This window comes from Leptodactylus fuscus, chromosome 9 (genome assembly GCF_031893055.1).
Source record: "Leptodactylus fuscus isolate aLepFus1 chromosome 9, aLepFus1.hap2, whole genome shotgun sequence".
NCBI classification, from domain to species: domain Eukaryota; kingdom Metazoa; phylum Chordata; class Amphibia; order Anura; family Leptodactylidae; genus Leptodactylus; species Leptodactylus fuscus.
Genome location: NC_134273.1, coordinates 27809797 through 27881885, shown reverse-complemented (window position 1 = coordinate 27881885; position 72089 = coordinate 27809797).

Below are 72089 nucleotides of genomic sequence, written 5' to 3'. Positions count from 1 at the left end.
ACATCACCCCTATCCATGCCTCTGCCTCTAGCCATAACTCTGCCACGCCTGGAATCTCATGGTGCAGAAACTGATGGAGCTGACTTTGAGGAACCCTTGGGTTTTGTAGATGGAACTCCATCAAAGGTCTGTGCAGCTCACACACTCTGGTCAAGATATGGTATGTAGGGTTTCAGCGTGTGTGGATGATGGACAACAGCCGGTGTTCGGGCAGATGTAGGCGTTGCTGGAGTGTTTTGAGGCTAGCATCGGCTCCTGTACACTTGTGAAAGTGAGCGCACAAGCGCCGCATTTTAACAAGTAGCTCGTGTACATTTGGGTATGTTTTCAAAAAACGTTGCACCACTAAGTTAGATGTGGGCCAAGCATGGAACGTGTTGGAGGCTGGCAAGCTCCAGAACCGCTACCAGGTTCCTGCCGTTATCACACATGACAAAAATGCCTGGCCCCAGGTGCAGCAGGGAAAAACACATTGCCATCTCAGCCAGGATGGCATCCCTGACCTCGGAGGCAGTGTGCTGTCTGTCCCCCAAGCTGATGAGTTTCATCGCGGCCTGCTGACGTCTCCCCACGCCAGTAGCTGGGGTCGATTCAAGGGCGGAGGAGGAGGAGGGTGGTGTTTCAGTACTCCTGCCAGGAATATTGGGTGGGGAGACAAGGCAGGCCGCCAGTTTGCGACCCGGTCCCAGTCTCAACTACATTCAGCCAGTGTGCCGTGATTGAGATGTAGCATCCCTGGCCGCATGCACTTGTCCACGTGTCGGTGGTCAAGTGGAACTTTTGTGCAAAGCGCAGAACTTAGGGCCCGCCTGATGTTACGGGACACACGCTGGTGCAAGGCTCAACTCACCCTAAGGGTCAAAAACACTGCTGGTGAATTTTGTTCAGTTCAAAAGGACTGTGTTTACATTTGGCTCAGTCGCAGCTCCAGGACATGCTTTTGAAGGCAAGGTTTCCTTTAGTGGCTCCATCTCAGCAGGATGATGATGGTGAAGCTTGGTTAAATCTGGTGTCGGAAGGGAAAGTGGTTTCTGATCTACATCTAAAGTACTGGAGCATGTTGTTTGGACAATTAACACCTGATCAGAACCCTGTATAGGTAATGTAGTGTCCGATATTAGAGGACCATTACCACTAGTAGTGGTTGCAGCCAATTCTCCCCCTTTGCGGTCCTCTAAATCAAAGTTACCCCCAGGACTTGATGCCAAAATGTTATCAATTTGACAGTCAAAATGAAGGTCAATGTCTGGGTCCTCAGTCCAATCCACTTCATCAATCCAACACAATGAGAGTGATGGTTCTGGAACCACTGTTTTAGGGGCAAAAAGTTTTAAAGGGGCTAACACTCTGCTGGTGCAAGGCTTTACTCACTCCAAGGGCCAAAAACACTGCTGGTGCAAGGCTCTACTCACCCCAAGGGCCAAAAGCACTGTATTTTGAAATAAAGAAAAAAAATGTGTGACTGGGCTGAGTCTTACCACATCTTGCGGCTTTTCCTGGAGATGCCAGACCTTACCTCCGGACCGTGGAGGGAAATCATTTGAAGAGGTATAAGAAGTGATGGTCTGCAAACACTCCGGAGCCTTTTTAAAAGTTCAATGCTTTATTCCATTCCAATTAAAAAACGATAGTTTACAAAAAGTGGTGTCAGTCAGAAAACACACATAGTGAGTTAAAAAGACGCTAATGCGTTTCGGGGTGAAGATGCCCCATGCTATGACTAAGGGGCATCTACACCCCGAAACGCATTAGCGTCTTTTTAACTCACTATGTGTGTTTTCTGACTGACACCACTTTTTGTAAACTATCGTTTTTTAATTGGAATGGAATAAAGCATTGAACTTTTAAAAAGGCTCCGGAGTGTTTGCAGACCATCGCTTCTTATACCTCTTCAACTGTATTTTGAAGGCTCTACTCACTCCAAGGGCCAAAAACACTGCTGGTGCAAGGCTCTACTCATGCCAAGGGCCTCAATCTCTGCTGGTAGCTCAGCTTAAGGTCCTGTAACTTTGTTTGGAAGGGCTCATGTTAAGGGCTAGAAAAGTGAATTTTGGAAGGTCTTACCGCATCACACACACACACACACACACACACACTCACTCAAAATGACAGTTAAGGGTGAGGGCTTTTGGATTTCCCATTGTCTATTCCATCTGTGGTTGTCATGGGGAACGTGATTTAAAGGGGTGGTTGTTACTGTTTGTTGAGCTTAAATTGGGGTTTGTGTCCATCCATTTGGGGAGTAAAGAAGGTTTCCAGGTATTTTCCCACTTTGATAGAGGGTTTTTTTGAATGTGGAAAGTGTGTAGTTGTTAGGCTGTGATGTTGGGGTAATAGAGGGTCTTTGGTGTGTTAGATGCCCCCAGACATGCTTCCCCTGCTGTCCCAGTTGCATTCCAGAGGTGTTGGCATCGTTTCCTGTGGTTTCATAGTGGACTTGGTGACCCTCTAGACACGGATTTGGGTTGCCCCCTTAACGAGTATATGTTCCCCATAGACTATAATGGGGTTCGAAACCTGTTCGAACACTCGAACAGTGAGCGGCTGTTCGAATTGGATTTCGAACCTCGAACATTTTAGTGTTCGCTCATCTCTAGTGACAACCAGGGGCACCCGATTGTTTTCCTGTTTGGTATTGTTGTAAGGATTGGAGTCAGGGTCAGGCAGTGCAAAGTGACAGAGCTGGGAAAGCAACACTGTGCAACTAATGACAAAAGGGGTCGTAGGCCATGCGGCTATGACTATGCTGTAATATCTGAGATGAGGCAGACCCATGCACTTCCTAATTGAAGTGCGCCTACCACGACTCCTTACGCTTCTATCCTGGCGGCTAGGATAAGGGAAGAGGAGGCCCTGAAAGTCCTAGGGACTGGAGTCACAGGGGTCACACCTAAACAGAAAGCACAGTGTAACTGCAATGCAAAACAAAAGACTAAACAGCATGGAACCAGGGAGGACCACAAGTCCCAGCAAGACACAGAAGAGAAGGCGAGGTCAGACGAGCAAGAGGTCAAGCCAGGAGATATAATAAAGGTACCAAATCAAAAGACAAGGGATAGTCAAAAATACAAACCGGGTATATAACCAAGGAACAGACCGAATACAAACAGACAGGGAAACAGACTGAGCAGGGGGACCAGGAAACCCAAAGTGAATGGCTGGCAAGGATCCATGCCTGGGTGGGGTTTAAATAGCAGCAGAGAACACACCTGATGGCTAATGACATGGAGACTGAAGGCAAGGAAAAGATTAACCCTTAATGACCTAAGCACACCCAATAGAACTCCTAACACGTCTCCCAGGGAGACGCCGCGCAGCAAGGAGACCGCAGCGACTCCGTATCCTGACAATTGTATTTTAATAACTCTGATCTTGGTATTCTGGTGGCCCTGGTGATTTGGTTTTCAATATTTCTTGGTAACCCTGCCTCAAGAATGTGTTTTTGAGGCCCCCAAGGTGTCTATCTCTATCTGCAGGGTCTGAACATATGTGATGGTATCTGATGGCCTGGCTGTAGACAATGGAGTTCTTTATGTGTTCTGATTGAAAGCTATCCCATCTTAGGTAGGTAGGGCGGTCAATTGGTTTCTGATACAGTGATGTTTCAATTTTGTTGTCCTGTATCTTGATGGCTGTGTCCAGGAAGTTTTTTTCAGTGATGGAGTAATTGAACATCAGGTTGATGGTGGGATGGAACTGGTTGAATTGTTCATGGAAGATTTTCAGCTGTTGTTCAGACCCAGTCCAAATGATTAGGATATCGTCAATGAAGCGATAGTAGACCAGAGGCCTGGTGGTGCAGGTGGATAGGAAGTCACTCTCAAGCTTGGCCATGAAAAGATTAGCGTAATGTGGCGCCATTTTACTCCCCAATGCGGTGCCACTCTGCTGTAGAGAGATGCAGCCCCAAAAGAAAAGTAATTGTGGGTGAGGATGAATTTTGTCAGTTTCACCACTGATTTAGCGTTCATACCTTGCTTTTCCATGAAAAACTGGCAGGCATTTACACCGTCCTGGTGTGAGATGTTGGAGTCGGTCACTGGTTTGGAATTTGACCTTACACCTTTTGTTTTTGATAGTACCAAGACATTCTAGGAAGCTTAAAACAAGGCTAAGAAAGGCTAAGTGCTCTGAACTCTTTACAATACAGGCAGAATCAGATAAACACTTCATTTGCACCATTTTCTTATGGGTTTCATTTTTACGATGTAATCCAAAATGACATGTTACCTAAATCCTGTGGGTGTTACGATTACAGAAATACCAAATTTATATTGTTGTTGTTATGTTTACTGTGTTTGAGTACCCTAAATGCAGATGGGTCCACAGACAAACCTCAGTAACTATTTCCCTATATCAGGCCTAGGAGCCTTTGTAAGGTTCCCGGCTATCATAGTAACAGGATGTCTCCCATAATCTCGCCTTCCTGGAGCTGTTCTGTAACAGAATAGGTACGGGGTGGGTTGAGCTCACACAAGTGTGGCATCAGGGGCAATAAAAAAGTGTCTGTGATCAGAGAGACCTCTGTGGGCATTACTGCCAACATTTTGCACTTTTTTGGACCACAGTATCACATTGTTGGTCACACCCTTTTCACTGCCAAATAGTCCCTCTCCTTGTTGGACAAATATTGAAAAGTGCCTAAGAAGCATAATAAATGTGCTACAAGGCAAGCAAGCCTTTAATTGCAACAAATATTTTTCTTAGAATATCTTGCCCCACTATGTCTTCACAACTAAAAACAATACTCACTGGGAGTTGCCGTAAGTCAAAGACTTCTCACCCTGCCAACCAGTACCTGCTCTGTATTGAAGAGGGGTCACAACTCCAAAACAACTGTCTACAGATGGGAATCTCTAGAATTAAAAAATAATGTCCTCTTTCGCCATTTAACATATTAAACCTCAAGTGAATGGGTTTGAAAAGTGACTGCCGGCTTCCGTCTTCTGTCCAGTTTCTCAGGCAGAAAATGGAAACCCACAAAGCGGAGACCTGTATTGCATGTTTTCGTACGGTTCAGAGGTTTTATTTACATTTTTCTCCTTAACAAAATTGCAATTTTTTATTTTGTTGTAAATTGCCATATTCTGGCACTCATAACTTTTTTACATCTCTGTGTATATGGCGACTTTTTTTTGTGAGACCAGGTGTACTTTTAGCTATACCATTTTGGGGAATTTCTATTGCTTTGATCACTTTTTATTCAAATTTTTGTCAGAGGCAAAACTGAAAAAAATGGCGGTTTTGCACTTTTGATTTTTTTTCCCGCTATGCCATTTACCATATGGAAAAAATATTTTTATAGATTTGTAAAGCGGGCATTTTCAGACACAGGGATAACTAATGTGTATGTGTTTTACAGTATTTAAGTACTTTTATATGTGTTCTAGGGAAAGGGGGGTGATTTGAACTTTTAATATTTTTTTATTCTTTCTATATTATATAATATAGAGGCCTTGAACGCCAGGGCGTGTGAGCACTAATGCAATACATTACAATGCTAATGCTTTGCAATTAATTGCAAAAAACCCCCACGGCTGTTCTATTGCAGGCTACATAGAGTAGCCTGCAATAGAAGTTAATGAATGACAGGCCTGAGACCCTTCACAAGGTTTCTGCCTGTCATAGCAATGGGACATTGGCCCCGAAGCTTGCTCTGGGTGCCAGTGATCCCTGGAAAAATGCTGCCTGTAAAATGCTGCCTCGGTCAGCTTTGACTGAGGCACAAGAGGGGTTAATGCCTGCGATCAATGTATTAAATAGGAGAGCCTCGGCAGCTATGCCCGATTCCTGAGCGGCCACCATCTTTAAACACCCAGCATCTGCCATACTTTGGACAGAGGTTAAAAATGTAAACAATTAAAAATAAATTTAATTAATAGCACTACATCTGGAACATCTGGAAATGTCCAACCTATTATATTGTAATTGTATTTATCCTGCAAGGAAAATGCCATGATAAAAAATAAATTCACAATGCCCAAATTTTTGCTCTCAAAAAAATGGAATAGAATGTGATCAAAGTTTTATGTATGTTTTATAATAGAATTAATAAAATCTATAACTCACACAGATGCATCGATGGCAAAATAAAAAAAAAAAATTAAAAGTTTTAGCTGTCAAAATATGATTTTTTTTTTGATTTTTTTTTAAAGTAGGTTCCTAAATTTTTAATCAAGTAATTAAACATTATAAAAGCTATACAAATTTGGTTTCTCTACAATCATACTGACCTAAAGAATGAAATTAATATGTCACTGCACAGATTTGCTTTCTTTTCCTATTCTACAAATAATATCTTACAGTTTTATGGGAATTACTAGAAAGATTAAATGTGCTAATGGGAAACAGAGCTGCTCCCGCAGGAAACAAGTCTTTATATGGATATTTTGATTAAAAAGTTGTGATATTATGAAGGCAAGAATAAAAAGATGAAAGTGAAAACACAAAAATTGACTTAGTCTTTAAAGGGTCAAATACTTTTGTAGTAATACAGGGCCTGAGCGGTTATCACAACTATGTCTGTAGCTGAGCCACCAAAGAGTGCCACATTGCAGTATACAGGTCTGTAAAGCTGGAACAGATGGCGCTCAGATAGTCATCCGTGTAACATCTGTATTTTACACTTGAGAAACATTTTGCAGCTCACTTCTACAGCCCAGACACTGATCCCTGTAATACACAATCGTGTGCACAGAACCACAGAGATGACTGAGTCTGTATATTATTGTGGATAGTTACAGAGAATATAACAGAGCAACAAACTACAGTTCTGTGTACAAAGCCCAGGAGGTCATTTCTATCAATGAGCAATGTTACTTCAATAAATGAAATAACTTTCTTCTTCTAATTATGTATTTTTCATTATAGGAAGGGGAGGATTTCTTTAATGACGCAGCGATCTTCATAGTAAGATTATTTATCTCTCTATATTATAAAAATGAGTTTCTGTCTGTCTGTGCTCTATCTGCGACCAAATGACTGGACCGATCGTCACCAAATTTGGTACAGAGATACTTCAGGTATCTGGGAAGGTTTAAGACAAGATTCCAACTCACTAGGATGTACTGTTCTGGAGATACGGCTTTCCCAACACTCTGACCCCCCCCCCCCCCCCCTTAGCCAGTACAAACCTGCAAGTCTTTCACTCATATTCCAACTACAATACCCACGGTCACTCCACATGCAAAATCCAACACTGATATCCAAACTGAGATACACGCATCAGAGGATTAGATACACGCATCTGCACACAGTCCCACACACCAGAGGATTAAATATGCGCTTCTGCACACACTACCACACGCTGAAGGATTAGATACATGCATCTGCACACAGTACCACACGCTGAAGGATTAGATACACGCATCTGCACACAGTACCACACGCCGGGGGATTGGATACATGCGTCTGCACACAGTATCACATGCCAGAGGATTGGATACGCGCATCTGCACACAGTCCTACACACCAGAGGATTAAATACACGCTTCTGCACACAGTTCCACACACTGAAGGATTAGATACACGCGTCTGCACACAGTTCCACATGCCAAAGGATTAGATACATGCATCTGCACACAGTACCACACGCGGAAGGATTAGATACACGCATCTGCACACAGTACCACATGCCGGGGGATTGGATACATGCGTCTGCACACAGTATCACATGCCAGAGGATTGGATACGTGCATCTGCACACAGTCCTACACACCAGAGGATTAAATACGCGCTTCTGCACACAGTTCCACACACTGAAGGATTAGATACACGCGTCTGCACACAGTTCCACATGCCAAAGGATTAGATACACACATCTGCACACAGTACCACACACCGGAGGATTAGATACACATGTCTTCACACAGTACCACACGCCAGAGGATTAGTTACCTGGAAGCCTAAACCTCAAAAGACACCCTGTGCACATCTCCAATACCACACAGGGGGATTAGATATGTGCCTCTGCACACAGTACCACAAGCTGTAGGATTAGATACGTGCCTCAGCACACAGTACCATATGCTGGAGGATTAGATACACAGCTCTGCACAGAGTACCACACATTAGAGTTTTACTTCAGGTTTCCATAGCAACCCAGCCATTTTTCTTTACTGCTGTATGTCAGATTTAAAGAAGCAGGGCACTGTGGATGACACTGTTACACAAGGTCACATACACACAGCTTTACTCCAGGTATCCATAACAACTGATCACAGGTTTTCTCTGATATCCAAAATGAGATACACATAATCACATGACGCTTATAGACACACACAAACAACATAAAAAGTACACCAGTGCAAAATTGGACAATTCTTATGGGGCCACTACATAAACAAAAAAATGTAATATACCCGTGCGAAGCTGGGTCCTCCTGCTAGTTAATGTATAAAACCTTTTCCAGCAGAGTGACTAAGCTGAGAGTGTTTGTCTGGTACAATCTTTCCCTCCTTACCAAGTTATATAATAAAGATTAAAGGGATCCTATTATTGGATAACCTTTTTTTCTCAATAACACGTCAGAATAGCCTTTAACAAAGGCTATTCGTCTCCTACCTTTAGATGTCTTCTCTGCCCCACCATTTGGTAGAAAACCAGGTTTTCTTCAGTATGCAAATGAGTACTCTCGCAGCACTGGAGGCATCACGAATGCTGCGAAAGAACTCTCCAGCGTCGCCTCCATCTTCTTCAGGAACCCGCCTTTCTGTGCGTCTTCTTCCATCCTGGGTTTTCAATTTTTTAGGCCTCCACTGCGCATGCCCGGGCCACAAGAAAATGGCCGCTTACACTGTAAGTGTACAGAAGATATTCTGCCAAGTCAGAGAATTCTCAGAAATATGAAGAAAATGTGGTTAAATTATCATTTTAACTAGTTAAGGACCGGGTCTAAAAGTCCCTTATGGACCTGGCCTCATTTTTCAAAACTGACATATGTCACTTTATTTGGCAATAACTTTGAGACGTTATAATTTACACAAGTGATTTTGAGATTGTTTTTTTTTTTCATGACACATTGTACTTCATGTTAGTGGTAAACATTGATCAAAATCTTTGCATTTATTTATAAAAATTTTGGGGAAATTTGGAAAAAAAATCCACAATTTTCAAAATGTAAATTGCTCTGCTTTTCAGGCAGATAGTCATGCCACCCAAATACATTAATAATAGAGATGAGCGAACAGTAAAATATTCAATATTCGTTTCGTTTCGAATAGCTGCGCAATATTCAACTATTCGATCGAATATCGAACCCCACTATAGTCTAAGGGGGAAAATGCTTCGTTTCAGGGGAACCCAACATTCGACTCAGGAGGGTCACCAAGTCCACTATAACACCCCAGGAAATGATGCCAACACCTCTGCAATGAAACTGGGACAGCAGGGGAAGCATGTCTGGGGGCATCTAACAAGCCCAAGTCACTGTTTTACCCAACCATCACAGCCTAACAACTACAAACTTTCCACACATTAACCCCATAGAGACACAGCTCAAAAGTGACTTGAGGACCAGGCCTCTTTTTTCAAAACTGACGTGTCACTTTAAATGGCGATAACTTTGAGACGCTTTAACTTACACAAGTGATTCTGAGATTGTTTTTTCATAACACATTGTTATTCATGTCAGTAGTAAATTTTCATCTATGTTTTGTCTTTAATTATGAAAAAAATAGGAAATTTGGTGAACATTTTGAAAAAAATTCAGTTTTCAAACTTTGAAATTGCAAGCCTTTCAAATAGAAAGTAATACTACCCAAATTTTTTTATAAATATAATTAACCATGTCTCTGATTTATGTAGAAGTCAAACTTTAATCACCCTTTCATTTTTTTAAGATATTATAAGGCTTACAAATCAAGCAGTAATTTTCCAAATTTTCAAGAAAATTTCCAAAACACATTTTTCAAGGGACCAGTTCAGTTCTGAAGGGAACTTGAAAGGCCTCTCTAATAAATCCCCCCAAAAGTCACCCCATTCTAAAAACTGCACTCCTGAAAGAATCCAAAACAGCAGTTAAAAAGTTTCTTAACCCTTTCAGCATTTCACAGCAATTAAAACAAAATGGAGGTCAAATTTACATTTTTCAATTTGTCACTAATATATCCATTTAGCCCTAGAATTTACACATTTACTAAGGGTTAGAGGAGAAACTGCACCCCACATTTTGTTACACAATTTCTCCCGAACACGACAATACCCCATATGTGCTGGTACCATAATGTATGGGCACACGGTCGCTCTCAGAACGGTTGGAGTGCTAATTGGATTTTGTAGGCCAGATTTTGCTAGAATACTTTTCAGGCGCCATGTCCTGATTGCAAAGCCCCCAAGGTGCCAAAACAGTGGAAACCCCCAAAATGTCACCCCATTTTGGAAACTAGACCCCTCAAGGAATTTATCAAGGGGTTTAGTGAGCACTTGGACCCTACATGTGTTTCACAGATTTTTTTTACCATTGAGATGTAAAAATGAAAAATTACTTTTTTTTATAATAAAATGTCACTGTAGCCCCAAATTTTTCATCTTCACAAAGGGTTAAAGGAAAAATTGCACCCCACATTTTGTTACACAATTTCTCCCAAACACGACAATACCCCATATGTGCTGGTACCCTAATGTACGGGCACACGGTCGCTCTCAGAGCGGATGGAGCGCTAATTGGATTTTGTAGGCCAGATTTTGCTAGAATACTTTTCAGGCACCATGTCCCGTTTGCAGAGCCCCCAATGTGCCAAAACAGTGGAAACCCCCAAAATGTGACCCCATTTTGGAAACCCTACCCCTCAAGGAATTTACCAAGGGGTAGAGTGAGCCCTTTGACCCTACAGGAGTGTAACAGAATTGGCCCAACAAAAGGAAAAGTGACATTTTTTGCTATAAAATGTTGCTTTAACCCCAAATTTTGCATTTCCACAAGGGGTTAAAAGAGAAAATGCAACCCAAAAATTGTCAAGCATTTTCTCCCAACTACAGAAATGCCCCATATGTGGATGTAAAGTGATGTATGGGCACACTGTAAGGTCCAGAGCTGAAGGATTGCTATTGGGATTTTGGAGGGCAAATTTAGCTGAAATCTGTTTCAGGCACCATGTTGCATTTGCAGAGCCCCTGAATTGCTAGAACAGTGGAAACCACCCAAAATGACCCCATTTTGAAAACTAGACCCCTCAAGGAATTTATCAAGGGGTTTAGTGAGCACTTGGACCCTACAGGTGTTTCACAGATTTTTTTACCATTGAGATGTGAAAATGAAAAATTATTTTTTTTCCAATAAATTGTCCATTTAGCGCCATATTTTTAATTTTTGCAAGTAGTTAGAGAATTAAGAGCCCCACAATTTCTCCTGAACACGGCAATACCCCATATGTGATCATAATCTGCTGTATGGGTACATGGCGGGGCTCAGAATGGAAAGAGCGCTATTTGGATTTTGGAGGGCAGATGTTGCAGGAATAGTTTTGAGGTGCCATGTCGCATTTGCTGAGCCCCTAAAGTATCAATACAATAGAAACCCCTCAAATGTGACCCCATTTTAGAAACTACACCCGTCAAGGAATGTATCAAGTGGGATTATGATTTTGAGACTAAAAATGCTTCCCAAAAATTGAAATTTTTAAAGAAATATGCCATTTTGGTGTCCAATACATTGCACCCACTTTGTGTTGTCAGAGACCTGGACTTCTAAAACTATTAAGTGGGCCATCCCGAGGTATAAACTGCTGCTTGGGCACACAGCAGGGCTCAGAAGGGAAGGAGCACTTTTTAGATTTTGGGGTACAGATTTAGAGGGACTTTCTGGACGCCATGTTGTTTTTGCAGAGCCCTAGAGGTGCCATTAAACTGGAATTCCCCAAGAAGTGACCCCATTCTGTAGGGGCAATTTTAGGGTCTCTGCAAAAGTGTCATGGCATCCAAAAACCAAACCGTCTAAGTCTGTGCTCCAAAAACCAAATAACCTTCTTCCCTTCTGTGTCCGGCTGGGCCCTAATATCAGTTTATACCCACATATGACATTACGTACGTTATCCGGGGTACACCAGTGTCATATATGTGACCTAATATCAGTTTATACCCACATATGACATTACCCTGATTACACCAGTGTCATACATGTGGCATAAACTGCAGTTTGGGCACACAGCAGGGCGCAGAAGGGAAGGAGCGCGATGCGGCTTTTGGAGTACAGAGTCAGATGTTTGGTATCTGGACGCCATGTCATGTTTGTAGAGCCTGTAAGGTACCAGAAAAGTGGATTCCCCAAAGGAGTGACCCCAGTTTGAAAACTGCACCCCTCAAAGAATTTATCAGGGGGTGTAGTGAGTATTAGTATCCCAGACGTGACTGCACAGCGGATGGCGAAGAGGGAATATGTAAGCTGTGCGGAGAACATTGCAAACACCAAATTCCCTACTATGTCCCAGTAGCTCCTATGATTGGGGGAGTCACACTGGGGTCACTTTGGGGGTCACTTCTGGTATATTTTCCCTCGTAAGCTCTAAATCTGGGGTGTCTCCGGATATTCGCTCGCACAGCTTATATATTCCCTTCCTGCCGCTGCCAGTTGTGTTCTAATAATTTGGCGATTTTTGCGGGTTTTTGTCTTCACATTGGTAGAGGCTATATTTCTTTCTTTTTCTGGTGACGTGGCCATATAAGGGCTTGTTGTTTGCAGGATGCGATGTATTTTGTATTGACACCATCTTGGGGTGCCTACATCTTATTGATTACATTTTATTAATGCCTTTTTGCTGGATTTAAAAGAGAAAAAAATCAATTCTGGCATTCAGTTTTACCTTTTACATTTTTCGCCATGCAGCGTTCAGTATAAGTAACATATTATCTTTATTCTGCAGGTTGATACGATTACGGCGATATCTCATTTATATTATTTTTTTATGCAATACTAATTCTGCAGAACAGTGGCGTAACTAGGAATGGCGGGGCCCCGTGGCGAACTTTTGACATGGGGCCCCCCGACACCGAAGATCTCGACCGAGTCCCTCCTAAGCATTCCTGCGCGCTCTATTATGACCAATAGTGGTCCCTGCATACAGTATTATGTCCCATAGTGTCCCCTGCACACAGTATTATGCCCCATAGTGGCCCCTGCACACAGTATTTTGTCCCATAGTGTCCCCTGCACACAGTATTATGCCCCATAGTGGCCCCTGCACACAGTATTATGTCCCATAGTGGCCCCTGCACACAGTATTATACCCCATAGTGGCCCCTGCACACCGTATTATGTCCCATAGTGGCCCCTGCACACAGTATTATGTCCCTTAGAGGCCCCTGCACACAGTATTATCCCCCATAGTGGCCCCTGCACACAGTATTATGTCCCATAGTGGCCTGCACACAGTATTATGTCCCATAGTGGCCCCTGCATACAGTATTATGCCCCATAGTGGCCCCTGCACACTGTATTATACCCAATAGTGGTCCCTGCACACAGTATTATCCCCCATAGTGGCCCCTGCACACAGTATTATGTCCCATAGTGGTCCCTGCACACAGTATTATCCCCCATAGTGGCCCCTGCACACAGTATTATGTCCCATAGTGGCCCCTGCACACTGTATTATACCCAATAGTGGCCCCTCCACACAGTATTATGTCCCATTGTGGTCCCTGCACACAGTATTATCCCCCATAGTGGCCCCTGCACACAGTATTATGTCCCATAGTGGCCCCTGCACACAGTATTATGTCCCATAGTGGCCCCTGCACACAGTATTATGTCTCATAGTGGTCCCTGCACACAGTATTATGTCCCATAGTGGCCCCTGCACACAGTATTATGTCCCATAGTGGCCCCTGCACTATGGGACACTTTTATCTTCACCAATTTATTTTTGCCACAGTTTTTGTTTGTTTGTTGAGGTTCTAATTGAGGCCAGCTTTACCCCTATTTTTCAGGACCCCCCAAAATGAAAGGCTTTTTTTCAGCTATATATGAACTTGTAACTGCTGTGGATTGCTGTTATTTTTCAGGAAACCCCAACATTAAAGGCTTTTTTCAGCTCTATATGAACTAGTCACTGTTGTGGATACCGGCTATTCTGTGTGCAGACAGCCAAAAATGAAAGCTGTTTCTCCGCTATATATAAACTTGTAACTGTTCTTTATCCCTGTTTTCCACTGTCCGGGGAAAGCTGGACTGATGTCCCTACAATGTATAGCTATGAGAAGAGCTGTTGGTTTTCTTCTTTACTTCTTCCCTGCCTATCTGAAGCTAATCACTATCTAGCCCTCAGCAGATATGTTTCTCTCCCTATCTCTGACTGCAAAAATGGTGAATAGGGTGGAGGCCGTTCTTAAAATTGGGAGGTCACATGTTTTCGTCAACCAATGGGTTTTTTCAATTTTTTTTTACTGCCTCCGTTGTCTTAGTTCCTGTCCCACCTCCCCTGCACAGTTATTGATGCAAAAAACGTGCCAGGGAAGGTGGGAGGGGATACGAATTTTTACTGCGTATGCCACGTGGTATTCGATTGGGAATGAATACCTTGAACAGCCTGATATTTGATCGAATACCTAATTGATTGAACAGTGTTCGCTCATTTCTATTAATGTCTACTCGCATCGAATTTCGAATTTTCAAATATTTCACTACTCGCTCATCTGTATTTATTAACATTGGGATGTGTAAGTGAAAAATTACTGAAATGTCACGTTATCCACAAAGTTTTCATTTTCACTAGAGGTTAAAGGAGAAAAAATCCCCCCCACAGTTTGTTAAACAATTTCTCCTGTACACGGCATATGTGGTCATAATGGTCGGGCTCAAAATGGAAAGTGTGCTATTTGGCTTTTTAAGGGCAGATTTTGCTGGAGTAGTTTTCAGGTGCTATGTCGCATTTGCAGAGCCCCTAAAGTAGCAAAACAATGGACACCCTTTAAAAGTGAGCCCATTTTGGAAACTACACCCCTCACACATATCAAGGGGTATAGTGAGTAGAGATGAGTGAACACCGTTCGATCGAATAGGTATTCGATCAAACATCAGGCCGTTCCATGTATTCGATTCCAATCGAATACCAGGCCGCAAACGCAGTAAAAAATTGTATCCTCTCCCACCTTCCCTGGTGCTTTTTTTGCACCAATAACTGCGCAGGGTAGGTGGGAAAGGAACTACGACAACAGAGGCAGTTAAAAAAAAAATAAAAACCCATTGGCTGCCGAAAATGTGACCTCCAATTTATAAGAATAGTCCAGCCCAATATTCGTCATTTCTGCTGAGGGCTAGATAGCGATTAGCTTCAGATAGGCAGGGAAGAAGTAAAGAAGAAAACCAACAGCTCTTCTCAGAGCTATACACTGTAGGGACAAGTTCATATATAGCTGAGAACAACCTGTCATTTTGTCCTGAAAAATAGCAGGAATCCACAGCAGTTACAAGTTCATATATAGCTGAAAAAAAGCCTTTCATTTTGGGGTGTCCCCTGCAAAATAGCAGGAATCCACAGCAGTTGCAAGTTCATATATAGCTGAAAAAAAGCCTTTCATTTTGGGGTTTCCTTAAAGCAGTTACAAGTTCATATATACAGTCCTATGAAAAAGTTTGGGCACGACTATTAATCTTAATCATTTTTCTTTCTAAATATTTTGGTGTTTGAAACAGCCATTTCAGTTTGATATATCTAATAACTGATGGACACAGTAATATTTCAGGATTGAAATGAGGTGCAAGAAAATGTGCAATATGCATTAAACCAAAATTTGACAGGTGCAAAAATTTTGGTACCCTTATCATTTTATTTATTTGAATACTCCTAACTATTTTTTACTGACTTACTGAAGCACAAAATAGATTTTGTAACCTCACTGAGCTTTGAACTTCATAGCCAGGTGTATCCAATCATGAGAAAAGGTATTTAAGGTGGCCAATTGCAAGTTGTTCTCCTATTTGAATCTCCTCTGAAGAGTGGCATCATGGGCTACTCAAAACAACTCTCAAATGATCTGAAAACAAAGATTGTTCAACATAGTTGTTCAGGGGAAGGATATAAAAAGTTGCCTCAGAGATTTAACCTGTCAGTTTCCACTGTGAGGAACATAGTAAGGAAATGGAAGACCACAGGGACAGTTCTTGTTAAGCCCAGAAGTGGCAGGCCAAGAAAAATATCAGAAAGGCAGAGAAGAAGAATGGTGAGAACAGTCAAGGACAATCCACAGACCACCTCCAAAGAGCTGCAGCATCATCTTGCTGCAGATGGTGTCACTGTGCATCGGTCAACAATACAGCACACTTTGCACAAGGAGAAGCTGTATGGGAGAGTGATGAGAAAGAAGCCGTTTCTGCAAGCACGCCACAAACAGTCGCCTAAGGTATGCAAAAGCACATTTGGACAAGCCAGCTTCATTTTGGAAGAAGGTCCTGTGGACTGATGAAACAAAGATTGAGTTGTTTGGTCATACAAAAAGGCGTTATGCATGGTGTCCAAAAAAGCAGCATTCCAAGAAAATCACTTGCTACCCACTGTAAAATTTGGTGGAGGTTCCATCATGCTTTGGGCCTGTGTGGCCAATGCCAGCACCGGGAATCTTGTTAAAGTTGAGGGTCACATGGATTCCACTCAGTATCAGCAGATTTTTGAGAATAATGTTCAAGAATCAGTGACGAAGTTGAAGTTACGCCGGGGATGGATATTTCATCAAGACAATGATCCAAAACACCGCTCCAAATCGACTCAGGCATTCATGCAGAGGAACAATTACAATGTTCTGGAATGGCCATCCCAGTCCCCAGACCTGAATATCATTGAACATCTGTGGGATGATTTGAAGCGGGCTGTCCATGCTCGGTGACCATCATCACTTAAATGAACTTGAATTGTTTTGTAAAGAGAAATGGTCCAAAATTCCTTCATCCAGGATCTGATTAAAAGCTACAGGAAGCGACTAGAGGCTGTTATCTTTGCAAAAGGAGGATCTACTAAATATTAATGTCACTTTTCTGTTGAGGTGCCCATACTTTTGCACCGGTCAAATTTTGGTCTAATGCATATTGCACATTTTCTGTTAGTACAATAAACCTCATTTCAATCCTGAAATATTACTGTGTCCATCAGTTATTAGATATATCAAACTGAAATGGCTGTTGCAAACACCAAAATATTTAGAACTAAAAATCATTAAGATTAATAGGGGTGCCCAAACTTTTTCATAGGACTGTAGCTGAAAAACAACTTTTCTTTGTGGTGTATAGACCATAAAAAAGGGAATTAGTATACATCCAAAATGCGCAAGGCTAGCACAAGGGGACGAGGACGGGGGTGTAGAAATGCAGATGTGGAGCAAGGTTGCGCTCAACCAACAGTGTCTACTGCGCCTACAGCTCTGCGGCAGCAAGCATTGCACCTCCCCACAGTCCCTGGCTTGATGGTCACATTAGGCTGCAGAGTACAAACCTAACTAGGCCTGAGCACCAGGGAGAGGTGTTACAATGGCTGGCGGACAATGCTTCCAGCACATTCTCCACCAGCCAGTCAGCCTCTACCTCAACTCCTCCTCCTACCCAACAGTTTGGTCCTCCTTCCTCACAACATGCCCAATCTTCCCAGCAACCTAATCCCACCTTTCCCACCTCCCAGGAGCTGTTTTCGGCTCCATTCACTGTCCCTATCTCTGTCCCACCACGTCCTGAATCACCAGAGGTAACAGATGAGTTGCCTGATGCACAAACACTGGAGCATCTGTTATCTCCTGTTGTTGTTGTTGACCGCAATTGGCCCTCAGTGACGACGATGATGACGCACAGTTGCCATCAGGGCAGCCTGTTGTCGTCATCGGTGCGCAAGAGGAGGAGCCATCAGATGAATTGGACGAGGAGGAGGTGGACGACAAGGACACTGACCCGACCTGGACAGGGTGGATGTCAAGCGGGGAGAGCAGTGTAGATGTGGAGGGAAGTGCAGCACCAAAGAGGGTGGCTAGAGGCAGAGGCATGTCCAGAGGCAGAGTACAGCTACTTCACCGAAGCCAGGCCACAGCCAGCAGGGCCCAAAATGTTCCCTATTGTAGCCAGCCTAGAAAAACTCCCCCATCGAGGCCACGGTTTGTGCGGCAGACAAATATACAGTTTGCACACTCGGCAACTCGAAACTGAGTAGGGGCTCTGAAAAGAGCAAACTTACAACCACTGCCATGCACCGTCATTTGGAAGGCAAGCACTGGGCTCAGTGGCAGAGAGCAAATGCAGGACAATCGTCCGGCGTTGCCGCCACTGTCTCTCCCACTGTTTCCAGTGCTGGCGCTGCAGTCCAGACCAGCAGCCAGGAAACCTCCACATCTGCCTCCACCACTTTGGAGACTTCTCCCTCATCCTCCCCTTTTCCTGCCTCAGCTCCTTCTCCTACCTTAGCTCCTTCTCCTGCCTTACCTCCTTCTCCTGTACCATCATGCGCCTCCTCAAAACAACCCACCATCTCTCAGACTTTTGAACGCAGGCAAAAATACAGCGCTACCCACCCCCATGCACAAGCCTTAAACGCGCACATCTCCAAACTGCTGGCCCAGGAGATGTTGCCGTTCTGGCTTGTTGAAACTCAGGCCTTCCGTGACTTGATGGCAAGTGCGGCGCCTCGGTGTGCCATCCCCGCCTTGCACCAGCACGTGTCACGCAACATCCGGCGGGCCCTAAGTTCCCCGATTTGCACAAAGGTCCACTTGACCAATGATGCGTGGACAAGTGCATGCAGACAGGGAGGCTACATTTCACTGACGGCACACTGGGTGAATGTAGTTGAGGCAGGGACCGGGTCACAATCTGGGGTGGTCTACCTCATTTCCCCGCCAAACATTCCTGGCAGGGGCTCTGAACCACCACCCTCCTCCTCCTCCTCCGCCATCACATTGACCCCAGCTACTAGCTGGAAACGCTGCAGCACTGGCGTGGGGAGGCATCAGCAGTAGAGATGAGCGAACGCCGTTTGATTGAATAGGTATTCGATCGAATATCAGGCCGTTCGAGGTATTCGATTCCAATCGAATACCAGGCGGAAAATGCAGTAAAAATTTGTATCCCCTCCCACCTTTCCTGGCGCTTTTTTTGCACCAATAACTGTGCAGAGGAGGTGGGACAGGAACTACGACAACGGAGACAGTGAAAAAAATTGAAAAAACCCATTGGCTGCCGAAAACGTGACCTCTGATTCATAAGAATAGTGTCTGCCATCTTCGTCTCATTTTCGTTTTGTAGTGATAGGGAGAGCTTGGTCTCAGGGCGATACACTGATTTTAGCTTTGGTTAGGCAGGAAATAACCGCTCTTTTCAGAGCTAAATGTAAAATCAAACTGCAAATCATGAAGCAGCGTAGCAGCAGGGGACGTGGGTGAGGACGTGGACGTGGATATCCAGCTGGGTATCCAGTCCACAGTCCAGGTACTGGAGAGGGGCTGCCAGCAGTTCCCCTCATCAGTAGCAGCAGGGGACGTGGGCTAGGAGGTGCAAGTGGATACCCAGCTGTATATCCACTCCACAGTCCAAGTACTGGAGAGGGGCTGCCAGCAGTGCCCCTCGACAGTATGAGCAGGGGACGTGGGCTAGGACATGGAAGTGGATACCCAGCTGTATATCCACTCCACAGTCCAGGTACTGGAGAGGGGCTGCCAGCAGTGCCCTTCGTCAGTATGAGCAGGGCACGTGGGCTAGGACGTGGAAGTGGATACCCAGCTGTATATCCAACCACAGTCCAGGTACTAGAGAGGGGCTGCCAGCAGCAGCAGGGGAAATGGGCGAGGATGTGGATATCCAGCTGAGTATCCAGTCCACAGTCCAGGTACTGGAGAGAGGCTGCCAGCACCCAATTCACTCTTCCTCCTCCTCCTCCTCCTCCTCCTCCTCCTCCTACAACCTCAGCCCCTTCTCCAGTATGTAATGATAAAAAAAAACATAGGTTTTTTTTATTACAATTAATTTTTCATGTATACCCCTCCAAGGGCCTGCAAATCAAGTGTTTTAGGGCTCCAGCCCAAGGGCCTGAAAATTAATGTTTTAGGGCTCACACCCAAGGGCCTGAAATCAAATTTTTTAGGGCTCCCCCAAGGGCCTGAAATCAATTTTTTTAGGGCTCCCTCCAAGGGCCTGAAAATTAATGTTTTAGGGCTCCCCCCAAGGGCCTGAAAATTAATGTTTTAGGGCTCACCCCAAGGGCCTGAAATCTAATTTTTTAGGGGTCACTCCAAGGGCCAAATATAAATAAAACACTGCCGCTACATGGCTCTGGTCACCCCAAGGGCCAAAAATAAAACACTGCTGCTGCATGGCTCTAGTCACCCCAAGGGCCAAAAAAAACCCCACTGCTGCTGCATGGCTCTAATCACCCCAAGGGCCAAAAGCACTGCTTTTTAAAGGATCTAGTCATGCCAAGGGCCAAAAGCACTGTATTTTAACCCCTTAATGACCGGCCCATAGGGAAACTACGTCGGCACTGACAGGTCCTTCCTGACTACCCTATAGGAAAACTATGTCGGCAGTCAGGGAAGACCTGCTCCATAACCCCCCATCGGAGGGGGCTCCAATGGGGGGCTTTTAACCCCTTCAGTTCCGTGATCAAACATGATCACGGAACTGAAGTGGTTCCGTGATGGTGCCGGCGTTATCGGCACCACCCGCGGCGAAATCGGGGGGTGCTGATATGCAAAAAATTCAGTTTGGGGTCTGGCCAGTGACCCCAGACTGCCTGAGCCCCCCGTTACCTGGTTGATCCTGCTGGGTACTAAAGGAAGCCAAGCGATGCCTCCTGTTACAGACTGGAGACACGTTCAGCCTGTGTCTCCAGCCTGTAACATTGATTCAGCAGTGAAATCATTGCTGAATCAAGTTTCCTAAAAGGGACACATAAAAAAGTGAAATACAAAGTGAAAAATAAAGGGTTTGAAAAAAAATGAATAAAGTTATAAATCCCCCCAAATCCCCTTTTTTTCTATAGAAAATGAGTTATGTAAAAAAAAAAAAACCTAAAAATTAATAAAAACAATGCATATTTGGTATCATCGCGTCCGTAAAAATCTGTACAATAAAACTGAGATAATATTTAATGTATACAGTAAACGTTGGGGAAAAAAAACGGAAAAAACCCGCCAGAAGTAGAGATTTTTCGCCATCACACCTTAGAAAATATGCTATAAAACGTGATAGTCATATACACCCCACAACAGTACCAATAAAAAGCGCAGGTTGTACCGCAAAAAATAAACCCCCAACAAACACTGTCAACCGAAAAATAAAAAAGTTACGCCTCTCAGAAGATGGCGATGCAAAAATCACTGATTTATGTCCCCAAATGTGTTTTTGTTCTGCAGAATTAATATCGAATAAAAAAATATAAATGAGGTATCGCCGTAACCGTATCGACCCGCAGAATAAAGGTCACATGTTACTTATACTGTACGCTACATGGCGCAAAATTTAAAAGGTAAAATGCAATGCAGAATTGATTTTATTTTTTAAATCCAGCAAAAAAAGAGTTAATAAAATGTATTCAATAAATTGTAGGCACCCAAAAATGGTGTCATTACAAAATACATTGCATCCCGCAAACAACAAGCCCTTATATGGCCAAATCACCAGAAAAATAAAGAAAATATAGCATCTAGCAATGTGAAGACAAAAACCTGCAAAAATCGCCAAATCATTAGAACACAACTGGGTGCGTCAGGAAAGGAATATATAAGCTGTGCGAGCAAATATCAGGGGACACTCCATATTTAGAGCTTATGAGGGAACAGACACCAGAAATGACCCCCAAAGTGACCCCCAGAGTGACTCCCCCAATCATAGGAGCTACTGGGACATACAGTAGGACACATGGACTGTAACTCACATGGACTGTAACTCAGTCCATGGTGATGTGATATACAGGTAGTCCTCGACTTACGACGTTGATCCGTTTTTAAGCATCGTCGTAAACCGAATTTCGACGTAAGTCGGACCATACGTTCATACAGTACTGTACCATAATAACAGTACTGTACTGCAAACACTTAGCCTATCCAAACACCTATTCTAATACAGTACCCTACATAATTATCAATAAACACAGGTACAGTAAAATATTGTGCAGTACAGTACGTTTAATAATGAAATACTGTAAGTGCTGTAACAGTAATAAACAGTGTACTGTAATAAACAAAGATAACAGTTCCAAAGAGAGAACAGGTTTATTAGGAGGAGGCTGCAGAAGGTCCTGGAGATACTGGGGCTGGTGAATCAAGAGGGGCAGCTGAGGTAGAGGGTACAGGATCTGTTGCAGGATCTGCTGCAGGCCTCTCTACCTTCTTGAAGTACTGCTGCAGGTTAGTTTGGAAGGAGATCATCTTCTCCTCCAAGATCTCCTTGTAACACCTAAGGGAATCCATGACTCCTCTGGCAACCCTAGTGTACCTCTCCATATTGGGATCCTCAGCCTCAAACCTTGACAACCCTTCCTCTATCAGGGCAAAACCTCCTGCCAAGCCCTGCCTTGTAAATCTCTTGGGTTCTGGGGTTGGTATGTCTTCCTCTATCATCTGCTTCTCCAGTTGAATAAGGTCCTCAGCAGATAACTCCTCTCCATGAGATGCCAGTAGCTCTGTGACATCATCCTCCTCCACCTCCAGATTCATTGTCTTACTCATATTAACAACGTTCTTTATGACACTAGTCACTGACTCTTGGACCTCTGTGACATCATTCACAAACTGGGGACACAGTTATTTCCACACACCATTCATACTGGTCTGCTTAACCTCACCCCAGGAAGCAGCAATGTTATTCACAGCATCAAGGATGTTGTATGTTTTCCAAAAGTCCTTTAGAGTCAAGTCCTTATTCTTTTCAGTTGCTGCTAAAGCATTACCAATGACCCTTCGGAGGTAGTAGGCCTTGAATGTAGCAATGACTCCTTGGTCCATTAGCTGTATTAGGGCAGTGGTATTAGGTGGAAGGTAAACCACCTTGACATTAGGGTTAAAGTCATCCAGATGGGCAGGGTGTCCAGGGGCATTGTCCAGAATTAGCAACACCTTAAAGGGGATATCCTTGGAGGTACAATACCGCTCCACGCCTGGCACAAAATGGTTGGTGAACCAGTCATCAAACACTGCAAGTGTCACCCATGCCTTCCTATTAGACTTCCAGATGACTGGTAGTTGACCCTTTGAAATGCCCTTGAGTGCCCTTGGATTCTCAGCCTGATACACCAGCATAGGCTTCAGTTTGTAGTCGCCAGCAGCATTGCCCTCAAGAAGCAAAGTCAGTCTCTCCTTGCCGACTTTATGACCTGGTGCTGACTTCTCCTCCTTGGCAATGTACGTACGGTTAGGCAAACGTTTCCAAAACAAGCCTGTCTCATCCAAGTTGAACACCTGTTGAGCACAGTAACCACCCTCCTCAATTATCTCAGCCAATGCTTTAGGAAACTCACTTGCTGCTTTCTCATCACCACTAGCAGCTTCACCTTGCACTTTAATGTTATGGAAATTGGCACGATCCTTAAACCTCATAAACCAACCCCTACTTGCCACAAATTCTTCACTTTTACTTCCTTCCCCCTTTTCTCTTTTCAACGCCTCAAACAGTCGCCTAGCCTTCTCCTGAATAACCATAAGGCTCACAGGGATATGGCGTTGATTTTGGTCTTCCAACCAAAGCACCAATAATCTTTCCATCTCAATAATAAGCCCACTACGCTGCTTTGTTATCACTGTCGCTTTCATATGTTCAAGGATACGAACTTTATCCTTGATGATTGTAGCGACAGTCGAACGACTAAGTCCTAATGACCTGCCAATTTCTGTTGGTGTTTCCCCCTTATCAGATCGCCTTATGATATCCACTTTCACCTCCATGGTGATGGCCTTCCTTTTCTTTGATCCACTGGTATCAGATGATTCTGGCTTACGCTTGGGAGCCATAATGAAGGGTGTTATGGCGTGCAGGAGACTCGTTTTCCTTGTGTAACCGGGTACAGTGTACAGTACTGGACTCTATTCTTTTGCCGCTGCACGTAGTTACGCGTAGTTCGACTTACGCTGCAAAACCACGTAAGTCGGAATGAGGCGTCGTATAAAGCGTCGTAACCACGAAACGGCGTAACTCGAGACCGCCATAACCCGAGGACTACCTGTACAGTCCAATGTCATGTGATTTACGCTCCATGATCATAATATACAGTCTATGGTCATGTGATGGGCACACAGGTTTTGGCGCGTTACACTCACAGCACAGTAATCAGACATTATGTCTTCACCACTTGACTATGGACTGACTTTTATCCGCTGGCAGTAAGCAGAATGAATGACAGTAAGCAGAGATCTAGAAAACCGTGAAGAATTGATACAGAAAGTATATTAGGAAATTGCATAGCTTTTCATTATACAAGTGATAAAAGTTGTCTCTCAGTTTTGGTCTAAAAGTGGCCAACCACTTTATACCATCACATCATACTGTAGATAACTTTATACATTTTATTCTCTCTGTATCTAGGAGGATGCCTTCAGCCGTGACTTTAAAGAATATACTAAAGAGCTGGTAAGTTTCTATATTTACATGTGTAAGCCATAAAGATAAAATAGATAGATCTCTCCCAGAATATTTGGCGCCTCACAAAAAGGGATTTTTCCCCAGAAAAGTGTGAGAATCTCCCCGGCCTGACATAATGCTGCTGCGTCCGCTAGGCTCGCTGTCATTATATATGTGACATGAATACATTATGGGCTGGTTACACCATGAAAAAGTTTTTATTCCGCAATGTGTGGAGGAGATTAAATGAAATCTCACTTTGCTGCTGCTGTAAAATGCAGCGTTCTTTTTTTTACCAATTTGCACAGCAGCCGAAAATGCAATATTTCCTTAATGTGGGGCCTTTACCTTATAGGGAGTCTGTCAGCATGAAAATCACTATCAGACTAATAACAGCACCTTGCAGGGCGGCTTCTACTCTCTCCCAATACGTCTTCAAATCTGTAGCTTAAGTATCACAAAAATCAGCGGTTTATTGTGATGCAAATTAACTTAAAAAGGGTTTTAGGGGCGTTTCTTATTCTTCACTTTCTATCCCAGATAACCGCCCCTAACTGCAGAAAAAATGTGACAAAGTGGAAGACGTCACTCAAGCAATGGGGGAGGAACAGGGCGGCAGTTTGGGGCGATTATCTGGAGCAGAGAGTGAAGCCGCAGCAGGAGAAGAAATGCCCCTAAGGCTAAGCCCCACCTAGTGGGCTTCAGTGAGAAATCGCTGAAAATGCATTCTGATTTTTCCAGCATCACTTTTCACAGAAAGTCATCAGAGTTTTCCTCTGTAAACTTTGTTCTTGAATAGAGATGAGCGAACAGTGTTCTATCGAACTCATGTTCGATCGGATATTAGACTGTTCGGCATGTTCGAATCGAATCGAACACCGCGTGGTAAAGTGCGCCATTACTCGATTCCCCTCCCACCTTCCCTGGCGCCTTTTTTGCTCCAATAACAGCGCAGGGTAGGTGGGACAGGAACTACGACACCGGTGACGTTGAAAAAAGTAGGCAAAACCCATTGGCTGCCGAAAACATGTGACCTCTAATTTAAAAGAACAGCGACGCCCAGCTTCGCGTCATTCTGAGCTTGCAATTCACCGGGGACGGAGGTTTCCGTCCAGCTAGCTAGGGCTTAGATTCTGGGTAGGCAGGGACAGGCTAGGATAGGAAGGAGAAGACAACCAACAGCTCTTATAAGAGCTAAATTCCAGGGAGAAGCTTGTCAGTGTAACGTGGCACTGACGGGCTCAATCGCCGCAACCCAGCTTTCCCAGGATCCTGAATGGAATACACTGACAGTGTATTCCCGTATACCCTATATATACCCCCGATACCCGTTCCAACGGTGTGCCCCCCCACCTTCACCCCAGAAATACCCTGCAAGTCCCCTAGCAATAGAATTGGGGCTATATACACCCACTATTTTTGCTACTGCCATATAGTGCCATTGTCTGACTGGGAATTCAAAGAATATATTGGGGTTACAAATACCCTCATTTCTTGCTATTGCCATATAGTGCCAGTTTCTGACTGGTAATTCAAAGAATATATTGGGGTTACGTGCACCCACAATTTTTGCTACTGGTATATAGTGCCAGTTTCTGACTGGTAATTCAAAGAATATATTGGGGTTATAAATACCCTCATTTCTTGCTACTGCCATATAGTGCCAGTTTCTGACTGGTAATTCAAAGAATATATTGGGGTTACGTGCACCCACAATTTTTGCTACTGGTATATAGTGCCATTGTCTGACTGGGAATTCAAAGAATATATTGGGGTTACAAATACCCTCATTTCTTGCTACTGCCATATAGTGCCAGTTTCTGACTGGTAATTCAAAGAATATATTGGGGTTACGTGCACCCACAATTTTTGCTACTGGTATATAGTGCCATTGTCTGACTGGGAATTCAAAGAATATATTGGGGTTACAAATACCCTCATTTCTTGCTACTGCCATATAGTGCCAGTTTCTGACTGGTAATTCAAAGAATATATTGGGGTTACGTGCACCCACAATTTTTGCTACTGGTATATAGTGCCATTGTCTGACTGGGAATTCAAATAATATATTGGGGTTATAAATACCCTCATTTCTTGCTACTGCCATATAGTGCCAGTTTCTGACTGGTAATTCAAAGAATATATTGGGGTTACGTGCACCCACAATTTTTGCTACTGGTATATAGTGCCATTGTCTGACTGGGAATTCAAAGAATATATTGGGGTTACAAATACCCTCATTTCTTGCTACTGCCATATAGTGCCAGTTTCTGACTGGTAATTCAAAGAATATATTGGGGTTACGTGCACCCACAATTTTTGCTACTGGTATATAGTGCCATTGTCTGACTGGGAATTCAAAGAATATATTGGGGTTACAAATACCCTCATTTCTTGCTACTTGTATATAGTGCCAGTTTCTGACTGGTAATTCAAAGAATATATTGGGGTTACGTGCACCCACAATTTTTGCTACTGGTATATAGTGCCATTGTCTGACTGGGAATTCAAAGAATATATTGGGGTTACAAATACCCTCATTTCTTGCTACTTGTATATAGTGCCAGTTTCTGACTGGTAATTCAAAGAATATATTGGGGTTACGTGCACCCACAATTTTTGCTACTGGTATATAGTGCCAGTTTCTAACTGGGAATTCAAAATGCGCAAGGCTCCCGGAAAGGGACGTGGACGAGGCCGTGGGCGAGGTCGGGGGAATGGTTCTGGGGAGCAAGGTAGCAGTGAAGCCACAGGGCGTCCCGTGCCTACTCCTGTGGGGCAGCAAGCATTGCGCCACTCCACAGTGCCAGGGTTGCTTGCCACATTAACTAAACTGCAGGGTACAAACCTTAGTAGGCCCGAGAACCAGGAACAGGTCTTGCAATGGCTGTCAGAGAACGCTTACAGCAAATTGTCCAGCAGCCAGTCAGACTCTGCCTCCTCTCCTCCTATTACCCAACAGTCTTGTCCTCCTTCCTCCCAAAATTCCCAAGCTTCACAGAACAATAACCCCAACTGTCCCTGCTCCCCAGAGCTGTTCTCCGCTCCTTTCATTGTCCCTCAACCTGCCCCTCCACGTCACGATTCCACGAACCTAACAGAGGAGCATCTGTGTCCAGATGCTCAAACACTAGAGTCTCCTCCATCTCCGTTCGATTTGGTGGTGGATGACCAGCAACCCACCCTCATCGACGATGATGTGACGCAGTTGCCGTCAGGGCATCCAGTTGACCGGCACATTGTGCGGGAGGAGGAGATGAGACAGGAGTTGGAAGAGGAAGTGGTGGATGATGAGGACACTGACCCGACCTGGACAGGGGGGATGTCAAGCGGGGAAAGTAGTGTGGATGTTGAGGCAGGTGCAGCACCAAAAAGGGTAGCTAGAGGCAGAGGCAGAGGTCAGCAGCTTAGGCGAAGCCAGGCCACACCCGGAATCTCCCAAGATGTTCCAGTTCGTACCCAGCCCCGAAAAACTCCCACCTCGAGGGCACGTTTCTCGAAGGTGTGGAGTTTTTTCAAGGAATGCGCCGAGGACAGATATAGTGTTGTCTGCACAATTTGCCTCTCGAAATTGATTAGGGGCTCTGAGAAGAGCAACCTGTCCACCACTTCAATGCGCCGTCATTTGGAATCCAAGCACTGGAATCAGTGGCAGGCAGCAACGGCAGGGCAAAGGCCGCCTGCCGTTCACGCCACTGCCACTGCCTCTGCCACTGCCACTGCTGACTGTGCTGGCGATGCACTCCAGAGGACGAGCCAGGACACCACTTCATCTGCCTCCGCCACTTTGTTGACTTCTTCCTCATCCTCCCCTGTTCCTGTCTTATCTCCTTCTCCTGCACCATCAAAGGCACCATCAGGCGCTTCTTTACAACAACCCACCATCTCTCAGACATTGGAGCGGCGGCAGAAATACACGGCTAACCACCCACAAGCGCAAGCCTTGAACGCCAACATCGCTAAACTGCTGGCCCAGGAGATGTTGGCGTTCCGGCTTGTTGAAACTCCCGCCTTCCTGGACCTGATGGCAACTGCGGCACCTCGCTATGCCGTCCCTAGCCGTCACTACTTCTCCCGGTGTGCCGTCCCCGCCTTGCACCAGCACGTGTCACTCAACATCAGGCGGGCCCTTAGTTCCGCGCTTTGCACAAAGGTACACTTGACCACCGACGCGTGGACAAGTGCATGCGGACAGGGACGCTACATTTCACTGACGGCACGCTGGGTGAATGTAGTTGAGGCTGGGACTGCTTCCCAAACTGGCCCGGTGTACCTCGTCTCCCTGCCTAACATTCCTGGCAGGGAGACGAGAAGAACACCCCCCTCCTCCTCCTCCTCCACCGCCTCCTCCTCCGCCACCGCCTCCTCCTCCGCTGTTAGATTGACCCCAGCTACGAGTTGGAAACGTTGCAGCACTGGCGTTGGTAGACGTCAGCAGGCTTTGCTGAAGCTGATCAGCTTGGGGGACAGACAGCACACTGCCTCCGAGGTGAGGGATGCCCTCCTCGATGAGACGGCAATATGGTTTGAGCCGCTGCACCTGGGCCCAGGCATGGTCGTTTGTGATAACGGCCGGAACCTGGTAGCAGCTCTGGAGCTTGCCGGACTCCAACATGTTCCATGCCTGACCCACGTCTTCAACCTAGTGGTGCAACGTTTCCTAAAGAGCTACCCCAATGTTCCAGAGCTACTGGTGAAAGTGCGGCGCATGTGCGCCCACTTTCGCAAGTCGACAGTAGCCGCTGCTAGCTTAAAATCTCTCCAGCAACGCCTGCATGTGCCACAACACCGGCTTTTGTGCGACGTCCCCACACGCTGGAACTCAACGTTTCAGATGTTGAATAGAGTGGTTGAGCAGCAGAGACCTTTGATGGAATACCAGCTACAAAACCCTAGGGTGCCACAAAGTCAGCTGCCTCAGTTTCTCATCCATGAGTGGCCATGGATGAGAGACCTTTGTGACATCCTACGGGTGTTTGAGGAGTCCACAAGGAGGGTGAGCTCTGAGGATGCGATGGTGAGCCTTACAATCCCGCTCTTGTGTGTTCTGAGAGAATCCCTGATTGACATCAGGGATAACTCAGATCACACAGAGGAGTCAGGGATAGCATCCGATCCGTCACAGCTGGAGAGTAGGTCCACACATCTGTCCGCTTCATCGCGTTTAATGGAGGAGGAGGAGGAGGAGGAGGAGGAGGAGGAAGAAGAGTTGTCCGATGATGTGATGGTGATACAGGAGGCTTCCGGGCAACTTCGAATCGTCCCATTGTTGCAGCGCGGATGGGTAGACATGGAGGATGAGGAGGAAATGGAGATTGAACTTTCCGGTGGGGCCAGAGGAGTCATGCCAACTAACACTGTGGCAGACATGGCTGAGTTCATGTTGGGGTGCTTTACAACCGACAAGCGTATTGTCAAAATCATGGAGGACAACCAGTACTGGATCTTTGCTATCCTTGACCGATATAAAAACAACATCTCGTCTTTTATTCCGGTAGAGGGGAGGGCCAATCGCATCAATGCTTGCCACAGGCAATTGGTGCAGAATATGATGGAGATGTTTCCAGCATGTGACGTTGGCGGCAGGGAGGGCAGTTCCTCCAGTAGGCGACCAAGTTCTCACCGGTCCACACAAACGAGGGGCACACTGTCTAAGGTCTGGGACACCTCGATGGCACCCCCTCGCCAAAGTGCCGCCACGGAGGGTCCTAGTGTCACCAGGCGTGAGAAGTATAGGCGCATGTTGCGGGAATACCTTTCCGACCACAGCCCTGTCCTCTCCGACCCCTCTGTGCCCTACACGTATTGGGTGTCGAAGTTGGACCTGTGGCTTGAACTTGCCCTATATGCCTTGGAGGTGCTGTCCTGTCCTGCCGCCAGCGTCCTATCTGAGAGGGTGTTCAGTGCAGCCGGTGGCATCATCACTGACAAGCGCACCCGTCTGTCAGCTGAGAGTGCCGACCGGCTCACTTTGATAAAAATGAACCACCACTGGATAGAGCCTTCATTTTTGTGCCCACCTGTGTAAAGCACCCCAACATGAAACTCCATGTCTGTACTCAACCTCTCCAATTCCTCCGCATCCTCATACTCATCCACCATAAGCGTTGCACAATTCTGCTAATACTAGGCTCCCTCCACCCTGATTTCCCCCAACTCTGCTGGTTAGAGGCTCCCTCCACCCTGCTTTCCCACAACTCTGCTGGTTAGAGGCTCCCTCCACCCTGATTTCCACCAACTCTGCTGGTTAGAGGCTCCCTCCACCCTGATTTCCACTAACTCTGCTGATTAGAGGCTCCCTCCACCCTGATTTCCCCCAACTCTGCTGGTTAGAGGCTCCCTCCACCCTGATTTCCCACAACTCTGCTGGTTAGAGGCTTCCTCCACCCTGCTTTCCCACAACTCTGCTGGTTAGAGGCTCCCTCCACCATGAATTGGTCCAAACTGGGGTTTTTAGAGGCTCCCTCCACCATGAATTTGCCCAAACTGGGCTGTTTAGAGGCTCCTTCCACCATGAATTGGTCCAAACTGGGTTTTTTAGAGGCTCCCTCCACCATGAATTGGTCCAAACTGGGGTTTTTAGAGGCTCCCTCCACCATGAATTTGCCCAAACTGGGCTGTTTAGAGGCTCCCTCCACCATGAATTGGTCCAAACTGGGCTGTTTAGAGGCTCCCTCCACCATTAATTGGTCCAAACTGGGCTGGTTAGAGGCTCCCTCCACCATGAATTTCCCAAAACTTGGCTGTTTAGAGGCTCCCTCCACCATTAATTGGTCCAAACTGGGCTGGTTAGAGGCTCCCTCCACCATGAATTTGCCCAAACTGGGCTGTTTAGAGGCTCCCTCCACCATGAATTGGTCCAAACTGGGTTTTTTAGAGGCTCCCTCCACCATGAATTGGTCCAAACTGGGGTTTTTAGAGGATCCCTCCACCATGAATTTGCCCAAACTGGGCTGTTTAGAGGCTCACTCCACCATGAATTGGTCCAAACTGGGTTTTTTAGAGGCTCCCTCCACCATGAATTTCCCAAAACTTGGCTGTTTAGAGGCTCCCTCCACCATTAATTGGTCCAAACTGGGCTGGTTAGAGGCTCCCTCCACCATGAATTTGCCCAAACTGGGCTGGTCAGAGGCTCCCTCCACCATGAATTGGTCCAAACTGGGCTGGTTAGAGGCTCCCTCCACCATGAATTGGTCCAAACTGGGTTTTTTAGAGGCTCCCTCCACCATGAATTTGCCCAAACTGGGCTGGTTAGAGGCTCCCTCCACCATGAATTGGTCCAAACTGGGTTTTTTAGAGGCTCCCTCCACCATGAATTGGTCCAAACTGGGGTTTTTAGAGGATCCCTCCACCATGAATTTGCCCAAACTGGGCTGTTTAGAGGCTCACTCCACCATGAATTGGTCCAAACTGGGTTTTTTAGAGGCTCCCTCCACCATGAATTTCCCAAAAGTTGGCTGTTTAGAGGCTCCCTCCACCATTAATTGGTCCAAACTGGGCTGGTTAGAGGCTCCCTCCACCATGAATTTGCCCAAACTGGGCTGGTTAGAGGCTCCCTCCACCATGAATTGGTCCAAACTGGGCTGGTTAGAGGCTCCCTCCACCATGAATTGGTCCAAACTGGGTTTTTTAGAGGCTCCCTCCACCATGAATTTGCCCAAACTGGGCTGGTTAGAGGCTCCCTCCACCATGAATTGGTCCAAACTGGTTTTTTTAGAGGCTCCCTCCACCATGAATTGGTCCAAACTGGGTTTTTTAGAGGCTCCCTCCACCATGAATTTGCCCAAACTGGGCTGGTTAGACGCTCCCTCCACCATGAATTTGCCCAAACTGGGCTGGTTAGAGGCTCCCTCCACCATGAATTGGTCCAAACTGGGGTTTTTAGAGGCTCCCTCCACCATGAATTGGTCCAAACTGGGCTGGTTAGAGGCTCCCTACACCATGAATTGGTCCAAACTGGGGTTTTTAGAGGCTCCCTCCACCATGAATTGGTCCAAACTGGGTTTTTTAGAGGCTCCCTCCACCATGAATTGGTCCAAACTGGGCTGGTTAGAGGCTCCCTCCACCATGAATTGGTCCAAACTGGGGTTTTTAGAGGCTCCCTCCACCATGAATTTGCCCAAACTGGGGTTTTTAGAGGCTCCCTCCACCATGAATTTGCCCAAACTCTGCTGGTTAGAGGCTCAATCCACCCTGATTTTCAAAACAAATGTTGGTGCCAACCTCAACTTACTACAAGGGCCAAATTCACTGCTGGTGACAAGCTCTCCTCACTGCAAGTGCCAAATACACATGTTTCAAGGTGTTTTCCTACTGTCAGAGAGGTGGTATTGAGTGTGTAAAGTGTGTAGTTGTTAGGCTGTGATGTTGGGGTAATAGAGGGTCTTTGGTGTGTTAGATGCCCCCAGACATGCTTCCCCTGCTGTCCCAGTGTCATTCCAGAGGTGTTGGCATCATTTCCTGTGGTGTCATAGTGGACTTGGTGACCCTCCAGACACGGATTTGGGTTTCCACCTTAACGAGTATATGTTCCCCATAGACTATAATGGGGTTCGAAACCCGTTCGAACACACGAACATTGAGCGGCTGTTCGAATCGAATTTCGAACCTCGAACATTTTAGTGTTCGCTCATCTCTATTCTTGAATTACACCTATAGGGAAACTGCCAACATCTCTGAAGGCATAATTGACATACTGCGATTTCCAAAAACACAACAGTTTTAAAAATTTCTGAAAAATACGAGCAGCACAAATGCTGTGATGTGTGGATGGGATTTGCTACAATTCCACATATTTTGCAGGGACTGTAAAACGCTGCAGTTTTTGCCTTGGAGTTTTTGCTGCAGCCAAATTGCAACCTCTACGCCACGTGGGTCCCAGCCTTTCCTCGACATCCTTCGGCATCTGCTTTTGCCATACATGTTTTTTGTTGTTTTAGGATAAGACCCCACATTGCAGAAAAAAATTGCTACAATTTACTATATCAGCAAAGTAAGGCTGGGGCCCCATGTTGCAAAAATGGCACAAAAATTGAGGCTTTTTACAGTAACTGCAAAGTGGATGGGATTCCCATACACACATTGCAGAAAAATATCCTCAACAGAAATGCGGCGATTTAAAAAATCATTGGGTTCTTGTAAATCACAAGATCTCCATTATAGAAATGCTGGTGTTTTCCATAGAGGTATAATAGGGAAAGAAATTCCGTAGAGAAAAGCTGGTGCAAAGTTTATGTGAAAGCACTATGGGAAAAAATGCGATGAGTTTCCGGCGCGGTCTTTTCCGCAGTTCATTTTACCTGCAGGTCGCTACGTGGGGCTCAGCTTTAATGAGGTTTTGTTTAATCTCATCCACACATTGCAGAAGAAAACCTTTCAGATAATCTGAGTTTTCAGTAACACGTGTTCATTTTAGCTGCAGAATCGCCGCAGGAGTTTTCCCTATAGATTTATAAGGGGAAGCAAAAATGCAATAAAATTCTATGAAAAAGCTGCGGAAAAAATAGTTTTATGTGAACACTTTTCTACTATTTGTGGATTTCAGTAAAGATGAATTTATATGGTTGTAAATTGCTTCCTCTTGTATTTTGGTGATGGGAGGTTTTTACTTCTATACAAACCAGAAACGTATTGTGGTATAAGCCGAGAAAACCATGGAAAATAGGAGGCGACATATTGAAAATGTATTTTAAGTACAAAACTATATTTCCAGGTCTTGTGTTTTAGTCTAAGTGATAATAATGACATAAACATTTGTTTTCTTTTATAATCTAGAAATTAACAGGAGATCCTAAAGGAGATGCATAAAAACTAAGAGATTTTCTAAAGAAGTTAGGTAACTATTTTTTCTATTTCTTATAGTTAATATAGTAACTATTTACTTGCGCTCACATAATGATGAAACACTTTATCCCTTATGGACATTATTTTTCATTTTTCCTTCATCATCATATTCCAAGAGCCGTCACTTTTTTATTTTTATCTTCACATAGACATGTGTGGGCTCGTGTTTTGTAGGATTGGGTTTGATTCACACTTGTGTTGGAGTCTCCACCTTGGAATCTGCTTAAAATTGGCAAAGCAAAAAGTCCTGCAGAACTGGACAGAAGCCTGGCAGACCCCATTATAGTCTATGGGCTCCAGGGTTTTCTGCGTATAAACATTTTTTAAGTGGACAGGGTCTCTGTCTTTCAGGCCCCTGTGCAAAACCGAAGGACTGAAATCCATAAGTTAGTGTGAATTTAGTGTTAGGGAGCATTCACACGGAGTAACGCCAGGCGTGTATCACAGCCGTACACGCCAGCGCTACGGCAGGCTGCCGAACACTTCCCATTCACTTCAATGGGAGCGCTCATAACGCCGGCGTTACGAGCGCTCCCATTGAAGTGAATAGGAAGTGTTCGGCAGCCTGCCGTAGCGCCGGAGTGTACGGCTGTGATACACGCCCGGCGTTACTCCGTGTGAATGCTCCCTTAGTTGTATTTTATAACAGCTTCATTTTTACAATATAAATCATTTAATGATTACATTGATAACTTTTTTTTTTAACCTCTTTCTGACTTAGAATGGGAAAAAAGCAGCGTCTTGCCATTGTTTTTTTCACTATAAACTTTGCGCTGTTCATTGTATGGTAAAAATAAATCTATTCTGTGGGTCAGTACTATTAGGGCGAAAACAAATATACAGATTTTTTTGATTTCTTATTGCTTTGACACTTAAATTTTTTTTTTTTTAAAGCTTTTTTTTGGGGTGGCCATATTCTGAAACCCATAACTTTTGTATTTTTTCAACAATGGAGCTGTGTGACGGCTTTTTTTGTGGGATATGTAAAGTTTTAATTGGTATCGTTTTAGGATTCAGGTGATTATTGATTCTTTGTATTCTGTTTTTTGCAAGACAGACAATGAAAAATGGTGAAAATTTAATTTTACATTCATTTTTGTTTTTATTTGTCACAGACCAAATATGGCATTCCCATTCCTGTAAGTTTTTATTTTTTATTTTTGTGTTTTAAAACATGCAAATCATTTATATGGGAAAAATGGTGTTTCTTTGTGTTTTTGTTTTCTTTTTTTATATTTTAGCAATTTTATTTTTACTCTTTTTTCAGCCCCCCCCCCCCCCCCAGGATACTTTACCACAAGGAGGCTCATTCACCTGTACAATACGCTATAATACATGTATATTACAGCATACTTTGCTTGATACTGAATTGTACCAGGCATTTTATTCGGCCATGATTCTAGCTAATCCTAATAGAAAGTCTATGATGTCAGTCACAGGAGCTTTATTAGACCCCTGGCTGCCATTTCATCCCATCAGCACCTAGCAATCATACTGCAGGGGGACTTGGTGTTATTACCATCCCGACTGTTGCAGTGAGTGATCACGTAGGCTCTGCAATCATCATCACATACATGTACATGGGCAGGTGGTAAGTACCTGCATCCCCAGACATACATGAAAATTAGGGAAGGGGTTAAAGATAGTTTGTGGAGGAGAATAATGTTGTGTCTCATGTTTTAAAGTGTATAACTTGCAATCCAACAATACACACAATTTTTGTTGTAACTTTATTGCAAAAATATCAATTTTAACCACAATAGTAAATCTGCCCCAACATTGCTGGACATGTAAGGCCTAGTTCACATCTGTGTTTGTTATTCCATTTGGGAAGTCCACTTGGGGAACCCCTGAATGAAATACCAAATGCATTAAAAAGCGGTTAGCATAGAAACCACACAGACACAATAAACTATAATGGGGTCCATGTGTTTTCCGCGCTGTGTCCGCACGAATCATACGGAGATAAAATTACTGCAAGCATCCCTTTTGATTCCACATCATGATCGTAGATTAAGTGGTGTCATTCTACTCTAGGTGACAGATCATAGACAAGGGTTATGTCAGAATCTGGTCACTTGGTCACAATTACAATTATTTCACGTTTTCTTCCTATGAACTGATGTATGGTTATTACATTGCTTTTTTCTATGTCTCATTGTTAAATTCCATCATCATAATATAATTAATAACATATATATTTTCTCTTTGTTTTAGAACTTCTGGAGCCGCTGTATTCATTCTGCTGTGATGTTCAGTATGAAATGAACAGACACAAATGTGACTAATAAAAGTTACATAAAGATTACACAGAATTGTCTTTTATTTATTGACTGGTCACAATATTGTTTTTTATTTGTTTTATCTACACTGTCTAATATTGTGTATTTCCCCTGTATGCTACCAAAATGTCTCTGACCTATGAAGATATGGGCTCTATAAGACATCTGCAGGTGTCTTGTGGTATCTTGTGCCTGTAGGTCCTTTAGAGAGGACCTTTCACCATCTCCACCGAATTCAGTTCTTAGCATCTTTTATTAGGTGTCACTCCACTGATTCTGGAGCTGTTGGGATTGTTTCTTTAGCCCTCACCATTCTTGAGCAATCAGTGCAGTCAGTTTTGGTGCCAGATCTGCTAAGTAAAATCTGTACTGTCAGGTGTGCAGTGTTAGGAAGTAACAGACAAGGGAATGTGACTTCAATGAGAGGTAAACAGCGCTATTGCTCATAGAAAGACTAAGGGTAGGTTCACACGGAGATTTTGAAATCAGTGGAAGCCGGTCAGTTCTTTTGTCCGGAAAAAAGAAGCGAGATGCTCATTCTTCAGGCCGATTCGCCTCGCAATTCGACCTGAAGACACTCCCTCCTCTTGACTAGACCCATTCATTGGGCCCAGTCCGGAGCCGTGTGCGACCAGTCAACCGGTTGCTTCCATGGTTAATGATTTTCTTTTCCGGACAGATGATGATGTAAGCTCTTGGTGATGATTCTGTATCTTAATTTTTGTATCCTTATCTTTGTATATTAATCTTGGTATCTAGCATTTTATAAAAAAAAAAAACAGCATGAGGAGCGAGCATTGGAGCAAGGACTGTGCAAGTGGTCGTACACTTTACTTTTTGTGCCCAAATGGACAATGTTTGGATAAAAGTGTTACCTATGGTTAACGGGGAAAATTAATGAATGGAAATAGCTCCATGAAAAGTAAAGCGTAATGACAATGTGTATCGTAAAATATCTAACATATGAAGTTATGCCTATAGTGTGTACTATATTATGTGAATTTATGGTCTTGTCTGTTATTGTCACCTGAAATAACGTATCCACAAAGAGAGCAAAAAGGTGACAGTGAAAAGTTCTGAATCTCCACAATGTGGGTATGGGAGATCACGTAGGGGGAGAAGGGCCCACTCACTGCCCATCACTGCAGCAACCCACAAATTGAGATTTTATTCTAAAATGAAATAAAGGGATTAGATAAATGTTGTAATTTATGTATTACAGGGAATATTCTAAATATTGGTGCTGTGTTTACGTATCTATGTGTTTAAGTATTATCTATTTGATTATAGAGTTTATAATCTGGTTTGTAAAGAAAGAAGGAGGATGCTGATGTAATGAAGAGGTGCCAGAAAGTAGCTGTAAACATAAGATAGGAGGTTTACATGTTGCCTAAGTTTAGGATGTCAAAAAGATGGAACCTTGAATGTTGAAATGTGGAGAAATTTGATAATATGCACATAATGGAAGGTTATCAAAGATTCGACAGTCAAAGCAATGTGTTTTTTTAAAGTGCCTAAGACAGTGATTGCCAAAGAAATGATTTATTTAAGACAATTGAGAACACATAAAGAATTTGGTATCAGTATTTTAGTTATGGCATGCAGGAGGAAGGGCGTAGTCTTAGCACTTTGGTGCCATCTTTAGTCTAAGTGACCAACAAGCTGGACCTGCCCCAGGTGTAGACAGTAAAATCTGTTGTATATTGTGTTCTTCTGTTGTGAACCATCCCCAATAAATCAGGACTGTCCCCCATTGTAGTCCAGACTGTCATGTAACAATGTTTATTGGAAAAGAAAAATAAAAAGAGATAAATTCTTGTGTTTTAGCTGATTAAAGAGGACCTTTCATCAGATTGGGCACAGGTAGTTCTATATACTGCTGGAAAGCTGACAGTGCGCTGAATTCAGCACACTATCGGCTTTCCCGATCTGTGCCCTGGGTAAAGCGCTATCGGTCCCGGTACCGTAGTGCTTTACAGTCAGAAGGGCGTTTCTGACAGTTAGCCAGGGACGCCCTTCTGCCCAGCAGCGCCTATCGCGCCGTACTGTGTGAGCGGGGAGGAACGCCCCCTCCCTCTGCTCACAGTGCTCGTCCATGGAGGATGAACCCCATCCCTACGAAGATGCATTGGAGGTTGTGACCCGCTAACAATGACTTAAGTAGCCTGCCTATCACCTTTTCACAAACACTTGTGGCCAAATAGATTTGAAAATGTGTTTAAGAAAAAAACATTTTACCTTCTGTTAACTAAATTTGATTGATTTTATTAGTATTTTACCTCAGCGTATTTATTCAATAATTTATTCATAATTTATTTTAAATAATGTATTTACCATAGCCAGGTTACAATTGTTATAACCTAAATACTGCAGTATGGCTTTTAATATATAACCCTCATTTATGCATTTATCTATATATATATTTACTATCTATTTATTAGATTTACTTATTGTTTAAATATTTATTAACCCTTATATCTTTTTGGTCCCTTGCTGATATTTATGGATGTATATGACATTTTTATTGTAAAATTTTGATTTAACTATTTATTTAAATTATTTATCTACTTTATGTACCAATAGTATCCCTTTAGGTACAATTTTTATCCATATTCCTCTATAACAGGTGCTATGTAGTACTATTATGGCCATAACTCTATTGCCCTGCACAGACACTAGCTGCAGCTGCTGACCGCTTCTATATAGAACGCTCACTGACATTGTAACATCAGTACAACTTGGGATACTGACGCGCATGCGCGCTCAGTCCTCCGCTCCGTGGCCGACCGCAACACTCGGCTTGAGAGCACATGCGCGAATATTGCCCAGGAGTAGACGCACGTGCAATCTATCGCTCCCAACAGTGTGGGAAGCACTGTAACCACTCCCACCAATGTCTTAAATATGCTTACCGTAAGACGGATGGTACGCATCCAGCCAATGGCAGAAGGTAAGTTACCGGAGGTCTGGAATAATATTATTATTATTACCATACCTAGTCTCTACATGTAGAAAAGGGACTATTCTATTTCACTAAAGTAGCATGATCATATTGTGCATTATGATAGCCTATATCTGGTGAATCTTCCCAGGCTGATGGCTCTAACCACAGCCATCCAGCTTATCTACTAATTGAGTTTTAAAAAGAGACTTTGTCTCCACTTTTTACACAATTAAAATGCTTGTTATATGTGAAAGATATTATCAATATGGATTTATAGCAATAGACCTGAATTTGCAATAGAATTAGCTGCCAATCTAATTTATATATTCAAACCCTTTGGTTTTATATGTAAATGCTGAGATGTGTCTTTGCTTGTTTTACTTTTATTTCTAAACAGTTTTTGTACACTTGAGAAAGGTTGAGAAGACCTGAAACGTGTTGTGTTGTGAACCATAATAAAGTTGTATGAAGTTATCCTAAACTAAATGGGTGAAGCGTGGTCCTATGTTTACAGTCCTTGGCATTTATCTGAACACCCAAAAGGAAGATATCCAAACCAATGTCTGTCAGATGAACCCCTTCCCTACGAAGTAAACCCCTATTGTCCCCTTCTAACTACTGGTGCCACACCACCCCAGGACTACACATTGTGAGAAACCTGAAAATTAAGCAGCCATCTAGCTCTCTCCAGGGCTGCTGGGTCGCAGGCATCACGCCAGTGAGCTCTATGGACAATCTCCAACCAAACCATGACTAAATTGGTGAAAGACTGGGAAACAATCGAAATCTGACCGAATCAAAGATATCAATTCGGACAGCCGAACCACCCCCAGGTCATTACCTCCGGCATGTATCACCAGCACCACTGGGGCCTGGGAGGATCTACCGATCAATATAACTTGCGGCAACACCTGCAGCCAAATCAAACCATGCACTCCGTGCCACTGCAATTCAGCGTTCTCGAAATCCAGCTGTAATCCGCCAGGCCCAATATATATACGAATGACGGATAAGCCACACAATCGGAGACATGCCTACAGAAAACGCAAAAAAACAAAAACACATGTGAACAACCAAAGAGAAATGCAGGAACACAAGCTCAAGGTAATATCACATATATGTCTCTCTTTTTTTTTTTTTTTTTTTAATTTTACAAAAAACACACAAAAAAGCTAAAACAGTAAGGAGACCAGGCCTGACATAACGTCTATAACAGTTTGAACACCACCTACCAATACGCTTAACCTCTTCTCAGTTAAAGCGGCTGTGTCAGCTGTGGTAGCCACCCTGATGTGAAGGGAGTGGGTCCGGAACTCGGAGGGGGGACCCGTGTGACCTCAAAGCAATGTTTAAACAAGGTTTCGAACTGAAAACTCATAAAAAAAGCAGCCATCACTGTGCACCAAAAACTGAACAGAAGGACGGACCGTTTCTACTGAGCACAGGGGGCCCTCCAAACACGAAATGGAAAACCACGAGCCCTGACCATAATCATTGGTCTTAGAATGCTTGACCCTGACCTTAAGGGAGTCCCAAAGAAGAACAATGTCATTCGCTGCTAAACCACTCGACGGAATGCCTTGACTGCGTGTCCAACTCATCCTACACGCATGGCATTGAAAAAGGCTAAAACAAAAGCACAACTCAAAAGCTCAGACTCATAACTTGAGGAGCAAACAGACCCAGAGGCATCCACCAGACGCCACAGGAGAAAAAAAGGATACGGGCCTGCAAAAATCAACCTTCCTAGAGGCCTTTTTCCAACCCCTAAGAACCAACTGGAAAAGAAATCCCTTGGTAATATCCAGGAGACCCAACAACTTTAGCCAGAAAGCCACCCCTGATAGCCATCTAACTACTAAAACCACAGACACGCCTTCGGACTTCAAGCGTGCAAGGTAAGTGTAAGTCAGTTCTCTACTACAATCCACTTCCAAATCCCTTTCAGGAGGGCCGAAGGACAACCACTCACACCACGCCTTACCATGAGCCGACAACGTCGCCTCCATAACTGAATCCTGCAACAGAGGAGTCAAGACTGAACTATGTCCCATAGCAAAGGCGGGCATGAGCAGCCCTCAGAATCCGGCCTCGGGTGAAGATCTCTGAAACGATCCCACTGAAAACGAGAGAGCATCAGCAAACACGTTTTCAACTCCCGGGACATGACAGGCCTTAAGCACTACATTATATTGCAGGCACCTAAGCACAAGATGCCTCAATAAAAACAAAACTGATAAAGAACTAAGAGACAAACAGATAATAGCAGACACAGCACTCTCATTCTCAGACCAAAACAAAATGCATTTGTTAGCAATAGTAGCGCCCCACAATACCACTATAGGAAACAATTCCAGCAAAATAAGGTTCCTCATAATGCCTGATGCAAACCAGCTCTAAGGCTACGGGGCCACGGACCAATGCACACCAAAAACAGCCCTGTAACCTGCAGGTCCAGCCACATCTCCTTTTCCAGAAAACAGGAACTACCAGCATAATCCATTAAAAAGGATTTCCAGACCTTCAGGTCATCCCGCAAGACAATGGTTATCCAGACATCATGATGCGGCAGGTGAACTCCTGATGTGGCCATCGCCAAATGACGAGAGAAACCTTGCCCCATAGGAGAAATCCTACAAACGAAGATCAATTGACTCAGGAACAATTACAACTGGGACAATGGAACCTTTTTGCCGACAAACAGAAGTCCACATCTGCACAGAGCTGAGACAACTTATCCTGTGAGAGCTGAAGCAACATGCGCTCTGAATCAATCAGTATAACCAGGAAGGAGAGGGATGTAACCGGGCCCTCAATCTTCTCATCCTACACGCAAGGCACTGAAAAAGGCTAAAACAAAAGCACAACTCAAAAGCTCAGGCTCATAACTTGAGGAGCAAACAGACCTGGAGGCGTCCACCAGACGCCGCAGGAGAAAAAAGGATACAGGCCTGCAAAAATCAACAAACGGCATGACACTGGGGGCAGAGATGGAGAGGACATGAATCTGGGGGCAGAGATGGGGGACATGAATCTGGGGGCAGAGATGGAGGGGACATGAATCTGGGGGCAGAGATGGGGGACATGAATCTGGGGGCAGAGATGGAGGGACAGGAATCGGGGCAGAGATGTGGGACATGAATCTGGGGGCAGAGATGGAGGGACATGAATCTGGGGGCAGAGATGGAGGGACATGAATCTGGGGGCAGAGATGGAGGGGACATGAATCTGGGGGCAGAGATGGAGGGGACATGAATCTGGGGGCAGAGATGGAGAGGACATGAATCTGGGGGCAGAGATGGAGGGACATGAATCTGGGGGCAGAGATGGAGGGACATGAATCTGGGGGCAGAGATGGAGGGGACATGAATCTGGGGGAAGAGATGGAGAGGACATGAATCTGGGGGCAGAGATGGAGGGGGGACATGAAACTGGGGGAGAGATAGAGGGGGGACATATAATTTATGGGTGACTGTAGGAGGATTATACTGTGTGCGGGCACATGAAAAATTAACGAGTGGGCGGGGTCAACACAAAAGTGCGCGGGGCCAAATTTGCAGCGGCGCGCTAAGCGCGCCGCACATTTTGTCCCTCTTTCGGTTCTTCAAAAGTTGGGAGGTATGGATACGGAGCAATTCAGTCCAGCGATATACGCTCAACCCAGCTTTGCAGGCAGTGTGTAACCCCAAAACAGGGAGACAGAACAATTCAGTCCATCCAGATACGGTCAACCCAGCTTTACAGGCAGTGTCCCCACAAACACATAACAGGGATACAGAGCAATTCAGTACAGCGATATACGCTCAACCCAGCTTTGCAGGCAGTGTGTACCCCCAAAACAGGGATATAGAGAAATTCAGTGGTTTTCAAGCAGTGTGTAACCCCAAAACAGGGATACAGAGCAATTCAGTGCTTCTCAGGCAGTGTGTAACCCCTTAACAGAGATACAAAGCAATTCAGTTTTTTCTCAGGCAGTGTGTAACCCCAAAACAGGGAGACAGAGCAATTCAGTCCAGCCAGATACGCTCAACCCAGCTTTGCAGGCAGTGTTCCCCAAAAACCTAACAGGGATACAGAGCAATTCAGTCCAACCAGATACACTCAACCCAACTTTTCAGACAGTGTGTAACCTCAAAACAGGGATACAGAGCAATTCAGTGCTTCTCAGGCAGTGTGTAACCCCAAAACAGGGAGACAGAACAATTCAGTCTAGCTATATACGCTCAACCCAGCTTTTCAGGCAGTGAGTAACCCCAAAACAGGGATACAGAGCAATTCAGTGCTTCTCAGGCAGTGTGTAATCCCAAAACAGAGATACAGAGCTATTCAGTGCTTCCCAGGCAGTGTGTAACCCCAAAACAGAGATACAGAGCTATTCAGTGTTTCTCAGGCAGTGTGTAATGTAATGTCCCGGTACTGCTCGTCCCATTCCCTTTAATAGTCCTTGCAGACTGAGATGGTATGGACATTTGCATATAAGGTAAAGAGTTTCCTCCCCCTTCATTCCTTCTATATATTACCAGAGCCAGCACACAGGGGGTCTATTAATGTGCCATCTTGTGGATGTTTTTGTGAACTACACCCGCCTATACTTGCCATTGTAATTTGAGTTGCCAATGTGAAGGTGTGTCCATTATGATCAGGTGACCTTCAGGACAAATCAAGCTCCCTTGACTGGCCTGGAGGAGGAGGAGTTACAGCCCCCTCTAGGGGGGTTGGGGACCTTTTGTCTGGGTCTTTTTGTGTGGAGCCATCAAACACATGGGAAGCTGAAAATGGGAGCCAAGTCTCAGAGCACTCCAAGCAGAGATGTCTTTTCCTCTGTACTCAAGATTCTCCTCAGAGAGAGTTTCCCTCTGAAACTCCAAGCCTACAAGCACTAAAGTGTACGGACCTGTTTTAGCCAAACATCTGGGACTTCTACACGTATCTCTCTATTCAAGTAAGTCTTTGGGACAAATCTATATTTAAGAAGCCCATAGCTAGTCTGGCAGAATTCGAGGGTCTCCGGCTGCTGGCACTTTTAGTTGCTCTCCTACATACATGTACCCAGTTTGTTGAGGACTAACCCCCTGGATACAGGCCATCTTTACAAGTATATACAAGTTTAACTACCCAAGCAACTATCAAATTATCCAAAGCATTCCTGCTCCAAGCTCTATCACCTGCTTAATTGGACACTACCTACAAAGATCGCTGTATTGTATGTGAAGAATTACTCCATATGTACATTTGTATTACTTTGTCCTGCTAGTAAAAGAGCAACGACTACCCCCGAGACCTGGTTGTCTGTTGTCATTGTCAGATATCACGTGGGGGTGGGTAGTCAGGGACATCAAAAAGGAGATTTTGTGCACATTTGGGACCCAGGGACCCCCTGAAAGCCGGCCACATCTGATATATTACCCGTGATACCAGCCCTGGCCCTCCTGAGTGTTACATCCTTTCCCCTTTTTGTGGCGTCACGAACAGGATTGTGCCTCTGTGCCTGCCTAAAGACTGTATGTTGCTTCTGGAGAACTACTGCTCCCAGAATAACAGAAATCACCAGTACTCTCTACAAAGTGGGGGTGACAGCACTGTGCCTCCGTGCCTGCCTAAAGACTGTATGTTATTTCTGTAGAACTATGGCTCCCAGCATAACCTAAATCACCAGTACTCTCTACAAAGTGGGGGTGAAAGCCTTATCGAGACTGTGTTTTTGTATCCCATGCTGTGTGACTGTATATTCCACCATTTTGGATTGCCTAACTACTGGAGCAATTCATCAGGAGTAAACTCCGCCCACAAAACTTCTGACTTCTTTTACTGTTCTTGGAGTTTCCCAGTCTTTGACAGCAGAGATCTTGTCACGATCAGGCTGGATACCTTCAGCACTGACTACATGACCTAAGTAGTTGACCTTTGGTTTTAACAGGTGACATTTTGAAGGTTTTATCTTCAGGCCGTGTTCAATATGAACCTGGAACACTTCTGCTAGGTTGTTCAGATGGTCTTCATAAGTGCGAGAATACACAACAACATCGTCAAGATACAGCAAAACACTCTGGAAGTTGAGGTGGCCAAGACATCTTTCCATGAGTCGTTGGAATGTTGCTGGGGTGTTGCACAACCCAAAAGGCATGCTATTAAACTCATAAAGTCCCATCGGGGTGGTAAAAGCTGTCTTTTCTCTATCCTCAGGAGCCATGGGTACCTGCCAGTAGCCACTGGTTAGGTTCGAGAGTTGAGAAGTATGCAGCTGAACCAAGAGCAATGAGGGATTCTTCAATCCGTGGAAGAGGATATGCATCTTTATGTGTGATGTTGTTCAATTTTCTGTAGTCAACACAGAATCTGATGTTACCATCCTTAGGAAAATTTATTTAGGAAAATAAGGAGGTACTGACATGACAAAGCACAACTCTGAAAACCAGATTCACAGCTAAGACATATCCCAAAGGTCTTATCCAAGGAGCCAACAGAGTCAAAAGTCTCACACAATGTGTCTCCGACAGAAACAAACAGCCACCAAAAAGACATTGCATTTTACCAACAATTTCATTACCTCATTCAATACCGCACATGAGAGGATCCATCAGATTTTACAGAAACATTGGCCCATTCTCTTCGATGACCTTTACCTCTGCAGACAACTTAACACTAAAGCAGGGATGACATTTTCTTGTGGCCTCTTACCCCAGCTTACTGCGTAAGCAGCCACAAGAAAATGGCCGCTTACACTAGTTTACTGTATGTTGTTTTTAAGGTTTGATACTATTACACTTGACAAATGGAAATTCTCCCCGAAACACGGTATGCATAGTGCCCTGTATTTATCAATAAAGACGTGGTTCTGAGCTGTTGTGAGTGACCTGGAATCCATTATCTCCAAGAGTGCAACTGGTCTGTTTTTTGGGGTTTATCCACACCCTCCTCCTTCTGACTGTATCTGACGTTCTGCATGATAGACCAGTTTGCTGCCATCCCTTACCCAAACCAAATGTGTATGTTGTTGTGACTGTTTCACAACATTTTGAGGTGAGGAGCCATCTTGGTCCCTAATATTCTCTCTTTCATCTATCTGTTAATGGATCATTCAAAGAGATTTACGCTATTTGTGCTGCTCGGTGTCTGCTTTTGTTTTTATAAGCATCATTTCACATTCAATCCTAAAAAAGGCTAATTAACATGTATATTAGTAATGCAGATGGTGACAAAAACATCGAGACATTATTCCCTAGGTTCTGGTACAATCTTATTTCATGTGAACCCCACACCGTTTTGGCAGAGAGGGGGGTGAGGCAGATATGTGTCTGTGGGAAGTCTGGGTGCTTTAAGGAGGATGGAAGGTCCAAGCTAAACTCGTGCATCGGGGTCCATGGATCTTTAGTTATGTCCCTGCTAGTATGATAATGCTTTACCACTGTACAGAACAAAGTAATAAATCAATTACTACCCAGCAGCCTCCTCCTCCCCCTTTCCTCTCCATAGATATCTGTAGGCAAAACTGACTATGGATGTTACGTACGTTAGAACTTCTGCACCATCCGCTCGCATGCTACGGCGCAGGAGGCGTGTTCAGTTTTGATTCTATGCTTAGGGTTCTTGCTGTCTGAACACTGCATCTCTGTAATTGATTTTCCACCATACCTATCTCTTACATCTTTGTTTTCCTCTAGTCCTCAAACAGTTAATCTTAGTCTTACCTGTGTGATTCACAGCCTATCTACCAATCAAACCTGGGGCGGGTTCTGGACTTCCTATAAACAGGTCATCAGCTCACACATTTGTTGGCTATTGTGAGTCTGTCCTTGCTAAGCGCTTCTCTTGCTATTGTATTCTATTTACTGACTTCTCACCTTTGGCTTCCCTTGTTACTAGTCTTTGCATTTCAATTTGGTTCTGTTTGTCTCGCTTGCTGCTTCTGCGTTGTTTTGCCTTGTCCTGTTCTGTGTAACACTTATCCAGAGAAGGACTGTTGCCCAGTTGCCCTGCTAACACCTAGGGTAGATGTGGCAAGTAGGCAGGGACAGGCGCTGGGTCAAGTGTAGAGCTCACCGTCTCTGTCATTCTCTTCCTTCCTGATTTCAGCAGAAATCACTTGGGAATTGCTCAACAAGCAATTCCATAACAATGGAAAAGAGTAATTTTACATATAAGATTCTGAATGAAAGGAAGGATAAAGACAACAGGCAGATAAGTGGAGAAGGAAATATTATTCTTTAATAAAAATATATTTAATTTTTCTGCGTATATATTCTTTATTCATTTACACCTCTATATGCATTTATGAAAAGTTGTTTTATAACCGGTGAAAGTCTACAACTACAACTATTTATTTTGAATGGTGGGGTTATAATGCTTTTCTGTTTTTTCTATGGTAAATGTTCCTTTAAAGCTGCTGTCTCATAGAGACAACCCTGTCCATATGTCTTGTTAGGACATATGGATCTCACTCCAGATTTGTGTCCTTCTCAGGAGCCCGTTCTATGAGCAGAGCAGAGAACCTCTAAGTACGGGCGGCTCCTGCATTATTAGTCATTGTTAGATAGTTAATGAAATGATAAGACCATCATGTCATGTTGTAGATACCGTCATGTATATTAATCCCTGTTTACCTTACAGAGAGACCTGAACTGTGACAAGACTGGAACTATGGTAAGTTATAGTTACATGTATAAACCACAAAAATAACATGGCTTATGTATAAATATAACTTTTTAGTGTAATAATAAATATTAGAGATGAGCGAGTAGTTAAACACTCGATATTCGATATTCGTTTCAAGTAGCCCCTCAATATTCGACTACTCAAATCGAATATCGAATCCTATTATACTCTATGGGGGAAAAATGCTCGTTTCAGGGGTAGGCAACATTCGATCAAATTGAACTTACCAAGTCCACGAGTGAGGGTCGGGCTGGATTCTCCAAGAAGTCTTCTCTGTGCAGCGTCCCCGCGGTATCTTCCGGCTCTGAATTCACTCTGCCAGGCATCGGGCCTGGGCAGAGCTGACTGCGCATGCCCGCACTACAAGAAAATGTCCGCTTACAGTCAAAACGGCCATTTTCTTGTAGTGCGGGCATGCGCAGTCGGCTCTGCCCAGGCCCGATGCCTGGCAGAGTGAAATCAGAGCCGGAAGACGCCGCGGGGACGCTGCGCGGAGAAGACTTCTAAAGGTAGGGGAAGAACCAGCGTTGATTGGCCGACTGTATAGCATTCGGCCAATCAACGCTGTTTCTGCATCAAATTTTTCCATTCGAATAGCGAGTGGTACTCGATCGAGTATGAGTATTTCGAATACCGTAGTATTCGATTTAATACCTATTCAATCAAATACTACTCACTCATCTCTAATAAATATATACTGCATGACAGAAAGCTAAAAGTGTGACACGTTATGCCCATGACCAGAGGCGTAGCTAGGGATTAAGCACAGGGGGAAGGCAAACATGTCCAAGTGGGCCTCAAACTTACGTATACCGATATTATCGCTATACGGTGACTGTATATAATATAAACAGGTGTCATATCCCCTTCATACAGCTGATCAGAGTGAAGTCACTCATCTCTTATTGATAATTTATTCTGAGGATAGTTCTTCAATACAAATGAGCTGGAAAATTGGAAACTGGAAAACAGCGTTTTACAGTTTCCACAAAGGATTCTAGCAAATCCCATCCACACATTGCGGAAAAATATGCGCAGTGGACATGCTGAGATTTTGAAAACTGTTGTGGTTTTAGAAATCGTAGCATGTCATTTATACCTATGGAAATGCTGGTAATTTCCCTATAGGTATAACAGAAGCAGAAAGTCCACAAAGGAAACTTCTGCCCCATTATATTCACCCCCTGAGATAAATACTGCACCCCTAATGACCCCTTATATAAATGATGCCCCCCAATGGCCCCTTATATAAATGACTCCCCTTATGTTCACAATGCCCCCTTATATAAATAACCCTGTGATCGTCCTAAAGCCCCTAATGAATCTTCCCTTGTAATTCCCCCTCTTAGCCATCCCCCTATACCATTAAGAAAGCAACAACTGCGCTAAAAAAAGCAAAAAAAAGTTATACTCACCTACCTGCGATCCTGTCACAGCAAAGTAAATGGGATCCGAGCGAATCCCATGCTCACTTTACGGTAAAATACATGGTGCTGATATGTGGCCATTTTGGAAAAGCTGGCAGTTTCCCTATAGATATAATTGACACAGAAAGTACACAGAGGAAACCTCTGCGAACCTTCTTTGCAAAGCGCTGCGGGGAAAAAACTCATTGCGTTGCCGTCACGTTTTAACTTGCAGCACTTTTTGCTGCAGGACGCTTGAAAGAGTTAATAAACACTGTGTTTGACTACCCAAGGATAGGAGGCAGTGCCGCACCTCCCATGAGGCGACCTGAAGCGACCGCTTCAGGCGGCGCTATGTCAGGGCCCCAGGGAGGGCGGCATTTTTGATTACCTAAGCCAGTCCAGGACAAGCTGTCCTGGACTGGCTTAGCACCGAGCGGTGGATTGGGGAGGCCGCTGAAGCAGCGCTGCTCCAGCAGCCTCCCCTCACGCTCAGGCAGAGAGTAGGTCCTCTCCGTGCCTGAGTACGCCACTAAGCCCTGCCCCCTTTGCTTCGCCCCGCCCCCTTCGCGCTCCGCTCTGCCCCCTCCTCCGGGGGGGGGGGGGGGTTGGCGGCTTTCTGTAGTTCGCCTCAGGCGGCGAAAGGGGCAGGTTCACCCCTGAAAGGAGGGTGCTCAGTATAATGAGATTCTCAGCTTTCTTGTGATACCAGAACCATATTTCTGGGTGGAATAAAACCAGAGATACATCTATATGAAGTGTCCATCCCTCTTTAGTGAATGCCTCACCTCTACATACTGCATTGTACATGTGTACGGACAGTCTCCTGGCATTGCTTAGTTACAGCATTGCAAATGGGAACCTTACAGTCTGCTTTATAAAACAAGGAAGTTTAATAGGTTAATAAAGTATACTACAAAAATGTTACCCCATCCCTGACACAATAATAAATAAATAACATAGGAGTTACCTTTAAGGTCATAATACAGAGACCTGCTAATCTTTTATTGAACCAAGTTCAATGGTCTAAAAATATCAAAGTGTTTTTTTTAACATGGCTGATATCAATGAATGGAGGATTATGTAGATAATCTGTTTTCCCATAGTCCAAACAGCAGCACAACAGATGGGGTATTCCTGCCCCTGCGTGCAATCAGGACAGGTGGAACTTTTACTCAATCAAAGAACCTCCCCTATAAGAGGTCACCAGACCTCCCCCTCCTCGTGTTAGTTCTAAAGTAGAGATTTCCAAACCCTTCAGAAAATTAACAAGCCAAACATACAGGGAGGGAGCTTTGTGCTGCTGTTTGGACTATGGGAAAACAGATTATCTACATAATCCTCCATTCCCCATACGTCCAACACAGCAGCACAACAGATGGGGAGGTAGCAAGAAACCCCCCCCTAGGGTGGGACTTCCTGACAAACTGATGTCAATACCGAGCGACCGAAGGCAGCCGCCTCCGCGCTAAAATCGTCCAACCTATCATGTCTCACAAAAGTTAAGTGAGAACTCCAGGTCGCTGCCGCACAAATCTGGTCCAGGGAGATGGAATATCTCTCCCCACATGTCGTGGCAACTGCACAACTAGAATGTGCCCTTAAAACTCAGGCGGAAGTAGGCCCTGAGTACTGAATGCTTGAGAGATGGCCTCCTTGATCCATCTCGCCAATGTTGCCTTCAAGGCTCTACACCCCTTGTATTTTCTGAAAAGACTTACCAGAAAGGTTTTCTGGGTCGACGGGACTTTTTGGAATAAATCCCGGGAGATATCTTAATTGTACCCTGTCTGGAAGAATAGTAAATACGGCTCAGAGGCTGCTAAAGCCTGCAGTTCTCCAGTACGCTTAGCTGATGTGACGGCTAAGAGGAATTCCACTTTGCAGAAGAGGAACTTTAGTCCTATGTCTTGTAGTGGTTCAAAGGGGGGCCCACAGAGCCCCTGCAGTACCGTAGCTAAATCCCATTGGGGGATTAGGACTTGGATTGCGGGTCGGAGCCACCGGCCCCTCTTAAGGATTAACTTACCAACGAATCTTGAGACAATCTTATCCCTAATACGGCTGAAAGGGCAGCTACATGCACTTTTAATGTCACCGGGGTGAGGGCTTTCTCCAGCCCGCTTTACCAAAACTCCAATACCGTCTCCATAACTGGTATTGCACGTTGATTCTCTGTGCACCATTGCTGGTAAATTCTGCCAATCCTCATGTAGCTTCTATTCATAGAATCTGCCCTTGAGCAGGCCAGTGTTGTCCGCATGGCCTGTGACAATCCCCCATGTCCGTATAGGGTGCGGTCAACCTCCAGGCTGTCAGGTTGAACCTCTTCAGGTCCTGGCATAGCCACTTGTTTCGGGTTACCAGGTTGTGAAGAAGTGGAAGCCTCCAGTAATTCCCTCGACTCATCTGTATGAGGTGGGTAAATCATGCCCTTTTTGGCCAGAACGGTATGATGGCAATCACCCATACCTGGTCTTGACTGATCTTGGCCAATACCTTCGAAACCATGGGAAGTGGAGGGAAGATGTACGCCAGCCTGAACCTCCAAGGTATTAATAGGGCATCTACTGCCAAGGGGTTGTCCTCCTGGTAGAGGGAACAGACCCTCTCCACCTTGGCATTGTACTGGGTGGCCATCAGATCCACCTCGGGGAGACCCCTCATCCGAGTCAACTGACGAAAGACCTCCTGGTTGAGGGACCACTCGCCCGACACTGCTTCTCCCCTGCTGAGCTGGTCTGCCAGCACATTCAGATGTCCCCTTATGTGCACCGCACTGAGGTGGCTTAGATTTTCCTCAGCCCAGGAAAAAAATCTGATCTGTTAGCTTGAAGAGGGAGGGGACCTCATCCCTCCCTGCTTGTTCAGGTAGAGGACCACCGTGACGTTGTCCGTCCTGACTCTGACCGCCTTGCCGCGTAGATCCTGGGTGAAGTATAGCAGGGTTCAATACACTGCGCAGACTCGCGCCAATTCGATGACTGAGCAGTCTCCAGTCGGCATAATAGAGTGCCCATAGCAAAAAGTATCAGTGCTTTTAGTTTTCAGAAAACACAGAGGAAAGCTAGGACTCAGCTTACCTTATTGGGCAGTGAATGAGCTGTGCACAGCTGAACATCAGACACCCTGCAAAGCAGGTAAGACAAAACCTAAATCTTTCTCTCAGAAGGAAAGAAAGAGAAGGAAAGAAAGGGAAAGAAGAAGGAGCTAACAGCCACCTTCTTCTGATCCCGGAGGAGGCCACAGGCCTCCTCACCACCTGTCCCTGTCCGCAGGACAGAAAAAAACACGAGGAGGGGGAGGTCTGGTGACCTCTTATAGGGGAGGTTCTTTGATTGAGTAAAAGTTCCACCTGTCCTGATTGCACGCAGGGGCAGGAATACCCCATCTGTTGTGCTGCTGTGTTGGACGTATGGGGAATGTCTATTATAAGTATAGAGGTAGAGATTTGCTCTGTGTTCAGCTCAGAGACGGTTACTTAGACTGAATACAATGAAGCAAACCCTCAGCTGTTACCATTCACAACAGCCAAACTTTGACTTTAATCTCAGAGATCTTGTTACTTACTTGTGTTTGTCTTGTTTTTAAGAGTTCAGATGCTATTAAATAGAGATTAAAGGCTGTATTGAAAGAGTATGAACATGATGCGGTAAGAGCTTTAACCATTACATCTCTACAATATATAATAAGGGGTGAAATCTATTCCAGAATTTATTTTAATCATCGATGAAAACTACGACAAACCAGGGCTATATTATCACATTGCTGGGTCCCTTCGGAAACATTTTTCATCCAACCTTTGAAATAAAAAAAAACAAAACTATAATTCTTCTTCCCCCAACACACACACACACACACACAGAAAGTAACGTGTAAGATGTCTGCAAAATGTTACCTAGCAGGTTTTGCCGCACTACACAGAATTGTGCTTTCAAGTCTATTGAGACCAAGTACATGTAACGCCTTGTGAATAGATATGTAAATTAGACCTTCTCCACATGGAGGAAAACTATCTATCTACTGCCACCTACTGGAGGTAACGACTATATCAATCAATGTTCGAGCTGTGACAGAGATTTGAAATAAAGCTAGGGATTTTAACCAAACCAGAAACCCCCCTATACAGCAGCTATGTCTGGGGTCTTGCCCCCTGTCAGTATAGACCAAGAGAGTTATTTGCACAGCTTTTTCCAGGTAATACTGGGGCACATTTACAAATACTGTCTAAGGCTCCGTTCCCACGGAGTAACGCACCGCGCATTCATACACGTATATACGTGTCAGAGTGTGAGCGCTCAAAACAGATCCCATTCACTTCTATGTGTGCCGGCTCATGCACACTACACATTCAAATCAATGGGTTAAAAAGCCTCCCATTGATTTCAATGTATAGCGCGCGTGAGACGGCACACATTGAAGTGAATGGGATCTGTTTTGAGCGCTCACACTCTGACACGTGTATACGTGTCTGAATGCGCGGCGCGTTACTCCGTGGGAACGGAGCATAAGAGTAAGATGCTGCAAACTTAAACAACACAGTTTTAAAATCTGACAGATTTATTAAAGGGCTTAAACAGGCATTAGTTAAATTAAAGACATGCTCTCAACCCCCCAGGTCCTCAATTTCTGGGTTAGCAGTGGTAGCGGCTGCCACAGGCCCCCAGGACATTAAGGGGCCCAGCGACAGCTGCTACCGCGGCATTTTTTAAAAAAAATAGGCCTGATACCGGTAACAGGCCCCATTTACTTACGTCTCTGGGCAGGCTTCGGGTCTACTAGTGCAACGTCCCTGACATCACATGACCGGGGCCTGCATCCATATAGTGATACAGGCCCTGGTCATGTGACATCCCGTACATCATTGAACGTACGCTGACATCAGTGGGGAGTGCAGCAGAGCCAAGGATAGGTAAGTAACAGTGTTTTTTATGTTTTTATTCCCCCTGGGTCTCAGATTATTATACTCTGGGATCTGAAAAGAGCCAGGAGTATAATAATTGTTCATGGGAGTCCACAGTGGGACATAATACTGTATGCAGGGGCCACTATGAGGTATAATACTGTGTGCAGGGGCCACTATGGGGTAAAATACTGTGTGCAGGGGCCACTATGGGGCATAATACTGTGTGCAGGGGCCACTATAGGGCATAATACTGTGTGCAGGGGCCACTATGGGGCATAACACTGTGTGCAGGGGCCACTATGGGGTATAATACTGTGTGCAGGGGCCACTATGGGACATAATAGTGTGTGCAGGGGGCACTATGGGGCATAATACTGTGTGCAGGGGCCGCTATGGGGCATAATACTGTGTGCAGGGGCCACTAAGGGTATAATACTGTGTGCAGGGGCCACTATGGGGCATAATACTGTGTGCAGGGGCCACTATGGGGTATAATACTGTGTGCAGGGGCCACTATGGGACATAATAGTGTGTGCAGGGGGCACTATGGGGCATAATACTGTGTGCAGGGGCCGCTATGGGGCATAATACTGTGTGCAGGGGCCACTAAGGGTATAATACTGTGTGCGGGGGCCACTATGGGGCATAATACTGTGTGCGGGGGCCACTATGGGGCATAATACTGTGTGCGGGGGCCACTATGGGGTATAATACTGTGTGCAGGGGCCACTATGGGGTATAATACACTTCCCATTCACTTCAATGGGAGCACTCGTAAAGCCGGCTTTATAAGCACTCCCATTGAAGTGAAAGCACTTTTCATAACCTAAGCCTACTTGTCTAGCAGCTCAGAAAACTCCATCTCAAACTAGAAGTACTAAAATAACCATGATGTAATGTGATGCACCAAGATGTGCAGAAATGACTAATATTAAGACAGTCTAAAAAAATGCACTAGAATTATCACATTGGTTTATGTAGAATGATAAATCTGGTGCATATTTAGACTGTCCGGTCTTATATCACCTATTAGTTCATTTACATTAAGCCAGAATGTTATACCCAAATTTTTGTCACAATTTAAGCCACACCCTCTTTCCAGTGATGCCAGGTGTCCGTCGGGTTTTCCGCCAGTTTTGTATTGAAACTGGTAGAGAGTAAAGTCCTCTGTGCAAGACTTTTCTCTCTGCCGATTTTAGATGGAATAAATATATTAATTTGGTTTTCCAGATCCAAATCGAGTTTTCGATCATCAGTATGTGATCTATTGGGGTCCAACACCCAGAACCCAGACAGATCAGCTGTTGCAGCAGCCTCTGGGTACTGGAAGCTACTAGTCGACTGGTGGCGTGTCCAGCATTGCTCCTATGCAAGTAATAGGGCGATACAGAGACCCATCCCCTGTATAGTGGATTTCCAGGAAACTGCAGCACCATTTCTATTACTTGAATAGAAACTGCAGCACAAACTCCCCATCCACCAGCAACTTCTGGCATCTGGAGGTGGCCACAATAGCTGGTTAGTGCAGGCTTGGGGTGTTGGACCCCAACAGATCACATACTGATGACCTATCCTATGGAAAAGCCATTAGTATGAAATCTCGATTTGGAACCAGAAAATCCTTTAGGCGAAGGCTCCACATTGTGAAAATGCATTTTTGGCTGCCGCAGAAAAGCAATTGAAAAAAGCTGTTTTTTACAGCACCAGCAACGTAAATGAGATTTAATTCATCTTATCCGCACATTGCGGAAACAAAGTTGTGGAAAAGCTGCTTTTTCAAAAATACAGATGTTTATGAAAAACGTAGCATGTAGGGTTGAGCCGATCTTGACTTTTCAGGATCGATTTTAAAATCCGATTGCTGATCATTTTTCATTCGAACCCGATCTCGATCCCAATTCCGATCCCAATGCAAGTCTATGGGATTTTTTTATTAATCGGGGATCGGATTTTAAAAGCCAAAAGAAGATACCTAAAAACACATACAAGTTCTTACAATGCATAGAAACAGCAGGGGAACACTTAAATGGCCATAAAAACATTGTTTTCTAATCACTACACAGCGTGGAGTCCAAAAATTGAAGCACATGAGCCTCTGAAAAATTATAACTTTTAAAAAAATAAATAAAAATGTGCAGGAGGAGCTACAGAAAATAGATGATACTTTTTTTAACCTCGATTTCTTTATAATGCCAATGGTGTGTTATAGTCCTTCTCAATCCAGGCCTCATTCATCTTTATAAAACTCAGGCGATCGACATTGACAGCAGAGAGTCTTGTCCGAAGCTCTGTGACAAGTTGAGACGTATTTGTTATAACCTGGCAGTCCTGTCCTCAGATATATATATATATATATATATATATATATATATACCTTAGCCAAAAAGGTATACGTCCATTCCTGACAATCAGTGGCTGTTATAAGAAATAGGCAGTCCTGTCCTCAGAGAGATATATATATATACACCTTAGCCAAGAAGGTATATGTCCGTTCCTGACACCCAGTGGCTGTTATAATAAATAGGCAGTCCTGTCCTCAGAGACATACATACCTGTGCCAAAAAGTTAACTATTTTTTAAAAAAAACATGTCACCAAAAACAAAAAAAGTAAAAGGACCCAACAGTCGTGCTCTGGCCAGTGCTCAACCACCTGCCATGAAAGGGAAAAAACAGACGTCAGCATTGCGTGTGTGTGGCAAATTCGGTATTCTGAATGCTGATAAGCCAGTCCACAGACAACTAATTACTTCATATATTGAAGCATCTTCTTCTGGAAGGACTTCCTCCTCATATTCCACTGAACGAAGCTTTGGGTCATCTGCTGTGCCAAATGTTGAATGGGGATCCAGTTCACCCCCTTCTAAATTAACCTGTCCAACAAATTTGACAGAAGCTGAGGGATCTGCTGCATTATTTGATCATTCAATGTCCAAGTTCACGGACATACTGCTGTCATCTGACGATGATGGAACACAAATTCCAGATGCGGCTGCCTTAACCATCATCCAGGCCAGTCCATGTGTTAGTGTGGAAGATTGTTCAGAAGAGCCAGTGGATGATGACTGTTGACAAAACTTGGTCTCCACGTGAAGAAGATCAGGGAACTAGTTCTGATGATGAGGTTCAAGTGCGTTTGCCAGTGCCATGAAAACATCCTCCAATTAATGCACAAATCCCAGTTATAACACACACACCAGCAAACGCTACTCCCGCCGATATTGTGCGACCCAAAGCGCCTAAATGTGCTAAACTGAAAAAGAAAGGCTCCAAACAAACTGTGTGCTTATATTTCACCAAAGATGAAAATGACCCAACGAGGGTGATATGCAAGACTTGCAAGCAGTCACTTAGCTGAGGAAAGGACACTAGGCACCTCAATACAAATGCTATGCCTAGGCATTTGAAATCTGTACATCCATCACTTTTTAAAATATTAAATCAACAAGAAAGTGAAGAGAGGGATGTGCCTGTGAAAGTTGACCCACCACGAGCTTTGGCTAGTTCTTCAACCTACTTTTCCAATGCCAGTGCCACATACACACCAACTCGACAGGCAGCAGTGCTGCACAACAGTCAAGCAATTTGTATAAAGGAATTACAGGAACCACTGGCCAAAGAGCCACATCTGAATTCCACATGCCAATTGCTCCAACATGTTCCTCTCTTTCTGGCTCTAATAGTCAGCCCACCCTCCAACAAGTATTGGAAAGGAAAAAAAACTATCCAGCCACACATGAGCTTGCTGCTTACCTCCAGTATTTCAAAACTACTGGCCTTGGAAATGGTCCCTTTCCGCTTTGTGGAATCGGCTTTTCACTCCCTGATGGCCCATGCTGTGCCCCAATATGTTGTACCCAGCCGCCATTACTTTTCATGAAAGGCAGTCCCTGACTTGCAGGAACATGTAAAGCAACAGATGAAGCATGGTGCCCTAAAACAATCTTTTAGTGGATGTGTGCATTTGACAACAGACACGTGGACTAGCCAGCATGGGCAGGGCCACTACCTATCTCTGACCGCACATTGGGTCAACATTTTTTATCCTTGTCAGAATATGCACGGCAGTTTGTCGTCTGTTCTTCCAACCCGAAGGAGGGTCCTTCCTAATTCATTGGGGGATCCAACTTCCCCTTCAACTAATTCGGGAACTTCATTTCCTGAGAGTGCCGGGGACAGAATGACTTCCACACCAGAACCTCCATCACATCATGGGTCTGGAAATGCACCTAATTTGTATCGGCGTGCTAGCGGGCGAAGGCAGCAATCAGTATTGAAATTAATTAGTTTGGGGGAACTGAGTCACACTGCTGAAAACATCAAAGATGCTATACTTGCTGAAACTGAGTTATGGTTTGGTACGCTAGACCTCAAAATAGGCAACGTGGTCTGCGACAATGGTAGAAATTTGGTGGCGGCCCTGAATTTTTTCCCATTGACACATATACCTTGCCTTGCGCATGTATTCAATTTGGTGGTGCAAGCTTTCTTGAAACACTATCCCGATCTTGCACCCCTGATTGACAAAGTACGAACATTGTGTGCCCATATACGGCGGTCCAAGGTAGTTTAATCTCTCATGGCTCAGTTTCAGCGCAAACACCGCTTTCCCCTTCACAGGCTCATATGTGAAGTCCCCACCAGGTGGAATTCGACAGTGAATATGTTGCAGAGGTTTGTCGAACAGAAACCAGCAGTAATAGATCTTTTGATGACGGGAGGAGCCTGATGTACAAATGTTGCCCCAGTAAACCTCCATCTTATGGCTGTGGAGTGGGCACAGCTGCATGACGTCTGTTTGGTTCTTCAGTGTCTTGAATACTGCACAAAAGTGGTCAGCGCAAACAACACCAGCGTCAGCATGACTGTGACACTGTTGTGCACATTAAAGGACAGCCTCATAACTTTGAGGGATCAGGTATGTCCAACAAAGGAGGAAGAGGAGATTTTCTTGGAAGACAGCCAGGACTTGGAAGACCAACATGGCCACCATGACTCCAGGGCTGGACGGATCAGGCAATGGTTGGAGACTGGGTCACAGACTCGAATAGCCTCTGTGGGTACTTATTCAGAGGAGGAGGAGGAGGAGAATTTGGATCAAGAGATTGATGTCACCGTGGAGGAGTCATTCCAGCAGTCCCAGTCAACAGGCATTGTGCGTGGATGGGGGGATGTAGAAGAGACTATAGGCAGCTTTGATGAGTTGGACAGTGATGAATCGCCACCAGGTACATTGCCACACATGTGTCATTTCATGCTTAATTGTCTTCTGGAAGATAAACGTGTAAAAAACATCCTGACAGATCCTGAATACTGGGTGGCAACCATACTTGATCCTCGCTTTAGGGATAAACATCATTTTCATTTTCATCACACCACAGGCTTATAGGGATATCGATATGTACCATCAAACACTGTTGGACGACTTAATGGACACATTTCCAACAGAAAGCAGTGAGATAAGATCATCTCAAACTCCTGCACAACTTTCACAACGCCGTGGTGGTCCCAGAGACAGAAACCCAGCCAGTTGCAAGGGAAGTGTGGGCATAATGGCTAATGCTTGGCTGTCTTTGTTGAGGCCTACTACACCAACATTAAATGTAGAGGTATCAGACCGAAGACAGCATTTTTTGTTGCAGGTGCAAGACTATATGAAAACGCACATAGACATCTTACCACAAGAGTCTTTCCTGCTGGAGTACTGGGTGTCAAAGATGGAAATGTGGCCTGAACTTTCCCAGTATGCCCTGGGGTTACATTCCTGTCCATCAGCTAGTGTCTTCTCAGAACAACTGTTCAGCACTGCAGGTGGTGTTGTCAGTGACATACGTCACGTATACCTTCTTGGCTAAGATATATAAATATCTCTCTCTGAGGACAGGACTGCCTATTTGTTATAACAGCCACTGGTTGTCAGGAACAGACGTATATTTTCTTGGCTAAGGTATATATATATATCTCTCTGAGGACAGGACTGCCTATTTCTTATAACAGCCACTGGTTGTCAGGAACTGATGTATATTTTCTTGGCTAAGGTATATACAGTATAAGGGTGCATGCACACTACGTAACGCCGGGCGTGTATGAGAGCCGTACACGCCGGCGTTACAGCAGGGCTGCCGAACACTTCCCATTCACTTCAATGGGAGCGCTCGTAAACGCCGCTGTTACGAGCGCTCCCATTGAAGTGAATGGGAAGTGTTCGGCAGTCTGCTGTAACGCCGGCGTGTACGGCTCTCATACACGCCCGGCGTTACGTAGTGTGTATGCACCCTAACACCCTCACTAGCACAGCTAAACACCTGCGTACACTGACCCTAGCTACCACTGAGATCCTCTCCCTAGCTAGTATGTGCAGCAAAATGGTGGCGTCTGCATCATCACTGCCCTTATATAGAGGGGTGTGATGCTGCTGCCGACAACCAATGAGCTTTCTGCCCACAGCTAACATGGTGCCTGAGTTTCAGGCTTCACGTTAGCTGTTCTCACAATGATTGGCCAGTAGCCAAGCATTGTGGGAACTTAACCTCCGACCTCGATCCCGCCGGAAAAGTTCGGGATTCCGATCACGATTGCGATTTTTACTCGATCACTGATCGTGATCCGATTTTTCCCGAACACGATCGCTCAACCCTAGTAGCATGTCAATTTCAGCTGCAGAATCACAATTTCCCAACAGGTTTAATAGGGGAAAAAATTCTGAAAAAAATGAATATAAAAACTGTTTTTTTTTCTGCAATATTTTAGCTGTGATTTGCTCCTTGCTGCCTTAGCCTTAATTTTACCAATTTATCCGCTGCTGCAGGTTAAAAAAGTCTAAATAAATGTATTTACAAGGATAACATTTTGTAATTTTGCTGTACATGAAAAATTAATTTTTGCATTTTCTGTGTGTTCGTGTCCACAATTTTAAGATGTTTTTTTTCTTTTGAACTGCTGTATAGTTACTAACCTGCTGTTATTGATGTCTTATATTTAAAGGTCTTTGTACAATCTCATATACATTCTCTTTTCTTTCTTTTTTTAGGAAGCCTTGAAGTGCTATGTCAATTTTGCAGTAACATTAAATATGAAGTGATCATACATGCCAATGTGAGCAATAAAAGTTACAAAAAAGTTCCACAAAATTTTCTTTTTTTTATTGACAGACTAGTCAAAAACCAATTATACTAAACTAATAATATATAAAACTAATAAAACTAATATTGTATTGGCCAAAATGGCTCTGCCTGTTAAGACATGAACTGCATAAGACCTCTAAAGTGTCTTGTGGTATCTCGTACATTTAGATCAGAGGTCGGCAACCTTTATTATAAAGCGTGCTGATATTTTTTAAAAAAATCAAAGAGTGCCATGTAATAATTGTAAGGCTAGGTTCACACCTGCGCCCCGTCTCCGTCTAGGAATTCCAATCCCAATTCTGCGGTAAGGCAAGCCCCCTCTGATAGTACATTGCTATGGAATTGTACTTTTGGCTAAGCGGTAAGGCCCACCCTTATGAAAATAGAGAGCTATCGATGCCAAAACTAACTGATATCTGCTTCACCCGGGCACATATTGGGAAAGCTGACAGTGCACTGAATTCAGAGATGGGGGGACATGAATCTGGGGGCAGAGATGGAGAGGACATGAATCTGGGGGCAGAGATGTGGGAACATGAATCTGGGGGCAGAGATGGAGAGGACATGAATCTGAGGGCAGAGATATGGAGACATGAATCTGGGGGTAGAGATGGAGGGGACATGAATCTGGGGGCAGAGATGGAGAGGACATGAATCTGGGGGCAGAGATGGAGGAGACGTGAATCTGGGGGTAGAGATGGATAGGACATGAATCTGGGGGCAGAGATGGGGGGACTTGAATCTGGGGACAGAGATGGAGGGGACATGAATCTGGGGGCAGATATGGAGGGTGGACATGAATCTGGGGGCAGAGATGGAGGGGACATGAATCTGGGGGCAGAGATGGAGGGGGGACATGAATATGGGGGCAGAGATGGGGGACATGAATCTGGGGACAGAGATGGAGGGGACATGAATCTGGGGGCAGAGATGGGGGACATGAATCTGGGGACAGAGATGGAAGGGACATGAAATTGGGGGCAGAGATGGAGGGGGGACATAAAACTGGGGGCAGATGAAGGGTGTATATGAAACTGGGGGAGAGATAGAGGGGGAACATATAATTTATGAGTGACTGTAGGAGGATTATACTGTGTGCGGGCACATGAGAAAATTAATGAGAATGGGCGGAGTCAACACGAAAGTGAGCGGGGCTAAATTTGTTGTTCCTGAGGGGTTAAACAGGATGGCTGGTTCCTGGTCACTATGGTGATTTTAGAAACCATGATCAAAAAGCGCAACCACAACTGGTGGGTGTCTGCACTCCGACATATGGTGCATTTCGGCACTCTCACGACTGACGGTGTCTGCACTCCCACATATGGTGGGTGTCGGCACTCTCACAAGTAGCAGTGTCTGTGCGCCTACATCTGGTGGGTGTTTAGTATAAGAAGAATATTTTTAGGCTCTATCAATGTTCCATGATGGCATCGTATAGATATAGGCTAAAAGGGATAAATCTGTGATGTCACTGGTGTCATATGATCAAGGTGTACAGTCCTATATAATGTGCAGTAACTGATCCCCAACTATGAGGAGAAGCCAAGTGACCACTGACGTGACAGCCAGGCCACCAACCATGGCAGCATCAGCCTCTCCCTCCACAACAGCTCAGACGTAGCCACCACCTGCAACATTTACAGGTAATGGATTCCCAGCAGGAAAAAGACAGAAAATCTACGTCCGAATCTGTCCAGTCTGTACAAATGCAAAACTGCAGCTCCTGAAAGCAGAACAAAGGAGGAAAAAACTGGCAGAAATCACCATTAACACACAAGACCCCATGTCCTAAGATTGTATTCACCTGTCTTATAGAAGGTCTCTCCTCTCCTGGCATGGCTGATAACAGATAGTATTAGATTGTATTCACCTTTCTTACAGTCAGCTTCTCCCCTTCCGATGTAGGGATAACAGTGGACAATAGTTTACATGATAGACATGGCGCCTCCTCTGTTTGTTTCCTGTAGTATTTTCAGGCCCTTCTCACACCATGATCTATACGTGCTATAATGACCTACCAGTAATTCTTCCTATACCAGGACATCTATGTCTCACAAATCCAACCAGATGAGCCCCCAAACTGTTGCCGATGAGGTGTACGTTAATTGAGTAATAGTTATACAGCTCCTGCAGAAAGAGGGAAAAAAACGGTGCAATGATTCAGATTTGCAAAATGTAACTAACATAAAATACAGGGATGTAAAAGTATTCACCCCCCCCCCCCCCCCATCACCATCATCTAATAGTTCAGCAATAGCATACCTCCCAACCGTCCCGGATTCTGTGGGACAGTCCTGGACTCCCGCGGTCCTGGATTTAACTCATTTGCACCTGCAGAATATGCAGATGAGTTGAATACAGTGATGAAGCAGGAACCAACAGCCCCTGCCTCACCACTGTGACCCCTATGTGAACCGGGAACTGTAGGCGCCATATGATGATGTCACTCACGGTGAAGAGCCATCAGTGCTGGTATCGCAGCTCTTCACTGTCAGAAGGGCGTTTCTGACAGTCAAATAGGAACACCCTTCCTCACAGTAGCGTCTATTCTTCACCGTTCAGCGTCATTGCTGGGCGGTAAGCAACACCCTGGGGCAGATGATGGGGGGGTGGGGTGGAATGGCATGACACTGGGGCAGATGAAGAGGGGGGAGAACAGTATGACACTGGGGCAGATGAAGGGGGAGAGAACAGCATGACACTGGGGCAGATGAAGGGGGGGAAGAACGGCATGACACTGGGGCAGATGAAGGGGGGGGAAGAACGGCATGACACTGGGGCAGAGACGGGGGGACATGAAACTGTGGGCAGATGAAGAGGTGGAGAACGGCATGAAACTGGGCAGAGATGGGGGGACATGAAACTGGGGGGACATGAAACTGGGGACAGAGATGGACGGGGGGACAGGAAACTGGGGACAGAGATGGAGGGGGGACATGAAACTAGGGGCAGATGAAGGGTATATATGAAACTGGGGGAGAGATGGAGGGGGGACATATAATTTACAGGTGACTGTAGGAGCATTATACTGTGTGGGAGCACATGAAAAATGAATAAGAATGGGCGGCGTCAACATAAAAGTGTACGGAGACAAATTTGCCGCAGCACGCTGTGCATGCCGCACATTTTGTCCCTCTTTCTACTCTTCAAAAGTTGGGAGGTATGCTTTGCATGCCATTCACTGATTGGCCTTAATACAATGTACCAACATACGTATACCGTGGCGGTTTGCCACAGCATGTGCAGTGATATACACACTATAGTGCGTGCTTCAACCATACATAGAACGTACATAAAAAGGACACTTCCACTGGTGACGAAAAAAGAAGAAAAGGGAAGAAAAGGAGGCACCAAGCCGCTCCTGGTGTATTAACTTCTACAATGCGAGAATAATATATAAAACAGGTGACTGCTCACCTGGTGTGGTTGTGTATGGCACAACCACCACTAAACATCCATCAAATATGTGTAGAGTGCAGCTGCAGGTCACCATCACTGGGACGTCAAAACATGGAAGAAAAAGGACCAGCCTCCAAAGGAATAGCCAAGGACCAGCGCTCGCCCATACACAATAATAGACTTTATTAAGTACCAACATACGTATACTGTGGCGGTTTGCCACAGCATGTGCAGTGATATACACACTATAGTGCGTGCTTCAACCATACATAGAACGTACATAAAAAGGACACTTCCACTGGTAACTTCCTGTATTGGTAGTGGGGCCTCCTGATGTTCCTTGCGGTTTGCTGAATTGTTGCTCTCCTGAGATTTATCACTCCAAAAAGGCCCCCAATTGTCAGCTGTTACTTCATCCACAAGTCTGGTGTGAGAGAGAAGCCCTGGATGGAGGATCTCTCCAAAGCTGAAAGCTTTTGTCCTCATAATGGGTGACGTCACCTGTAAGTACTGATTGTAGTAAAGGACAAATCGCGTTTTGGGGAAACGTTCTCCTTCGTTTACATTCTTTCTCCTATCACCAGCTTAAGTAATGTTCCATCAGAACTTGCACTGCATCTTGGGATGTGTAGTTTACAAGAAGAAAAACAAGCCAACATTGAAATCTCCTTTGGAATCTTCTTTACTTTATTTCTTCATAAATAAAGCACAGGGCAGAAAAAGCAATAAAAAGGCACAAGGGGGAACAGCATAAAGAAGGCTAACTGGCGTTATTAGCCAATCATTGGTCCGGAGGGGACGTTGTTATATCATTGCCTATGACAACATGCGGACTCGACAGGGAAACCCAAGGTGGTGCATAGAGAGTGACCCTGCAGCAAGATGGAAGAGAAGATGGCAGAGCATCAGCAGCATCACACACTGGTACAGGACTGTGCTTTTAAGGGGTTAAAATGTGTTCCCTGTCGTCCCTACCAGCGGCACAATGTGGGGTATTTCGTGCCCCTGTGTGCTGGTAGGACAGGCGGAATTTTAATTAGCCATGTATTAATTTCACATGGCTTGTTCCCTTTAAGAGGGCACAGATACCTCCCCCCTGTGCGTTTTTTTCTGTCCTGTGTAAAGGATCGGACAGGTGGGGAGGACTCTGTGTCCTCCTAAAGAGAAAGAGTAAGAAGAAGTTTCAGGTACTTACCTGCTCAGACCTGTTCAGGTGTCTTCAATGATGCACTCTGCCCCTTTGGACTTCTGTCGGTCCTGCAAAGAGAATAGGTAAGATTAAAGTTACCTATTTTGCCCACCTCCCTCACGCAATCCTACCTCCTGTTCCCCGGCATCCAGTCCTGCTGGGCTTCGGAGCCGCGCGCAGCCAGCCGGCGTGTTCGCGCGGCTCCATGAGGGGAACTTCCGGTTTTCGCGGAACCTTTCCTCTGTGTAGGAGGGTTCCGGCCGGTCGTTTAGAAGTGTAACACCGGCAACTTCCGGTTTTCGGCATTCGCCGCTCCGGGACCACGCGAACAGCAGCGTTGGACACTGGAGGTCCTCAGGAGATTAAGGTACGTGCCAATGTAGTTGGCTCAAAGGGGGAGCGTGACTTGAAGGGCTAGGAGTGTTATGAAGGGCAAAGGAACGGAGCTTTTGACTAAGGCCACGCCCCTTCCGGATATGGGGCTGTAAAAAAGGGGGCAGGTTGCATCCCTCATTGCCTGCTAGTCTAATCCCTAGCTGGTTTCTCCGCTGTGGCTTGTGGTTACCGCTTCAATCTGCATTTATTCTACTGCAAACTCTGCTGAAGGTTGGTAAGTGGCCTGCAGAAGCTGGGTGAGTCTCCTCATATGGTTCCTTGAATGTACTCCTCTGATGTTTCATATTCCATGCTTAGGTATCGCTGAAAGCTAGTTTCTATTTGTCATGTCTTCCTCTTCTACCCCTCCCGGGGATCAAGTAAGACGGAAGAAGTCTTCTAAAAGGAGACACCTGGCTTGCATTGATTGTGACGTTCCACTACCTGATGGTAGGTGCGGTTTTTTCGTCTGCTAATTCTCCCAATGGTGGGAGTATCCTGAATGTCATTGTTTTGCCTTTAGGCTATGACTGGTCACGCTGCCAGCAATGCAGGGGACCTCTGCGGGAGGAACCCGTTACCAGTGATATGGTAGCATGGGTCAAGGAGTACATGGTGAGTACGGTTGCCGCAAAGAGGGGAAGGGTCCCCTCCGGCTTCTAAGTATCCTTGTGTTTTTTGCAGGATGATTCTTTAAAGGATATCCGTACTTCACTGGCTCAGCTCACCAAGAAGCAGCGCGTGGAAAGGCGTTCTGCTTCACTGCCCTCCCTGGAGCGCCTCCAGGTGGAGGAGGTGTCCATATCATCGGACGATCAGTCCTCCTGTACCAGCAGACCAATTTTCCATCGGGAAAAGACTAATAAACTGCTGAAGGCCATCCGGTCGTGGGACCAGGTTGGCGAGGGGGAAGCCTCTGCGTCCACCTCTGGGAAGCGGAGGGTTTTCCAAGTGGACGCCTCCATGGCCAGCCTAATGGAACAAGAATGGAAGCAGCCGGAGAAGGCTTACGTCACCACCAGAGCTTTCAAAGCAGTGTATCCGATTGATCCCTCCCAGCTGGATCGCTGGGGTCCGCCACCCAAGGTGGATTTAGCCATCTCTAAGCTTTCCCGTCGCACTGTCGTGCCCATCGATGACGGGTCAAATCTTCAGGATTTGCTTGATAGAAGAGTGGATTCAACGCTCAAGAAGGCGTATTCGTCTGCTTCAGCCCAGGTGACGGTGGGCATCGCCTCAACGGAAGTAGCTGATAAGCTTCAAGCCCGGCTGGACCGCCTGGAACGGGATATCGACTCCGGGGTTAACAGGGACGACATCCTGGCATCCATGGGGGAGATCCGTCTCGCTACGGATTTCCTGAGAGAATCGGCAAGACAGCAGGTGAAGCTGGCTTCCAAGGCCATGGCCCTCAATACCGCCGCCAGGAGGCCCTTGTGGCTCAAACCTTGGCGGGCTGATGTCGCCTCCAAGTTTTCTTTGTGTTCCCTCCCCTTTCAACCTGGGAAGGTTTTCGGCCAAGGGCTGGACGATCTGATGGAGGGATTGGCTGATGGTAGAGGGAGATCACTACCACAAGCAACCAGAGAAAGAAGGCCTCCCCCTTCTAGGGGTCGAGGCTCCACGTCTCAATACAGGCCTCAACAAGGAAGCCAGAGACGCCCCAGATACCGTCCGAAAGGGGCGGGTCGCGGGATCCCCAAGGAGGACCCTAAGAAGAAGGGGTTTTGAGGAGACGCCGCTCTCTGTGACCAGCTCTCCCGTAGGAGGGCGCCTTTCGAATTTCCTTGTGGCATGGCATCTTCACATTCTGGACCCATGGGTCTTTCAAGTTGTTCAGCGAGGATACGCAATAGAGTTCTCCCATCCTCCGGTGGATCGTTTCATCACTACGCGGGTCTTACCAGCCCTACAACAAGACTGCCTGGAGGCTTCCGTCGCAGAATATCTCTTAAAGGGGGCCCTGGAAAGGGTCCCTCCTCCCGAAGTGGGTCAAGGAGTTTATTCACCCGTGTTCTTGGTTCCAAAGTCCACAGGAGGGTGGCGGATGATTATAGATCTTCGGTTCCTCAACCTCTTCATAAAGAAAAAACCTTTCAGGATGGAGTCCATAGACTCAGTAACCAATTTCCTATTGCGCAACGAGGTCATGGTCACCCTGGACCTGAAGGATGCCTACTTACATATCCCCATCTTCCCGCCACACAGGAAATATCTACGTATAGCCGTTCTTATGGCTGGTCACAGAGAGCACCTACAGTTCACTGCTCTGCCATTCGGCATATCGTCAGCTCCGTATGTATTCACCAAGATGGTCGCACCAGTTGCCGCCGCTCTCAGACTTCAAGGCCTCTTCGTGGTTCCCTACCTCGACGACTGGCTTATAAAAGCTCAGTCTACTTCAATTCTCCATCACCACCTCCAGATAGCCATCGCCTTCCTCCAGGAGTTAGGTTGGCTGATCAATTGGGAGACGTCAGAAATAGTGCCATCCACCCGGAAGAAATTCCTAGGGTTTGTTCTGGATTCCCAGAGCATGCAGATTTTCCTATCTCGTCCAAGGCGAGCAAAAATAGAAGCTTCGGTTCGGGGCCTCCTCAGGTCCCGATGGATCACCATTCGCACCGCCATGCGGGTCCTAGGCCTGATGTCTTCTTCAGCCAAGGCGGTCCCTTGGGCTTTATGGCACTTGCGTCCCCTTCAGATGGAAGTGTTGAGAGCCTGGAACGGATCTCCACGGGGACTGCACAGGAAGATCTGCCTTTCTCCCGGTACCCGTCTTTCCCTCAGATGGTGGAGACACCTGAAAGACGGAAGGTCCTCGGTTCAACCTCGTTGGACCCTGTTGACAACAGATGCGTCCCATTCGGGATGGGGAGCCCACCTGGACGGCAGGACTGTCCAGGGTCTGTGGAGGAATCCAGAGGTAGGAACCTCCAACCTGAAGGAGCTAAAAGCAGTGTATCTGGCGCTGAAGTACTTCGCCCCCTTTCTCGAAGGGAAGGCAGTCAAGGTCCGGTCAGACAATATGACGACGGTAATATACTTGAGCAAACAGGGCGGCACCAGGGTTCCAGCCCTACTGAGAGAGGCGAACTTGATCTTCACGTGGGCAGAGAAGAATCTGACCCACCTATCCGCTGTTCACATCAAGGGCTCCCTGAACATAGTAGCGGATCAGTTGAGTCGGGGTATCCCTGTATCAGGAGAATGGTCTCTCAATCAAGACATATTCCATCAGATTGTCCAAACATGGGGCCTTCCGGATGTCGACCTCATGGCAACCCGACTCAACGCCAAGGTGGAAACCTTCTGCTCTCTGTACCAGGAGGACAATGCCTTGGCAGTGGATGCCCTGTCCATCCCATGGAGGTTCAGGCTGATATACATTTTCCCTCCAGTTTCCATCATACCCAAGGTATTGATGAAAATCAGACAGGACCAAGTCTCGGGAATTGCCATAATCCCGTTCTGGCCGAAAAGGACTTGGTTTGCCCAGCTCATGTGGATGAGTCAAGGCAGGTATTGGAGGCTTCCCCCCCTCCCAGATCTGGTGACACAAGGAGAGCTGAGACACCACGATCTGAGGAGATTCAATCTGACAGCCTGGAGGTTGACCAGTCCCTATTAAGGAATAGAGGACTGTCTCAAGGCGTCCTAAGGACTTTAGCCAGCGCCAGAGCCACCTCGACCAATAAGAATTACCGTAGGATCGGTAATATTTTCCAGGCCTGGTGCACGGAACACGAAGTGGACTCCTCCGATCCCCCTGTGAGGGCGATCCTGGATTTCCTGCAGGACGGCCTAGACAGAGGGCTTGCAGCTTCTACCCTGAAGGTACATGTAGCCGCTTTGTCCGCCTATCTGGGGAGGCGGTTGTCTCAGGATCCTTTAGTGAGCACCTTTATCAAAGGGGCAACTAGGCTGAGACCAGCAGTTTCTGCTCCTGTCCACCAATGGGACCTCAGCAAGGTCCTAACGGCACTTTGTGTTGCTCCATTCGAACCTCTGGAGGAGGTGGATCTAAAGTGGCTGACCTATAAGGTATCTTTTCTCCTCGCTATCACCTCGGCAAAAAGAGTAGGGGAGCTTCAAGCACTCTCATCGGAAGCTCCTTACATTGCCTTCTTTGAAGACCGTGTTCAGTTGAGATTTCTGCCAGGATTCAGGCCGAAAGTTTCTTCTAGGGCGAATGTGAGTCAGCTCATTTGCTTGCCAACCTTTTTTCCCGTGCCCACTTCCCCTGAGGAGGAGAAGTGGCATACCCTAGATTTAGTCCGGAACCTGCAGATTTACCTTCAGCGCACACGCGCTTTCAGGAGATCTGAGAACTTGTTAATAAATTATGTAGGGGGCCATAAAGGCCGCAAGGCTTCTAAGGTCACCATCTCTCGCTGGGTGAAGGAAGCAATCAAGTTGGCGTTTGTGAGTCAGAACTTACCTCCGCCGACCGTCCTAAGGGCCCATTCGACGCGGGCAGTATCGACCTCTTGGGCAGAGGTCAAGGCTCTCACCTTGGACCAGATTTGTGCAGCAGCATCCTGGTCTTCAGAATTGACCTTTGTGAAGCACTACCGACTTGATCGGTATGGCTCAGAAGCTACTGCCTTCGGGCGTACTGTATTACATTCTGCTTGTGTTTAATCTCCCACCCTTATGGGGATTACTTGCTATTTCCCCACATTGTGCCGCTGGTAGGGACGACAGGGAACAAAGGATTATGTAGATAATCTTGTTTCCCTTAGTCCTAACAGCGGCACAAGGATTCCCCCCCTATTGTTGTTTATTTTGGAATGTATGTATTATTACTTGTTATTTACGCACAGGGGGGAGGTATCTGTGCCCTCTTAAAGGGAACAAGCCATGTGAAATTAATACATGGCTAATTAAAATTCCGCCTGTCCTACCAGCACACAGGGGCACGAAATACCCCACATTGTGCCGCTGTTAGGACTAAGGGAAACAAGATTATCTACATAATCCTTTGTTGTTTGCAACAGGTATGGGACAATTACTCAATCTTATTAGCAATAACTTCTATCCAGACAATATGCAATTCTAGACTTCATGGTACACAGTGAAGTCTCTTCTATGCGACAATCCAGACATAAACCATGTATTTACCCTGAAGGCTTGGATGTTCTGACAGGAGATATTTAAGGTCACAATATGAAGTTAGATACAAGTCTGTTATCCCTGCACGCAAGGTAGAGAGCAAATACTAAACTGGCTCTGTCAGTATTGTGAGGCAACAGTTTCCACACAATGTTAGTTCCTTCATATAAGAAAAGCGTTTGTTAGCCTTCTTGCACCCTCCCTCCTAAAATTCTATTCCTATACCTATGTGTCCCTCTGTACATAAATATGCATCCTTCAGAAATTGTTTTTAAATTTACCTGAGGAAGAAGCCGAGAGCTTCGAAATCTTGTAATCTGTCATCAGCATTATTAGTTAGCCATT